Source organism: Lactuca serriola, chromosome 7, assembly GCF_051521515.1.
Source record: "Lactuca serriola cultivar US96UC23 chromosome 7, Lser_US96UC23_V15, whole genome shotgun sequence".
Lineage (NCBI taxonomy): Eukaryota > Viridiplantae > Streptophyta > Magnoliopsida > Asterales > Asteraceae > Lactuca > Lactuca serriola.
Genome location: NC_136414.1, coordinates 26610278 through 26682366, shown reverse-complemented (window position 1 = coordinate 26682366; position 72089 = coordinate 26610278). Strand labels below are relative to the sequence as shown.

Sequence of the window (72089 nt, the reverse complement as noted above, 5' to 3'; positions counted from 1 at the left end):
GTTGGAAGTATAGTATTGGAAAATATGGAAATGTTTCCATATTGGATGGACTATATCGACATCATTACGAATAGATAAGATTCTATTAAGAATGAGTTGTCATATGGAACATATGGAAGTGTGTCCATATTGGGAATTGAATATTGAGAAATCTATGATTAGATTAGAAACTTCTATGCAAAAGGATGTTCAAAGAATGTACTTTGAGTGAGAGACATCACGTCTATGGAATTGTTTTGTAACAATCTCCGATAGAGGACTTTGTAATATCATTGGCAATAGTCTTTATGACTTTGGTGCAGTGACATTACGAAAGGATAAGTTGCATAGAATGTTAGAATCTAGCATATTCTATAAGTAACAAGAATTTGATATTCTTTAACTTATGAAAAACGGATTTGGAGTTGTGAAATGAGAAGGATTGGAAATGTGTTCAATGTGATCTATTTCACAAAGTAAGAACCATAGGTAAACATTGTGTGCATGCTAGGAGCATGGGACAAGTGTTGGAATTCAAGTAAGAAGTTGATTACCCGAAACGACAAATAATGAGTAATCGATATGGTGATAAATAAAAGGAGTTTTATTTATACTCAAAGGTTTGAGGCCATATGGGATTAGTATTATTCTTGTGTTTCACATTTGCATGTTTTGACTTCCAAGAATAATTGAGTTTATTAAGAATAATCGAATTATTCAAACGGGCCACAGTCGTTCATATGTTGGAAGTAGGTATGAATGAAGACTGTCGTGAATTAGTGTGTGGATTGTCTAAAAGAGTATTAGACATAAGCAAATGTTTGCTGCAACATTCATGAGTGTTTATGAATATGATTTGAGCATTGGATTAAACCCACGCTCACTTGGATCACTCCATGGATTGTATCACGAGTGATTGGTGAGACGATAACATCTTATATTCTTGAAACCGAGATGTGTGAGTTGTATCTTGCGAATCGGTTGCACATTGATAATATGTAAACGCACTAGTAACTTGGTGTTATAAAACATATTGTTGTGTGTGATTCGGTAAGTGAGTGCAAGCGAGCATTGTATCAAAGTTTATCTGTTCCTTTTATTCAAAGTAGGATAAAAGCGATATCTTTGGGCCCCTCGATGGTTTAGTGATGACAAACGTAAATGCTCGGTCGGGCTAGGGCTAATTTGATTTGTTCAATTAGTCAGTCGTCATAAATCAGAAATCGAGATATAGTACAAAGAGAATGATTTGAAATCATATCTCATATGATATCTAGAATGGAGGAATATATGATCCCTTATCTAAGGACACGCGTATCTGATATGATCAGAGTTGACAACGACTTTGGAAAGCTACGATTGCAGATCGGGATCCGAAGTCATACGCAGAATAGTTGTTAGACTTATCCAAGTGGGAGACTGTTGGATTAGTGTCTAAGTCCATAACTATTTTGGTATGTACTTGAACCGATGGTGCATGGTCCTTTTGGGTTGCCTTCACCAAAGCAACTTGATTGGAGAAATAAATAGAGAGAAAGGTTATTATGATTTATTAATATGTTATAAGAATAATATATTAAAGGAGAAATCATATTTGTTTAATTAATATTGGTCAATAATTAATTAAGAATTAATTTTGTGATCAAGTGTAATTAATTAAACTAGAGGGGCTGAATTGTAATTATGTGATAGTTACAAAATAAGGTAAGGATTATCTTATATATATGGTGAACGAATTTGAGGTGTAAATCCCTTAGAATTCGACTAGGATAAGGATTTCTAGGACTTATCTTATGGTTGCTTGTTGGACAAGCAACTAGATAAGGATAAGGACTAAAACCCTAATCTTTACACCTATATAAACCCCCTAAGGCATATGAATTCGTCCAACCCTTCCCAAGAGGTCCTAAGGACGAATTCTAACCTCCCTCCTCTCTCTTTATACCTTCTCCACTTGCTTATGGTGTTTGTAAGCCATTAGAGGAGTGACACTTGTGACTCTCTGCTTTCCAAGGTCAATTCAAGGAGGAATTGGATTGTTATTGCTATATAACAATCAAGGTATGTTCTTAAACCTAATTACATGTGAATTCCGATTTCCATACGCTAGAATTAGGGTTCAAAGTCTTAGATTCAAAGTATGTACAATAGAGAAACCTAGATCCAAGCTTTAGGGTTTGTATGAGCACATAGGATGTCTTATGACCAAAACCCATCAATAACAACATTTTATCTTGATATATTCATTTGAACATTAATCAATTTGCATATGAGATATCACTAATACCGTGATACGTAACTTAAAATATTTACTTTAATTTTATGTTTAAATGGATATGTAGGGAGAAAATAGAAAACGACATATACATAAACATACATTGAATATTACAACAATGAACTCTGATAGAAGTCACATGGTCTTGTCTCTTGTGTTTTCAGCAATAGTGACATTAATTTTTTTTTTTCATATAACCTAATCTATATCATTCTACTTGTAACCATTTCTTTTAAATACATTTTACGATAAACAAAAATAGAAGGATATAGTAAGACATAGGGGTGTGCACCAAACCGCATAAACTGAATAAACCGACCACACTACATAATGTTGTTTTCGACATTCATGACGCGGTTTGCGGTTTGTAATATTTGTAAACCGCATTTTGTTGTGTAGTTTGTCGTTTATAGTTACAAATTTGCGGTTCAAAGCGCACCGCACCACACACACACAATATATATATATATATATATATATATATATATATATATATATATATATATATATATATATATATATATTGAAAGTCAAGCCGCACCAAATTACATATATATTTAATTGCATTGCATAATTTATTTAGGGAAATAACATATCTGGGACAATAAAGAATTTGCAATGCAATCCAAACTACATATCAACTCAAAATATATTTTAACGGCTATTAAATATGCAATAAATAAGTACATTTATATTTCTAGTAGCAATGGCATCAAACCGCACATAAGTCTTCCACACCACATCAAACCGCACCACACCATATAACGCGATTTACGACTTTCGCGGTACGGTTTGCGGTTTCCAAATATCCATGTGGTGAGGTTTGCAGTTTTGACTCCAAACTGCCACCGCACACACCCTAATAAGACACACATATATATTATGTGCAAATATCTCAAATTAATAGTAATATAATATTGATAATTAAAAACACTTAAAGGGAAAGGGTAGTTTTCAATCATCAACTACCATGCAATCCAAAAAAAAATTATTATATAAGACAGACATACATATGTATATACATACATAGATACAGTTAATCAAAAACACTATTTTGAAAACCGCACCACCGGACCAGCCGGTTGAACCGGGAACCGGCCAAGGATCCGGTTTTTTAAAGCCTAAAAACCGCCACTAAATCAAACCAGAAAAAACCGACAATTCAACCAAAAACCGGTCTGGTCAAACCGGATTTAACCGGTGTATTAAAAATATACTACTAAATTTTGTACTGAGAAAAACTCTTGTGGACCCACATTTTCATTAGAGAGGTCCATGCTTTGATTTTGAAATCTCGCTACTACTCCACCCCTTTTATACAACTCTCAAAGCTTCTCAACTTTTCTTTTCTGGCGATGTGGGATATGGGAAAATGCTGGGAAAATGAATTGGTATGCAACTTAATTCCTAAACATAATACTACAATGATATGAACATTCTTCTCCCATATTCGATACTATCTAATTTATTTATTTTTACTTCTTTTATTATCTTTATATTTTTTCAAATAAAATTTACAAACGCCATTTATTTTTACTTATTTTTATTGCATATTGTTTTTGTTATCATTAGTTTTCTCTCAATTTTTAGACTGGCGATGTCATATTTCATCTCTTTTTTCCACTTTATGATGCTTTGTTATCGTGGATTTAAATGAAAACTAAGTTATTGAACAAAATTTTAAAGAAAGATCACATATAACTAATTAGAACATAGAACTTAATGTTATATATATATATATATATATATACCGGTTCGTCCGGTTTTTGGGACCGGTTCAACTAGTCGAACCAATCGAACCATCGACCCGGTAAGACGGCCGGTTCGATGTCCGGTCCGGTTTTGAAAACATTGATCAAAAGTCACTGTGTTTTCACCATGGGCATTTTATCAATCATGTAGAGTGCAACATCAAATGCAAGGTTAAAAAGACAATAAAATATTGAAAAACTAATACTATCATTTATAATCAAGATTTTTCATGCATTCAAAGATCACAGTCAATTACAACACTAATGAGAATCAAAAAATTGAATACAATTAATGAAAATTAAGAAAATCAAATAAAAGAAGGAACCTGGATGATGATGAACATGATTGTCACACCTCCGAACCAGACGGCGGAAACGTCCGAGGGCTTGTGCGTGACTTCATCTTGAAATATCATTACAGTGAATATAATTGAAACATAACATCATTATCATCACACATGTAATATAACAACATTCATTGTTTACATCGAGTATTGTATTTGAATATTACATGAAAATCGTAAGAGTATGTTGAAACAAAATATAACACAATATCCATTAGTTTGTTTCGTTCATCCTGCTTCAACGGTTTCCTGATAATACAGGTTATTTTAAAAAACGTCAACATATATAATGTTGGTGAGTTCATAAGCATGTTTGTGAAAATGATTTGTATAACTTTGAAACCACCAGAAAATCCGATATTTTCTACAAACTGTTTAGTATGTTTGTGTCGGATCTTGTATTAATGCATGTATGTTTTTGTTTATTTGACTAAAAGGGTAAAGAGAATATAGAGAGAATGTAAAGAGCACGTAAAGAGAATGCTCCCAGGCCCAATGAACCATGTAAGTGAACCACTAAGGCATCGCTATACATGTAAATCATTTAAAGGCCCAAATTGGAATGAAATTATATAACATGAGCCCGAAATATATATATATATATATATATATATATATATATATATATATGAAATGACAACTAAGGCCCATTTCACATGTAAGGTATTTACAGGCCCAAATAGTACACAAATAGTAAAGGTCCGTCGCACATGTAATGGGTCAACGAGGCCCAATAAACATATAAATAATATACATGACCTATCACACATAAAAATGGGCCGCTAAGGCCCAATAACCTAGAAAATGATCAAATTAATCCGTTTGTTAGTTTATCGTTGGTTTTGGTTCAAGTATGCACTAAAATAGCATAAAAGCTCACTTTTTGTAAAAATAATGTTCTTGGCCCAATAAGCCAAAAATTTACAATTAAGGCCCAATTTTTGTAATAAAAAAACTTTAGTCTCCATTTTGTTCAAAACTTGTGTTAATGACTAGTTTGTGGTAAAAATAACATTTTAAAACCCGTTTTTGTCAAAAATATCATTCTTGGCTTGATTTTTGTGAAAATACACATTTTCTGGTTTTTAAGCTTTTCCGACCTAGTTGTTGGAAAATTTGTAGAAAAATCATCGTAAGTTGAAATTTGGATCCGTAAATTCTGGAAGTTTGGAAATTTTGTCTACTTTGTTCACAATTTTTCTCATAATTTTTAATGGCTTCTAACAAGTGTGAAATTGCTCATCTTCACAAGCTGGTCCGAAATTATTTCAAATCTGATAGGAAGTTTTGTAAAATTCGCCAAAAATTGTAGAAAAATCGTATGAAAACGTGAGACTATTAATTTTAAAGGTATAAATCTGACATTTATCCATGTAAAACAGTTTTGAAAAATACTTCCATTAAGAGGGTCAAAACAGTTCGAGATTGAGATAAAACTTTCCTGTCAAAAGCTGATTTTTTAGTATAAGTTATAGATCTTTGAGCACAACACTTATTTTTGCTATTTTAAGTGTATAATTCCCAGATCTACAAGTTTATATGTAATATATGTGATAAAACATACTTTTCTCAAGGTTCTTATGAAGATCCAAGTGATAAACTTTAAGTTCTTAACATATTTTTTGATTAATAAAGTAATCAACACATAATCACCAAATAATTCATGGAAAACACACATAGTCATGCATATACACATAGATCTACACAAAGCAACTTGTATTCTCCCTCAAAATCATATGAAAACCGAAAACAAGGGGTATGAACTCACCTTGGGGTGATGGATCGGTTTTGGTGAAGAAGTGGAAGAAGATTTTTGATCATAGCAAGCTTTCTTGAGTAGATCTTGAACTTAGATGGTTCTAAGAACATGATCCACAAAAATATGGGTGTAAGAGGAGATCTTTGAAGAGATCAAGAAGTTATATCATAGATCTAAGTGGGAACTTACCAAAGTTGATGATCTTGAAGAAGAATTTCTTGAAGTATACTCTAATTCTCGAAAATTTAGAGGAGAGTGTAGGAGTGTTCTTGTGAGCTTTCCTTAAGAGATTTGTAAGTAAAATAAGTGCGTGGTGGTGATTTTTGGCTCTATGGCCGAATTTAAGAAGAATAGGAGGGAGGTGGAGTGGTTTTTACTTAGTGGTTCATTGCTAAGTGCATAAATGTATGTGAAATAATAGCATGGTTAACTAAAGGTTATTAGTGTGGTGGCACCTCACTAATCACCCTCTTTTGTTTTGTTTCTTTGTTTTTTTTACATGGGTCGAGAATGGTGATTATGGGGAGGCTTGGGCCTTGTCTTGGTCCTTGCTCAAAATTATGAAGCCTATAGGAAGGTTTTCGGCCTATTGGGCCCTTATTGATGGTTCACGGCCCAATGGTATAAAAGAATGGGTTCTATGGTCCATTAAGGTTAATTGGAATTGTTATGGACCAATAAGACCCATTAGGGTTAGAATGAATCATTCTAGGCCCAAATGGCCCAAAATGTTATAGATTGGTGAATTGATGATTTATTGGTCCCTTAGGCCCAATAAGAGAATTATAGTCTATAATGAACTTGAGCCGGGATTTCTAGGGTTTCCAACCCTTATTTGCACATATGAGATGTATTTGAATGAGCATAGAGTATGATATTCACTTAGAGTACCAATTATTATAGTAGTTGAATTGATTGTATGAGGGTAGAATCTCCTAGCAGAAATGCTAGTTATGACAATGATGTTGCAAAGGGTGATGTTGTTCGAACGTGATGTTGCAAAAGGTCTACAGAAAACATAATGTACAAACAGTAGCACATGATTTATACATAACTTTCAACAATGATTATGGAAAAAATATCAAATTTCGAATTCTTTGATTCTTTGAAATTGAGTGACGATATCTCGTAATCCTGTAGATATGTTTCATATAATAGATGTGAATTGAAAGAATATATACGAAAGATGTCAGCTAAAAATGTGATTTAAATTAGGAATTAACGAAATTTACTTTCAAAAATTATAATGAGATTTAAATGCATTGAATACATTCCTTTTATAAATGACGTTAATATTAAATCGGTTAGTCAAGCTTTCAAATTTAGTCATATTAATTTAATTTTATTTTATTTACGATGACATCATTAAAATGATCCAAGTGTTAAATTAATCATGGAAACACAATGAATAACATTGATTGTTGAAGATCATGTCATCAGGTTTCTTTTTTAATATATATATATATATATATATATATATATATATATATATATATCAAGGTTGTAAAAATCGTTCGACGTTAGCTAGTCAGTGGACTGGGGTTAAGGGATTAATTGGCTAGGCGGAGATTAATCGGGAACCATTAATTGCTAATTTGTTAGATTTTAAAAAATTAAATAGGACTAATATCATATAAAAGTTCATAAATACCACTAATATCATAACGAAATAGGTTAATATGATAAATACAATATTAATCATACCTCAAATAGTTTCTATTGAGATATAAATTATTCAAAGTGTTAAAATTCCATCGAGTTTTACTGTTTCAGTCATTTTGTATGTATGGATTAACAGCGAGACGCTCTCTAATCGATCGAGTAGCGCCTAGGGATTAATCGGGAATTTTACAACATTGATATATATATATATATATATATATATATATATATATATATATATATAGAGAGAGAGAGAGAGAGAGAGAGAGCAAAATTAGTAGGTAACCCATAATAATCACCTACTTTTATTCCGAAGTGTTTTTATATTATTTTAAGCTAAAGCGAATTATTATTTTGGATTTTAAAATGATTTTTGTTTAAAAAATAAGAACCAAATAATCCAAAAAAAATCGAATAACAAATTATTATTTATTTTTAATATATATCTTTAACCATTTATAAATTTACTAAATTATTTTTTTAATTATTGGAAATTTCCATCCAATATAATACGTTAACGTGTACTTCTTATAAAAAATTGTCAATGAAATATTAAACTATAATCAATTTTTCTTAATAATTGTTTATAAATTATAATGCATAACTAAAAAGTTTTTTAGTTACTTTTATAGAGTTGACTAATATTTAAGTTATTTATTTTTTTTAAATGTCTTGTTTTAGTAAAAGAAATTGAATTCTAAAAACCGATCCAACTTAATTACATTTTGGTTGGATCAGATCGGATTTGAATTTAGTTTGCCTATTCAACTCTATATTTTGAAAAATCTATTTGGATTTACTTGAATGGATTGGATCAAACCGATCATCCAAACGAACACCCGTATTCGAAGGTTACATTTATTTTTGAGAAACATTTCTACAATAAATAAATACTATAATTTCTGCTATGGGGTCTCAAATATTTTTGGCAAATATAGCGCGTGTCACTTTAATTATTAAGGAAATAAGGATAATTTCATATTATATATATATATATATATATATATATATATATATATATATATATATATATATATATATATATATATTTAAGCAAACAAAATAGAAAGTTATAAGCAAGCAATTAAGTATCGTTTGCACCCCTTTAAAACTTTTCTGTCTTGTTATTTATATATATATATATATATATATATATATATATATATATATATTTATATATATATATATATATATATATATATATATATATATATATATATATATATATATATATATATATATATATATATATATATATATAAAAGTAAGCCTCCTTTTTTAGAATTTGAGGTAAGTGGACAGATGAAAGTGCGTGAGAATTAAGCATGATTTTTTGAGGATTTATGAGGATTTTTGGTGAATTTTAGAGGATTTTTGGTTTTTCCACTCTACATTGAGTACAAGTGGGAGTCTTTAGTATGGATCCAAATTGTTTTGGGTAGTTTCAGTTCGGATCGGGTCCAAGTGCATGCGTGTCATGGCGCGTGACTTTTGAGCGTGTAGTCCAATTAAATTAATTGGTGTTGATGTTACCTCCGTTATCACCGCCCTTTAACCCACAGATTAGAAGTTAGATTGTTGGATACGATTTGCCATTCTCTCGTTTATTAATCCTTTCTGGTTTAACTTCAATCGTTTTTCACTACAATTACAATCGTCTTCATAAACTTCTGATTCAAGTTCAATTCCAGTGGATGACCGTTATCCTTAGCTCAGGCTTAGGAAGGAACCGACAAGATACCAGTTTGGAGATCGGATGGTTGCACCTCCTTCCCCCTTCCATCACTCCGTTATCACCAGCTTGCCCACCTATCCTTATCTCATGCTTCTTCATATCCTTTTTGGCGCTTTTATTAATCCCCTTAAAATGGGCGCGCGTCCGTTTCACGATTTGCCTGCTGCACCGCCCTTCTCCCCCAATGAGACTGCAAGTTTGGAGGAACCAAAGTTACTTGCCTCTGTCTTCTACCGTCGCTCTGCAAGCAGTCTTCCACTATTTCTCCACCGCCCTACACGTTTGACAGGTGGCCATCTATTTTCTTTGCACACCTTCATCCCCAAGCCAAGTCACCTTCCACTCCGTGATTAGTCATTCACCGTTTTCTACCACCACCACTTTCACTAATGGTTTTCTTTCATCAAAAAAGACACTTGCTATAAACCGCTTTCTTTCTCTTCATCACATTCATTTTTGGGTTTCATTTATATCTTTATCTCTCTTCTATTTCCAGCGACCCTAATTGAAGCCAAGCCTTCCCCATTTAATTCATCGACCCCAAGAACCCCCCGTGGTTTTTGGGGTGTGTGTCGGTGGTGGTTCAACTGACGACAATGATGAGCAGATGTTCGGATAAGTGTTATGTTTACTTCCCGCTTCAATTACTGGCTCCATCTCTTCCTATCAAATGCTATAATAATCACTTCATTAACCATCTTCTTCTTCTTCTTTAAAATTAGGGTTCTTAGTTGTAGATTTTTTTTTAATTTGTCTACTGATGTTCTGCAACTTAATCATCATAGATGAGAAAAGATCAGCAAGGAACGTGTTATTGTTGCTTACATCATCGAGTTACTTCAAGAAATAGGTTGTGATGTTGCTGTCAAAAAGATCAGGAAGGAAGGTGTTGCTGTTGCCTACATGATTGAGTAAAATACTCCAGGAAATGGATTTTGTTGTTGCTGTCAAAAAGATCAGGAAGGAAGGTGTGTGAGTTAAATAACTGGGAAAATCAAACTGTTTGTAGGTTTGTTCTCCATCTACACATTACTCTTTTTATAGGATTTTGTTTTTATTTTTGGTGGGTTTTATTGAGAGGTGTGACTTAATTGGGGCTATTGACCTTCCTTTTATGAAGCCTTGATTCCTGTTTCACGACATCTTCTTGTTTTTTCCTCCTTGAATCGTCTCGTTCTTCTACCGACACCCTTACTTGCTGCCAAGCTCCACCGTCTCACCTACTCTGCGTTTTCATGTGAGGTACTATGAAATCGTTTGTTGGTTCAGGTTTTTTTTTTCTCTGTCGCCAACCTAATTAGTTTCATATTTAACCTATCATTTTTTTACAATTTGAAGTTGAAGACGACCACTGAAGTTGATATTTCCGGGGTTTAGATCTTCTTTTTGAAGCTTACTTTCAGTTTTACTTGTTTATTATGTTTTATATTTTGTTTATCTCAGCCCTAATAGGTTTGCTATTTCTTGTATTTTTGTTTAATTTCTAGATTTTAAGACTCATCTGGCCGTAATCAACAAGACGTCGCCGACATCTACGGTTCGATTCCTGCCAGTATCCCCTTAAGGTTAATAATGATTTTGAATTTGAAATTTTATCTTTGATTTTTCCATGACTATGGTTCAGACAATTAACGTCCTTTCTTGTTCCACGATTAGAGTTCGGACGATTTATGACTTTTAAACTATTTTTGATTTCTTTTAACATCCTTTTTTGTTCCACGATTAACAACCTTTCTTGTACTTGTTCTCCTGGTAATTTGATTAACATCATTCGATTTTGTTGTTCTCTAGGGTAAACTTGTCCGTTGTTTTTGTTTTCTGATCATTGTATCTGATTATATCTTAAATTAATTTAATTATATTTGCAGGTTTAAAAAGATATAGATATCCCCACATCATTATTTTATAACTTTCGGATAAGATTTACTGTTGTTCTCTGTGAATTTCAATTTTCTATTTGGTTTGGAATTTAGATTTCTATTTCTTGATTACATTTAGTTTATACTTCTTGCTCTTTTTACATATTTGAATTAATTGATTACTATTTTGTCTTTTCAAGTTGTGCTTTATTAACATATAACATGGCAAGACATCCTCTTGTATGTCGTTTTGTTATTATTTCTGTTGACAAGTTGTTAAAGGAGAAGATGAGCAAAAGATTTTCTAATTTCTTGGATTTCAATTTTAGGGGTACAATTTTAAAATGATAATCAAAGTTTAATACATGAAAAGCCTATGCATTCCTCCATCTACCAACTGATTAATTACTTGCTACTCAGGATCAGGGAAAGAAACAAATATCTTCCTATGTATTTCATTTATATGCTTTATAGTTGACAGGAATGACAATAATAAGGGTAAAATATTTTTCATAGCCAATTATTCTATCAGTTGGTTGGTTTCAGGAAGGACCTTTGACAGCAAACCCCACCTTCTAATAAAATAGAAGGTGCACTAAAAGTTAAGAACTGCCATCCAAAGAAATTTGGTAATTTTTATATCTATTTCTCTTCTTTAATCCTTCCATATTTGGTTCGAAATTACTACTGTTTTATTTTGAAATGTGATTACAAATTCTTACTTTGGGTTTTGTTAGTCAGAGAAGATTAAGAAGTATCTACTAAGTGGCATACAAATTGAATTTGTGATAGCTGTTAATTTTTGGTAGAGGCAATTAACTTTTTTTTTGGTAATAGCAATGTACAAGTGATCTTTGGTTTTTTAATTTCCGATAAAAAGTCCCTTTAGGTGTTGAAATTGCCATAACTAATTTTTTTTGTGGTTGTGGCTTGATAGTAAAAAAACCCTTTTTTCCTAATTTTCTACAATTAACGCATTCTTTCTGCATTAACCTTTGGAAAGCCGCTAAAGTTTTATGTGATTTCATGAGTCTTTTGTAATTACAAAGTTTAGGCAATCTTTCCGCATTGACTTTTGGAAAATCGTCAAATTATTTTTCAATTTCCTGAGATTTTATTATAATAAGTTTAATTTTAGGAAACCATATCTTTAAGATTATTTGGAAGATTAAACGCAAGAAATGACAATGTACTTTTAAGTTTTTTTTTTATTATAGTTGGTTTATCTTATTATAAACACTTTACAATTAAGCTTTAAGCTAAAAAGTAATATTTCGCTTTGATTATAGATTGTGCCAACGTCCCATATACATAAGGGTTGGCAGTGGTTATGCTTATGCCCATTTCTCTTTGGGATATATTTTTATATTTTTGCAAAGCTTTTTACAATATGCAACTACTCTTATATTATTTTGACGCTTTGTATGCATAAGTTCTTAATGGATTATTGGGACCTTTTCGGAAACCAATATACGCAATGTACTTCAACTTTCACCTGTAATAGTGATGTGATTCCATTTCCTAACCCATAACAACAATGTACTTTCATATCGTTATTGATAATAGCAACATACTTGGCTCTTTACTAATAATAGCAATGTACTTACAATTCCCTCATGGGTCGTGCTTAGCACGGCCCTTCAAACGTACCTAGTATATATATAACAAGACAGAAAAGTTTTAAAGGGGTGCAAACGATACTTAATTGCTTGCTTATAACTTTCTATTTTGTTTGCTTAAAAAATCGTTATTTTAGCAATGGCTTTTCATATATTAGTTGCTGGTAATATTAAAAGAACAAACAAAAAAATGTTGATGGGCTTATATCATTCAACCCAAGCCATTTCAAATTATGCACTTTTAATCAGTTGTTACTTTAAGTAAGGTAATATTTATCCCACAAGTATCTATTACAGAACCAATCAACTTGCAAGCAAAAAAGAACAAAGTAATTTTTCAAATCAACGTTAAAGTCTGATATAAAACGGTAATAAATAACTAGAATTGATTTTTAGTATTTTAACTTATGGTTTTCATAATGTACCCTCCCCCATTTTCCACCTTCTAGCAAAGGAATCAAACTGTACCATACACCCATGGATTTCTTACCTTCTAGTAAAGGAATCAAATTGTGTACCTCGGTCAAAACAATTGATGGAAAGTGTGATAAACACACAAAAATCTCACCACAGTTTCCTATATATTGAGTAGAAAACACAAATTTTAGTATACATAAATTTAGTTCTTCCAATGGAGCATGTTGAGGTTGAGGAAATTGAGATTGTTAGTGATATCAGTGAAGGTTATAGCAATAGTAGAGAACCGATTAGGGGAGTACGCAATGGTAGTCTTCCTCCTTTTGTGACTAAACTCTATGATATGGTGAGTAACAAAACAACAAACTCTACAATCTCGTGGGTTGGTGCTACTAGTTTTGTTATATTGAACGAACAAAACTTTATCAACAACCTCCTTCCTAAGATGTCAAAGAGTAACAAATTTGATAGCTTCATTTCCCAGCTCAACATTTATGTAAGATATTTAATTCTTGGATTGCATTTAAATGTGATAAGCTATAAACAAATATTTTTCTTTCAAATTAATGTAACAATAAGTTCTTTTTTGGAATTTGTGAACTAGGGTTTCAAAAAGATCTCTTGGGATCGGCGTGAATATGCACATGACTGGTTCCAAAAAGGAAAACGACACTTGCTAAGGAATATTAAGAGGAGAAAGAAAGGAAATACGTCTATGGTGGATAAGATGACACTTGAAATTAAAAATCTTCAGCATAAGTCCAATGAACTTAGACTTGAACTAAGTAAGTTCAAAGAATACATAGATAATACCATGTCAGGCCAAAAAAGAATCATTCAAGAGATGGAAAACATGATCAAATCAACCTTTGGTGAGTGCCCTCATGTATGTTGTGCACATACAAGTAATGAGCCGGATAATAACAACAAATCGCTTTTCACAATGTTTGAAAATGAGTGTTTAGGCCAAAGGAGCTTTACTCAAAGTTTGGTGATTGAAGTGGAAAATGAACATCCAAAGAACACATGAAAGTTTGATTTACTACTTAAGAAGTTAGTTGAGGGTGAATACCTTAAAACTTGTGCTAATCTATGGTCTTTATTTTATTGAAAATATTAATGAATGTTTTACTTTATTTTGTATGTTGATTATTTAAAGTCTTTACTTTAGTAACAATATATATTAGAACCAATCATGTAATCTCTAAACACTATTATACTTTTTGGGTTGGCTAGATAATAATAACTATAGAAAGTTCTTAAAAAGACATTTTTAAAAAATTCAAGCTAATATAAAACATCTTTATAAAGTCAGATAAACATTGAGTTTGTTGATCCACTATCATAATGTCTATAAAAAATATCAGATGTTGAAATAAATCAAGAGATGGTTGTATCTGAAATCTTAGGTGTGCCTGGGTCAGGTATTGGCCTCTTGAGTGTATCTTAGTATCTCACACTCACATACAAAATGTTACAATTCTTACATTTTGATTTAAGTTACTCAGGTTTCTCTAAAAATATGTAAACAATCCACTAAGGGGCTGCTTGGTAGCCTCTTAATTGAAAATTTAAGAGGCATCCTCTTATTTTTTCAGATTTAGACTATTTGGTGATATCTGAACTTATACTCTTAATTTAAAAAGATTCCTCTTCATTTTTCAGATGTGAGAGTGTCTCTGAAATAAAAAAAGAATGTACGTTACCTCTTTTGCCCTAATACTTTAGCTCTTTTCGTTCTTTTCTTTCTTCTTCACAAACGACGATCCTCTTGCTCCAACTCCGATTGCAACTCTCTATCATCCCCTCTGGCTACCGCCTCCACCATCGATGTTGTCTCCGTCATCGATGCCTCTCCTCCAGCTCCATCACACTTCTCTCGCTCCATCGCGCATAATCTCCAAGGCTCTTACCTCCTAGTATCGACTATCGACACCACCTCCGTCACCTCCCTTCGCCATCGTTGCCGTCTTCTAGCCTTCCGCCAGTGTCGCCATCCTCCAACCTTCAGCGAACGTTGTTGTCCCTGTTCAAATATGGCAACAAACAAGGCCCTTCCTCTATCTCTTTTGTTTGCAATGTAAACAATCTCACGGAAGCATATAAAACGTTTAGTCATGATAATATTTTTCTTTGAGTTTTTATCTTATAGTAATGTATTGAGTCTATCTTCACTATCATCTTAAATCTAACTGTTTTTTTTCTTCAAATTTGCAGTTACATGGTGATGATACCTAACAACCTGGTTTTGATCTTCAAGCTTTGTCAATGTTTTCTTTAACCAATTATAGCATCATGAAAGTTCTATGATTATGATCAATTTTACAGTATGTTTAGGAACAAAAATGTTAGTGGTGGTATGGTACATATTACTAGTCTTTCTCATATTTTACAAATGATTTTGTGCAATTTTGGTTCAATGGAGTAGGTAGATTCTTGGAAATTCAAAAGTAAGGGAGGAAAAGAAAGAGTATGATCTCAATCAAAACTGCAGTATCATTGTTGAAGCAAATGACATTTGGGGCATGATTATCTTAACATTGATGTTATTTTGTGCAATGTTGTTTTGGTTACTATTGATGTTGTTTTTATGAATTTTGATGTTTTATGAGTTTTGATGCTATTTTGGTGAAGTTGATGGTGTTGAAAAAAATTGTTAAAAGATAAAATTGTCATTTTTATCATTATAGCATTGTACTTCCTATTTCTATCCAATTAGAATAGTAGAATTGGTTATAGTTTTTACAGTATGATCTCTTAGTAAGAAAAGGTTGGAAGAATAATGTTGTAATTGAAAGAAATAATAGAGAATGGTAAAATTGTTATTTTTATTATCCAGTATAATAATTCAGAGGTTCCAACCAAACAACATATTAAAATTCAGATCCCGCCAAACAGCCTCTTAGTGATAATGATACTAGGTTACGTCAAAGGAAAAGACAGTTGCTAGAAGCGAAGCGTTGTCCGAATTTCGAGTCGCCACTTTAACAAGTGAATGTATAGTTACTTTCATCTTACACATAGTTATGAAGTATTTAATATAAATTACATGTTATATGTACCTATTATTTGTGTTCCTGATATCTATGTTGGATGAACTATTTATACATGTTTTATTGATTTAAAATGTATATGTATTTTATAGCTATAATTATGTCGGTTAAATATGGGTAGATGAAAGACGATATAGATGATGAAAGATGAAATGTAGCACCTGGTTCCTGGTATGTAAAATTTATCTAAGTGTTTTGCATTTTCAGCCTTGGACTAAGCGAGTTGTAGGCCCGACTCGCCGAGTAGAGACGGGATTTGGAACACGTTTAAGTTGGCGACTCAGCGATTCCATATTCTGGACTCGGCGAGTTCCCGTTGTCTGATGAAACCCTAAATTTCAAGGGTTTGCACCCTATTTAAGTCATCTTATGCGCCCCCAAGCTCGCCCCCTTCACCCTTAGAGCTCCCTATATCGTCCAACCCTTGTTCCTTGTGAGATTGAAGTGCTTTGGTGTGTTTTCTTGAAGATTTTGAGAGGAAAGGAGAGTAGATCAAGAAGAGAAGAAGGAGGCCAGACATCTTGGTGTTATTTCAGTGATTTCCTTGTGATATAACTTAGTTTCCCTCTGTTTTCATGCTTATAGTCCCTTGTAGTTCCATTAAAGTCCTTCTTGAGCCATTTCCAAGCTTGATTATGAATTAGGGTTTGCAATAAGTTGATTAACCCTTAGATCTACGCATGATTGAGCTCCAGGAGCTCGGATCTAGTGCCTTTATGGAGCCATATTGCATGAAAGCCCTAGATCTACTCTTTTAGTGCATTTTGAGCCCTAAAACCTTCATTGGTGTTTATTTACACGTAAAGTTGGAAACTTTACGTGTTAATCAAGCCCTAGAAACCCAGATCTATGTATGGCATGAGCTGGATTCGAGCAAAATCAAGTATATAGTATTTGCATGTGGAAGACTCGGCGAGTCGTTCATCGGACTCGACGAGTCGAGTCGCGAGTCCCCGAGTTTTCCCCCTTTTCATGTTTGCGGAGTGGAGTAGTGAGTCATGGGGAGTGACTCAGTGAGTCGGAAGCCAGACTCACCCATGAAGGAACTTGGCGAGTTAATGCCCTGACTCAGCGAGTCTAAGGCAATCTTCTTGGCTCAAGAACAGACTTGGCGAGTTGTTCATACAACTCGGCGAGTCTCAGCATAGAGTGTTCTTCGGATGAAGATGAACTCGACGAGTTGTTCATACAACTCGGCGAGTAGGATGAAGGACTATTGGACTTTGGTTTAGACGGAAAACTCGTCGAGTCAATGCCTAACTCGACGAGTAGAGACGGGATTATGGTCAGACAAAGGGATAGGGACTCGGCAATTTGGCAAGCCAACTCGGCGAGTCGGGTCAACTGGAAGTTGACTTTGAATTTGACTCTTGGCTTGGTTAGGGGTAAATGGTCATTTTACCCTGAGGTCGGTTAGCAGTATTTGACTGAGTGTTTCGTGGGAATTATAGCCGGAGGATTTCCGAGGCGGCAGCAGCAGAAGACAATCAGTTCCCACGCAGATCAGCAGCTACTTTGAGGTGAGTTACCTTCCAGTAGCGGTGGGTCTACGGCCACAATGTCGGCCCACCAGTAGGAGTTGTATGATAGATGATTGTCTCTGTGATATTCATCTAGGGTTGCTACTACCTGTGATGTGTAATTGTGCTAGTATGATATGATGCTATGTGCTAGTGACAGTAGGGGGAGATAGTCCCCAAAATTCCCGGTCGATAGGGCCGAAGGGGTGGTCATGCCCAACCATGCTAGATAGATTACGTGATTTATGTGTTATGTGGTAGTAGTAGGGGGTGAAATAGTCCCCAGTACCCGGTCGAGAGGACCGAAGGGGAAACCAGCACCCATATATGCTAGCCAATATACGGTCGAGAGGACCGAAGGGGAGACAAGCTCCCAGATATACTGGTCAGTATCCGGTCAAGAGGACCGAAGGGGAGGCCAGCTCCCAGATATACTAGACAGTATCCGGTCGAGAGGACCGAAGGGGTAGGTCGGGCACCCAGATATGCCTGACAATATATGTATGTTATGTGATTGTATGGTATGTGGTATGTTGGGGGAACTCACTAAGCTTCGTGCTTACAGTTTTTAGTTTTGGTTTCAGGTACCTCTTCTTCGAAGGGGAAGGAGCTGGTGCGGTAGCGGCCCATCACACACATGCCTTGTATTCCGCACTATGAGATCTTCCTGGGGATTTGTACTCTGACATTATTATGTTTTTATAAAATGTTTTCCAGACATACGATATCTTTTATGAAATGATATGATCGGTGAACGTTTTATTTCTAATGTTTTGCTAAGTATAAGTTTTAAAAATGAAATTTTTGGCTCGTATTTTTGGGACGTTACAAGTTGGTATCAGAGCCCTGGTTTGATGGATTCGGACACACCTTCGGGGGTGTCTGAACTCAAATCGAGGGATTAAAAGATTTTAAAGAAGAAAATATTTTCTAAAAAGGTAAGTAAAGAGATTTAAGAAGGAACGAAGTGTGTGATGTGCACGACCGGCCGAGCTCAAGTAAGTATTCTCCAAAGTACCCATACAAGCTTATGTTATGTTTATCAATTTCAGTAGAACAGCATGCTAGAATAGGACTAAGGATCTAGGAGTGATGCCTTATGTGCCTGCTTTATGTGCTTCAGTGTATGAAAAACTGCATGCTAGAATTGAGTAGACAGCAGTAGGATAGCCTGTTTTAGGTTATGCCTGATAGTATGAGTTTAGCATTGTATGCTAGTTCAGCTTTTCTCTATGAGGATGGATTTGCTTGATATTGTTCCCTTTTGTCTGAATGTTGCTTGCTTTGTGCTTCGTGGGACTCTGAGTGATGGGAGTTGGACATTAGGTGAATACGTCACGTCACATGTGATCAGGGTTGAATAATCTTAGAGTGCTGGATTTGGCCCTATTGCGCAGCTCTTGTCTGAGTCTAGCCGTTGTAGAGCCGAGTCTGTTACTCGAAGGATTATCTGAGCCTCACCACATGTGATGGTATTCAGGTAATGACTAATTGGCATTACAAGGAGGCCTTCAGCAGCTGAGGACCGGGTAGGGTGGAGTTAGAGATTTTCCTGGGGCAAGCCTAGGATGGGTATAGCAGTGATCAGCTGTAGTGAAAGGGATCTGGTGGAGTCAAGGCAGTCATTGGAGAAGGTGTTTTTGGCTCGTATTTTTGGCACGTTACATGAAAGATGAGATAAATGATAAGAGTCCTTGACTTTGAAGATGATCTATTCATCTAGCAAAGTATGGATGACAACCACAGACTATTCTAGACAATCCAGTGGAACGCTAGCATGCTCGCAACCTGTAGGTGTTTTTGAACTAAGTGCTCACCAGATGTACTCCCTCACCCTCATGGTTACCTTACTGACATATATTGTAATGTCTGGTTTCTGGTATGAATTTAATTTCAATTATTTGGATTTTCTTGGAGGACTCGTCGAGTTGGAAGCCTCAACTCGACGTTTCGAAGTTGTTTTGGCTGCGGGGTTTAATGAGTCAACTCGGCGAGTTGGCAGTTGGGAAGGAAATCTCAATTTTAGGGTTTTGCACCCTATTTAAACACCTTAAGTCCCAGGTGTAGGCCTCATTCCCAACCTCCATAGCCCTTATCCCTAATCTCGAAATTCTAAAGCCTCCTTGAGTGTTGTGAGCTCATTATGGGTGTGTTTTGGTGTGTTTGAAGCTCATTGAAGGAACAAAAGCTTGGTGCAAGGTGGTGATTCAAGTAGGAGATCTTAGATCTTCATTCTCTGCTCCATTTCTAGCACATTTCGGGTATAAAGTTCTATCCTTGCTTAATATTGACTTAGATCTCTTTTTGGGTTAGTTTAACACTTTTGGCCATGTTTGGGTGGTTAATTAGGGTGTAGGACATCCCAAGTGCTGTTCTCTCAGATCTATAGTCTTTATGAGCTCTTATGCCATAAAGGTGCCAACTTTATGGTCTTAAGGGTTTCATGCATTCATTAAGTCCTTCTTATGGCTTCTTTGGGGTATTTGATCTTCTTCTAGTTATGCATGAGTGTAAAGTTGGAAACTTTATGTGGCCATTCAGCTTTTTGGAACAACTCTCCAGTTTGGAGTTGTACCTTTGGTGATGTAATGCTTAATGATTAAGTCCTTACCCTTTTAAGCCTAGGGTTTGGGTTTTGAACCCATTTTGGTGGTTGTTGGGGGTAAAGTTGGAAACTTTACCCTCCTTGAGGCCATTTTAGTTAAGATATGAGTTTTGAAGGTCTTAGTTTTGATAAGGTCAACTTACTAGATTAAGATGTTGGATTTCTGGTGAACTCAGCGAGTTCATGGATGAACTCGTCGAGTTGGATCGGTTCCTTCCCGACTTTGCAGACTGAAGGAGAAACTCAGCGAGTGGAAGGACAACTTGGCGATTTGGGTCAACTCGGGCTGTTGACTTTGACTTTGACTTTAGTCTTTGACTAAGTTTGACCTATGGGGGGCTTTTGAGCATTTCGTGTTGTAATTAAGGAAATCTTTTATGTTTAGGGGTTGAGTAGAGTCGGAATCCATTCAGTTACCCTTCTGTATTCGAGGTGAGTTTCCTTACCGGGTTAGCGGGTCGAAGGCACCAATGTCAGCCCATATTAATGTTATGTTGTTAGTATGCTAGTTGTCTTTGTGACTCTTGCATGTGCCTGTGTATATGTGTTTTTCCGGGCTAAGGCCCGATGTCGGGGGGGGGGGGGGTCCTGATGGATATTTCTATGTTATGTGATCAGGGCCATATGATAGGGCGGGGCCCACTATATGTTTACTGTATGATTGTTATTTGGTATTTTAGGGGAACTCACTAAGCTTTGTACTGACGGTTTTTAGTCTATGTTTCAGGTACTTCCGGTTCCAAGGGGAAGAGCTCAGGATGACTGCATCGCACACACCATTGAGATTCTGTTATGATGTTTTACTTTGATTTATGGCAAAATGATGCATTGGTTTGTTTTCAAATGTTTGGATGTTATGGGAAAATACTATTTTATCTATTATTAAATTGAAAATTTTGGGACCATATTTTTGGATGTTTCATATATTGTTGAGGAATCCCCTAAGCATTATTGTCTATCCCGAGGATAATCCTTAGGATAGGTCCCTTAAATTAGATGCTTTAGCGACAGAAAGTGAGGATAAAGGGAACGGGTAATCGGATTGAATGGTTTGATGAAAATAAAGAATTTAATTATTGTGGGTTGAAAACCAAATGTGCTCACCAGACTCCCAAGTTTGGCCTACTCAATTTCTTGTATTACAGGTAGTGGCACAAGAGCATACATGTGTGATGATCAGATGAGAGATTTATGGATTATAGGCTAGTAGAATAATATATATTTGTAAGGCCTGTGTTATTTCCATTGTATTAACAATGACATCCCAACGTTTTTAATATAATTAAAATACATTTCTTCGGAAATGTTTTGATAATATCTTTATCATATTTTTGGGAACAAATTTTTCAATATTATTCTTCAAAAGGATACTCAGATTTTTAAATAAAGCATAAACAAATTGGTCTTTTCTGGCTGTGAAATTGGGGATGTCACAGTGTACGTGGGGCATTCTCGCGTCCGATGCATCGGGGATCAATCTGCGTACGTGCAACGTACCATTTGGTAAGCCCAACGTACACATAGTCTTTCTTTCTTAACCAATTAAGAGCTTAATACTTCGAATGTTTACGTCCAAATGCGGATCCAAGGCCAGAATACCATTCAGAGTCATAAAGTTTCCAACTTTATGACTTTACATGCCCATTAAGTGCTTAATACAAACAATCCCAACTTCTTAATACCTTAAGACCTTCTGGAGCATTTATGGGGAAGAACTAAGCATCAAGATCTCATTTTTATGACTCAAAGCCCTTCATTGGGTCTAAAAGGATTTGATCAAGAGTATGCCATGCTCAAGAATCACAAAGGTTGGGACCAAAATGCCTTAAATGGAGGAATATGTAGATCTACAAGAAATAATGATCAAGCTAGGAGTTTTTTACCTCCTGGAGGTTGCTGGCAAGTAAAGAATCCCATATCCAAGCTTCTTCCAAGCTCCAATGTCCTTCTACCACCTTCTTCTTCTTCAAGAATACCACCAAAACACACAAATAAGCTCAAATGTACTCTTCTCACTTATGGTTAGCTAGAGGGACGATTTTTCAGATAGAGGCAGATGGGGGTGAAGGTTTTGGGGCCATAAGGATGTTTAAATAGGGACCAAACCCTAAAATTTAAGGTTTGAAACCCTCGCACATACTCCCTGCATACGCGGTGTACACCCAACGTACTACTCTCCTCGCGTGTACGCCTTGCATATGAAGCGTACACCAAACGTACTAAGTCCCGACCCAAAATTACCAAAATGCCACTATGGGCCATTTTGCAATCCTTCTCGTGCACAGGGACCAAAATGCAACGTTTCTTCATATATAGGGTTAAAATTGGTATTACCTCATCTTTGGGATGTAACGTGATTAGTACCACTTTCTAAAACATTATTAACAACAAACAGTTGTATTGTGTTGGGAGGCATAATAGTAACAAAATAAAGAAAATATCTAATATCACTATCATCACGAATCTGCAAAACTATATTTCATCAAGGACATTGAAAAGATAGACGAATTTGATTAGTGTGTAACATGGACTTGGAAGCAACTAACCCAACGAAGTTGATATCATTACTTATATCTACACCAAAGCATGTGTAATCCGGAGCAAAATACTACATACATCCGTCGATACATTGCTATTGCCCCCCACTAGAAACTGGAACTCGAAAAAAAAACCATATACGTACTCATTCCGCAGTGTTTATGGAAACTATTGATCACACACATATATTAAAAACACAAATTTATTGCATATTCTAGCTCTTTGGAACATCAGTCCGGAATGTACAGCCATTCCGAACTTCAGTTTAGAATACACTTTTTCACTCTAGAAGGTACGTAGTATCAGATTCCGGACCTCATCCCCACATACCGGCACCAACTCTGGAACAAGATCATAAATACTCCAAAATATCGTCTTCCGGATCAAAACTCTGGAACAAAACTACATGCTCCGGAATATGGTATTCCGGATAATGTGGTCATTTTTCCAAAAAAAATATTTTAAGGTTATTTTTATTAAATTGGTTGTTCATAAAGGTTAGACTACTCGATTTCCCAAAAAATAACATATATCATAAATACTTAAATGATATCTTATAAAGCGATCAACGATCAAGGAAATAAATGTATACTTGTACATTGGACGCACATACATTGGATTATACCATAAATCCACATCTTTACCAAAAAACTCACCTCATTTTTTCGTTTAAATTTTTTTAAGCCATATTTTTTATCGGAAAAAAAAACGAATATACCATTGTTCACGATTTTTCTTCCTAATTTCATATTGATATATAAAAAAACAAACTTTTTTTCGAAAAAAACCCACTTCGTTTTGTTGTTTTTTTAATACTTAAGTTTATTTTTATATAAAAGAAACTAATTATACCAAAATTTTCAAATTTTTGTCCTCTATTAATTAACATCAACATTGATTAAAAAACCCCTCGATCGGTGTGAATCTTAATTGTAAATATTTTAATTTTAACGTTCATAAAGTGAATCTGACTTACTATTATTCAGATTGTGAATCTATATTGAATTTTTTTTTACATCAATATGAATCTATGTTTAAAGAGTACCAAAAATTATGAATTTTGATATATTTATTAAATTTTTTCGATAAAATATAGGTCTTAACTTTTCAAAAAAACAAAAAAATGAAACGAGTTTTTTTGAATTTTTTTTTGTATATCAATATGGATCTCTATGCAAAAATGATTGAAAATCATGAACAACGTTATATTCGGTTATTTTTTTTTTATTTTTTATTTATTTTTTATTTTTTATAAAAAACATGGCCTAAAAAAAGTTAAACGAAAAACAAAAGAAGTGAGTTTTGTTATAAGGGTAAATGTCGCTGACGCCCTACAAACTTTTCCGTTTTGGTTTAAAAGATCCCTAATGTTAATTTTTTGGCTTTCTAGGGGCATAAAGTCCATTTTAATATGTTAAAAAAGCCATTATCAGATAATGGAAGGGGTCATTCGGTAAACATTTACCTAGTCAAAATGATTTACTGCAACATCATTTGAAATTGGTCCACATGTGCTGGAATGATTCTCTCTCTCTCTCTCTCTCTCTCTCATTGCTTCAAGAATCATTGATCACAATAACATCATCATAACAGTAAACCATTCAATAACTTATATCGTACTTTTGTTTTCTAGATTAAAAATTAAATAGGTTTTTTAATGTTTTATGAACAATATGAATAAATGTTTGATTTCTGCCATTATCTTTTTTCCAAGATCAGAAGAAGCAAATCACACCTAGATTTGGAACAAAATCAGGAAAAAAAACCGAAACAAAATGTGCCTAAGGAACAGAACACCAAAGGGGACTTCCATGAACGCGAGCTCAGTCCCCGCACCAAAGATGAAAATGAATGGGAGGTCCAGTCAGCTGACACATATCTTTGAGTTTTGTCGTTTTCATTCTTGCATTTGTTTCTTAAGTTTCAAAAACAGCCACCAGCAATAAAAACTTAGAAGGTCTGAGGTCTGATTTGGTTTAGATTTACTATGGTTCTTGTTTTTGACAAATAGATCTCAAACCCATCTCTTTGCAGCACAGATATCCAAGATCACTGATTACTATCGGAGGTCATGATATCGTTGTTCCCGCTATGTTTAGCGGTAGACATATTGATGTACACAAATTAGATGGTATTCTTGGGTCGATTATGATGGACTTATGTTGTTAAAGGAAGAATGGTGGCTGGTTTTGTGAATGGATGCAACATCAAAGCTTTGTGGAAGAAGAAGACGATGGATAAAGATGTGAGGAGGATTTTAGTTTAATTTCGATTTTAAGTGAAAAAGCCACGTTAATAAGGAAACTGGTAATTACAGGTTAAGGTCCTTTTTTAACAGGTAATAATGGACTTTATGCCCCTAAAAGACAAAAAAAACATGAAGGACCATTTAAAACAGAACCTGATAGTTGGTAGGGTTGCAGTGATATTAACCCTTGTTATAATTCGGTGCATGTGCACTCATTGTAAAAGTCTACAACCATTCCTTTTGCCATTGATCGCTTTAGATTAGTTCCTTGGTTTCTTGATTAATAAAGGTTCTCTATTGAACTTCTCTCTCTCTCTCTCTCTCTCTATATATATATATATATATATATATATATATATATATATATATATATATATATATATATATATATATATAGACACACACACACACTAGCCGTTTACCCGCGCCAAGCGACGAGTATGAATATTTTTTTGAGAAATCAGTTTCTAGATGCGATTAGTTATTTTGCGTAAATAGTTTACATCTAAATAAATATCAATAAAAGTTATGCTCAAAGAAACGATATCAATAAGAACTAAAAATGAAAAGTTTGGTTTCTTTACAAATATACATGAACATATGCTTGATTATCGGTTATTAATCCTGCAATGCTTCTTTATACACCACATGATGTGTAGACTTCACTGTCGTTGAATTCATCGTCATGGTCACTAATACTTTTGTGTTGGCACGTTCTATCCTTCTGGATAATGCCACATAAAGTTAGTCATGCGAGAAAACCGATTTTAGATGATAAATACATACATTTGAAATTGTTTGTTCCTGAGCTTTACTGATTGTAATCGTGAAACATAATCGAATTGGAAATTGTTTTCTCTCAGCTTGAATGAGAACCTGTCATCTTAGACAGAGATAGAGGAATCCTTGGCAAAATACCCTATTTCCAACATGTTGACCAAGAGATATTTCGACATCAACGACATTATGTTGAAAACATTTACATATCAATCGGGTGTCATTACACAATCCACTTAATGGGTCGAGATTCAGTAACAATATTATCGGGCATCCAAATTTTCAAAATTCCAAAGAATAGAAGTTATTTATATCGTCTATGGATTCATAAAAACTATAGTAAATTCTCTCTTCTTCACGAAATTGGTCGATCAAATAATCATTAATCTCATCGACAAATACTGTAACGTCTGGTTTCTGGTACGCATTTATTTATAAATTATTCATTTTTATAGAGCTACTCGACGAGTTGGAAGCCCCAGACTCGTCGAGTAGAATCGAGTCTTGGATGCGGGTTTTCAGCCATCTACTCAACGAGTCGAGAACACTCGACTCGGCGAGTAAATCTGCCAGAGTGAAACCCTAATTTCGGGATTTTGCACCCTACTTAAGCATCTTAATCCGCGTCTTTTGGCCTCATTTTCAACCTCCAAGTCCTAAACCCTAATCCACGAAACCCTAGAGCATTTTGTTAGTGTGTGAGCCATTCTTGAGTGATTTTGTGTGTTCTTGAAGCTAGAAGAAGAAGAAGGAGCTAGAAGGTTCGAGGAGAAGATAGTAGATCCAGGGTTTTCCTTCCATCCTCGTCACTTACTGGTAATCAAGTCTCTAAATTGACCATTCATTCATCATATCTATTTACTTCCTTTCTATGAGGGTTTTGGTTCAGGAACCTTGGTCTTTGGGATTTGGACGTCCCAAGTGACTTACATTTTAGATTTGGGATCTATAAGGGGTATCATGGCATAAAGGTGCAAACTTTATGGCCATGGAAGCCCCATGCAAGCTTGACAACGTTATTATGGCCTTTTTAGCTCTAAAAGGCCATGCATGGAAGGAAAGCTAGGAACTTTATGTGCTCAACTGATGTCCAAGGTCTAGATCTAGTATAGCATGCTTTGGTTTAGAGTATTATGGCTTGTGGACCAAGATCTATGTCCTAGAGAGTTAGGGTTTGAGCTAAACCCTTTAAGGAGGACTAATAGTGGGTAAAGTTGGAAACTTTACCCTTAAAAGTGTATTTCCAATGTGTATATGAAGTAAGGAGCTTGGATCTGAAGGTTAAGAGCTTAATCCATTGAGATGGCTCAATCAGACAGAGGAACTCGGCGAGTCCATAGAGGGACTCGACGAGTTGAGTTGGTTTGTCCCGTTTTAGCTTAAGCTAGAACTCGACGAGTCGGTGCAGGGACTCGACGAGTTGACTTAGTAGATCGTGACACTGAGTAGCCTGGGAACTCGATGAGTCGGGGGGTGACTCGACGAGTTAGATCACGATTTCAGGTTCTAGGACTCGACGAGTTGGGTCAACCAGAAGGTTGACTTTGAACAAAGCGGTGACTTTGACTAGGGGTAAAATTGACATTTTACCCTAAGGAGAATTGTTAGGTTTTTACTAAGTGTTATTGTGGTAATAGCCGAGGAGTCGTGGGAGCAGCCGTCGTAGATTTCTCACTCGAGATTTTAGCAATTAGTTTTGCGAGGTGAGTCCTCTTCCAATAGGAACGGGTCTAAGGCACCAAGTTCGATCCGTTTATGTATGTTAGCAATGTCGGGGTTAGCCCGATGTAGTTATATGTTTCCGGACTTCGGTCCGATGTTAGGGCAAGCTTGAGGAATATTTGTATGCTTGATGCTTTGTGATTCTTGCATGTGTTTGTTTATGTGTTCCGGACTTCGGTCCGATGTAGGGGAAAGCCCGAGGAAGGTCTAGCTTATATGTTATGTCACTATGTGTAATGTGTTCCGGACTCCGGTCCGATGTCGGAGCAAGCCCGAGGAATGTTTATATGTTTATGTGTTATATGTTGTTGCTATGTTATATGTATATCGGACTTCAGTCCGATGTCGGGCGGGACCCGATGCCAGACTTCAGTCCGATGCCGGGCGGGGCTCGATGTAGCGGGCAAGGCCCAATGCATGTTATTATGTGATTATGTATATGATATGTGGTAGTTTGGGGAGACTCACTAAGTTTCGTGCTTATAGTTTTCAATTTTGGTTTCAGGTACTTCCGGTAGCAAAGGGAAGAGCTCAGGATGATTACAGTGCACACACCATTGATTTAGCCTGGGATGTTTAGACTCTAATATTTGGCACATGATTTTGATACAATATTTTATTATGATGATTTGAGATACATTAATTATGTTCTTTTCATGAGATGACAAATGGTATTTATGGTTTTATAAATAATCAAAACGAAAATTTTGGACCGTATTTTTGAGATGTTTCAATACTTTCCTTGAAGGTATAAGGTTTACACTCCTGATTTAAGGTTTAGCTTAATGTTTAGTGTTTATGGTTTGTATATGGGTAAAGGGTGGTTTCAATTAAAAAAAAGCGACATCTACGGTCATTGGTTGAGTTTTCGTCAGATTTGATATAATCTTTTGCATTTGGATCTGATATAAATTTTTGCGTTTGCATCGTTAAATCTAATTATACGTCTCTATTTTCCTTAATATGATGACCATTTTGTCATAATATGATTTTTTTCCCATTTTTGAATTTTATTTTTAACAATATTTGCAAATCCAATTACCAAAAAAAGCAAGCAAACGACTTCAAATATAAAGAAGAAAATAAAACAACTTAAATTATAAGAGCATCCACACCAATGTTTTTCAAACCTATTTGCAATGTCACATTGTCCAAAATCTATGCCACATAGGTGAAGCTCTTTCAAGCTTTGAATGGCTTGCAAATGTCTTATCAATATATCTAGTTAACAGTTTATTAGTACTTTTTTTTAAGGCTTTTAAATATTTTTACTTTTATATATATATATATATATATATATATATATATATATATATATATATATATATATATATATATATATATATAAAAGTGTGTAAATTATAAATAATAAGATATTTTTTTGGAAAATATAAAATGGTTGTATGTGGTGCAGGGATCACTTTTGAAAGAGTATTGACATTGCACTGAAGTATTATTATTTGAAAGATATTTACATTACACTGAATGGTCTAAGACCACCAACATCAAGACTTTCAATGCCACTTATTCCAATTTACAAGCGAGATAGACCAACACCATTCAAATATTACAAGGCTTCAATTGCAATTTAATATTAAACAATGTTTTCTATTTTAATAAATAATTTATTTATTCATCCTTTTATTATATTAACCTATTATTATATATGGAAGTTTTAGATATTTGATTTTCCTAATTTACGTTTTCCTTTCGTCTTCTTTTATATGTTTAATATATTAATTTTAGTTTTAAAGTTAATTATTATTTGATTAACAAATATTAGTAACTATTGTTTATTTAAAATATATATAAGCATGTGACATGTATTTTCATTGTCATAATTGATCTGTAAATCATCAACCGCAAACAAATTTGGTTGAAAGGATTCAGAATCGATTTGGAGACAAAGAAAACGAAGATTAATATTGTAATGTTCGTTTTGTGATTCATGTTTTTATAACATCTTAATATTTAAATATTTAATAAAGTAAGATAAATTTAATATTTATTATTACTTTGTTATTTTATATTTAAAAATATTATTTTAGTTATAAATATATAAATTTATGTTTATTTTCTATTGAGTAATTATTAATATTTAATATATAAGATATATGATAAAAAATATAAAGTAATTGTTGATGTGTTAGTGAGACCATTTTTGAAATATGAGTGACATTGCACTGATATAAAAGTAACTATCAAAGTTGATGTGGCGTGCTTAAAAAATAAGTGACATCATACATACTTATAAAGCTAACATTTTTTCTTGAATCTCATGCATTTGAAACCCTCATTCTTTTTTCCTTTCACCACATTCATTTGAAACTCCCATGACTTTTCAATTTCTTTATAATAATAATTATAATTTGGTAATTAGGTTAAATAAATATCAAAACTAAAGTGTATTCATATATAAAATAAATTTTAATATTAAAATAATATCTTTAATTCTACTTATAAAATTATGTTTTTTAACTTTTAACATATTATACTTAATTTATTAGTTTTAATATATTGTTGGATGTAAACCATTATCATTTTAAAGGTATAATTTTTGAACAATTTGTATAAAATACTTACATTATTAATTAAAATATAACATTATAGGCTCAACTTAAATATAAATTTTATTTAACTTAAACAACCCAAAGATTATTTTATAAATAGTTAAAAGTGATAAATTGTAGTGTCTTTCTAATAATGATTGTAAGTTGGTTAATAAGGTTAAATAAATATCAAACCTAAAGTGTAATCATAAATAGATTAAATTTCAATTTTAAAATAATATCTTTACTTTTATTTATAAAGTTATTTCTTTAAATTTTAACATATTATACTTGATTTATTAGATTTAAAATGTTGTTGCATGTAAACCATTATCAGTTTAAAGCTACAATTTTTGAACAGTTTGGACAAAATACTTAAATTGTTAATTTAAATATAACATTACAGTGTCAACTTAAATATAATTTCCAGTTGGACTAAAAAAAACAAATAATATTTTGTAGAAGTCATTCAAACGATTGAGATTATGACGTTATAATATATTTATATATTATCATATAATTCAAAATAGTCAATATATTATATCAAATTAATATACGAATTATTATATAAAATTTAACAACAACGTTAGTGTTATATTTTAAAAAATATATATTTATAAAGACTTCAACTATATAGGTGTTTCTGCGCATTACAATGTCAACTCAAATATAAATTTCAGTTCCATTTAAAAAAACTAAAGAATATTTTGTAAATAGTTAAAAGTGATAAATTGTAGTGATAAAAGCAAAAACTAAATTGTAATTTCAATTTAACTAAAATATATTTTTATAATCGTTAAAAGTTTCCAAATAAGTAGCTTAAAATAACTTACAATAACAATAGTTAAAAACAACTCTATATAAATGATTATATTGTTAGCTTTAAAATAAAAAACAATGTTTGATGTTTTAAATAATGATAATGATAGAAATTAAAACATTAAACAAATAAATTTTAAAAAATAAATTAACAGTAAAAACAACTATAAATAACATTAAATCATATATTATATTAAATTTTATTCATGTGTAACTCGCGGGTAGAAGTCATTCAAACGATTGAGATTATGAAGTTATAATAAATGTATATATTATCATATAATTCAAAATAATCAATATATTATATCAATATAGTATATAGAAATTATTATATCAAATTTAACAATAACGTTATTGTTATATTCAAAAAATCATATATTTGTAAAGACTTCAACTGTATAAGTGTTTCTGCACAACGCGCAGACATCCGCCTAGTTTCATAATATGGATAACCTAACAATTGGCTTTGAGTTCTTCACCAAAATATTAACCAAGTATTAATATTTAATTATTGATTAGTCTTCCACCTTAGATTTGCCTTTTGACTTTTCTCCAATGTGGCAAAAGAAGCCTAATTAACAGCTAAAATTTTAAATTAGAATAAAAGATGTAAACCTCACTCTTACTACAAATATAAATTGAAATTAGATTTTAACTCACTTGTATTTATTATTTTAATATTTTTTTTTCATTCACATGAGTTGATTTACTTTTTCTTTTGAACGACAATTACAAATATATATATATATATATATATATATATATTAAACTACTTTTAAATTATTCCACCTATGTTCATAGTGGGATTTGAACCCTCGACCTCAAGGAGGGATGACAACACCGGATACCGCTGGGCTAGAAGTACTTTGGACTTAACAACCAAAATCGAGTCAAATGTATATATTCGTGTTTTGATATATGTTTAGTGGTAATCGAATATTATATTCAACATAACTTAGCTCCTTAAGCCAAACTAATCAAATTATCGGAACTCAAATATCTAAATAAAAAGTAAGCTAAACCAATAACCACACACTAAAAGAACACAAATAATAAGAAATTAAAAAAAAAAACAAGTTGGTTAAGATTCAAATGACAACCGGTAAGACTTAAGTGGCAAAGTCTTCCTGCCACAAAACCATGGTTTTACCAAATCTTAAGAGGATATAACAACATCATATGTACCAGCTAGTTATGCATATGATTTACTGTATTTTTTTTATATTGACAGCAACAATAGAGACTTCCAAATCACAAGAGCATACTTCCCTTGTATAATTAACCTAATATTATCTATTTCTTTTACATATTCCTAGCTTAGACAACCTTGTCGGCACCTACAAAATGATATGTTCAGAAAGTAGTTTTAACTCTACTTACACATATATAAACAAATACACACATAGATACATATAATTACAGTTATATGCACGCATATACAAAAACTCATAGATATTAGATACACACACATGTAGACATTCATTTTACCTACAGATGCATACAGATACACTCAAACACACACATATGCATGCACCTACTCATACTAATACACACAAATGTATACGAAGACAAACACACACACAAGTACACATAATTTAAAGGTTATTCTTACCAGCAATGACATCCCCAAAGCTAGAAAGTGCTTCTTTAAAAAGATATCATTTGTATGATAATAAAGATCTGCAAAGTTTAGTGAGTGAAGCAAGTGTGTCACCATTTCCAAAAATCAACAACATATGAAAGCATGTCAAGTCCCACAAACAGAAAGAATGACCTACTACTAGTGGAGAGATACTAGGGTGTCTCGAAACTGTTGGACTGCAAAAAATCATTTTCATCGCCTAAAAGAGCATCCAAGCTTGGTTTAAACATAATCAAGCAAGTGCTAAAATAATTGAAACAAATACTTGAAAGTGAACTGTAACATCCCGATTTCTAGGTATGAGGTTTATTATTTAAAATGCAAGTTTCCCTTGGAGCTCGGCGAGTGATGGCCTCAACTCGACGTGTTGAAAGGCCTTTGGGCTGCACATCTTTTTGGACCAACTCGACGGGTTGGAGAGGAAAACTCGATGAGTTGGCGGCTGATTATGAAACCCTAAATTTTAGGGTTTTGCACCCTATTTAATCTCTTTAAGTCCATAGGGTTGATCCTTTATCAGCCTCCAAACCCTTTTTGCGGCCATAGTAAACCCTAATCACCCTTCCCTCTCATTTTGTGTTCTTGTGTGGTTCTTTTGGGGCAAAAGGAGAAGAATTTGGAAGAAGGAAGCAAGGACCTAGAAAGCTAAGCTCTCATCTTTAGTTTGGTACGCTTTTGGACCGTTGTAAGTATTCAAGATCCAATTTTTATCTGTCTATGTGGCTAGATCTTGAGTTTTGTCCCTTTTTCTCCTTATTCTTGGATGTTGCAATGGATGGACTTCATAAAGTTTGCAACTTTATGAATCTACAGGTCAAGGTGACCTTATAGTGGGTTAGATCTGGTCTTTAGCCAAGCTTTGATGCCATGCATGGAGTTTAGGTCATATTTTCCCTTTTTGACCCATTTTGGGTTCAAGACATGCATTGGACATGCATGTATATAAAGCACCAACCTTTGGGACATATTTGAGGCTATAATCTCTTCTGGAAAAGATGGGTTCCAGATCTCAAGGATTTTGTGCTTAATGGTTAAGCCTTTGAGTTTTCAAGCCTTGTGAAAGGGTTTTTGAGCATTTGGAGTAGTCCCAAAGGATAAAGTTGGAAACTTTATCCTTTTAAACACATTTGGGGTTTAGATCTGAGCCTTAGAGTCCTTGGAATCGAAGAATCATCTGAATGTGTTAAGCTGGGGAAAACTCGGCGAGTTGGCTAGGATTTTCCCCGAGTTTCTGAGCACTGTAGAAACTCGATGAGTTGGTGGGTGCACTCGACAAGTTGGATCAACATGGACTATTGACCTTGACCTTTGACCTTGACTTTGACGATGGTTGTCTAAGCTAATCTTTGAGGGCATTTTGGGTATTTCGGGGTTTTAATGGAATTGGTCACATGGTGGTTGCAGGCATTTGAGTCGGGAGCTGAGATTTGGAGTTAGATCTTATCAGTTCAACTACGTCACTATACTTTCAGGTCGAAGGCACCAAGGCTGGCCCATTGGTTTGATAACCTGATATCATTGATATGTTGAGTATGGAATAGATATGCATGCTAGTTTGATATGCTAGTTGGTAGATCTGTAGGAGTACTTGTGATACTGCCTGTTTATCTGTATATGATTTTATCTGTTATATATCGACATATTGTGTGGGTTGGGTTGAGATTGTACTACTCCGTGCTATAGCCTACAAACCCTGGAGCATACTATATATGAGCTGAGGGCCAGGGAGGGCATGTCAGACTCATACTGAGGGCTCATGATCATTCCAGATATGAGATGAGGGCCGAGAAGGGCATGTCAGACTTGTACTGAGGGATTAGTGGTATTCAGTCCGAGGACTGATCAGGCCAAGGAGCAAGCCAGACATAAGCTATGGGCCAAGGGCAAGTCGGACTTATGCTGTGGTCTCAGGGGTAATCCAGTTTGTTAGCTGTGGACCCATTGCATGTTGTTATTATATTTGTACTACTTGCTATGTATTGATATTTTGGGGGAAACTCACTAAGATTTGGGATTATATTTTTGGAGTATGTTTCAGGTACTTTAGAGGGTCATGGAAAGGCAAAGGCGTGATCGTGCACCTCGTCATGTTTTGTGTCATGATTTTGGGATTACTCCGATATTGAACTCATTTTGAAATCTATTTATAGCCAATTATGATCTTTTTGGTTGATTGAAAAGTTTAAATTTTCATGAATTTTTTTATGAGTGTTACATGGACTGCTATTCCTTGCATTTAACCCTAACCCTGAACTTTCCATTTGCACACAACCACTTATACAATACATACCAACTTAAATTCATTTCTTTTTATAATAATTTTGAATCTTCAACGTTGTACTTTAAAATTTATCTATTCTTAGACACATAAACCACACCACACCACACATACAACATCTTGACACAAGAGCCTCTAATATACCATTAATGCAACATCAATTTTTGACAATTCACACCTCAAGTCTCTTGGACTTTATCTGTAATTTTGTTATATGAATTTGAGAGATTTTCTAATTCCACCATTCACCACTAATGCCATTCTCTTGTTGATATGCATTATAGATAACTACGGTCACAAATGGCACAAACCTAAATGCAATTCAAGATTTCTAGGTCAGAAATCATGTTAGCAACTCAATGAACCAAACAAACACACATACACACAAATAGTATGTGCATGATAGTGTGTGTGACTATGTGTGTGTGTGTGTGAGAGAGAGAGAGAGAGCGATCCAGAGAGAGAGAGAGTAACATGGGAGTGTTACCTCATTGAGTTAAGAAAGAGAAAGACGCTAAAACTGTGACCACATTTTATCTCTTAATTATTAAACATATATAGAGGCCTTTCCAGAATGGTGGTTTTCCCCTTAAATCCCATGTGTTTACTAATTTTCCCTCAACTATGGACTTGTGTAGACATTTTTCGTAAAGAGAAAGATAGATCAAGGTTACTAACAGAAAGTATAAAAAGCCATACTACTTATACCCTTGGTTAAAAGGTTCCAATTGACAACCATAAGCTCCACCTAAGAAAGAAGCTCAAGAAAGAAGCCTTGCCAATCCAAATGTAGGAATTTTGTTAATATAAATCTCTAAAATGTTCATTTTCCAAATATTGGGTCACTATACTCAAGCACTCCATATAAATAAGTCAAGAAGAGAAAAATCACATTATGAAGGTTTCAAACATAAACTGAGCACAAAGAGATAAGAATAGAACCATGGGTAAAATCATCCATTCTCCCTATAACATCTATCCTTGACCTGCACATTTGATTAAACCTCCAAAAAGCCATTTTTCATCTTAAAATAATCATTTTTCAGGAGGGGCTATCTCCCCTCCCCCTTGTTTTTTGTTTTTTTTTTGTTTTTTTTTTTTTTTTTTTTTGCTTATAAGTAGTTTTAGTACACTAACTTTTATATTTTGGGAAAATGACTCTTGAGGGTAATTAACTTTTGCGTTTGTACTCATTCGGTCCTTTTTTTTTATTCAATATACCATCGAACTTGTTGTTGGTGTTTACCATAGCCCTTTTGACCTGTGATAACCGGTTAAAGGGTTATGGTGAACACAAACAACAAGTTCGATGGTATATTGAGTACAAAAAAAAGAAAGAGACCAAATGAGAACAAACGCAATAGTTGGTTACCCTCCTGATTCATTTTCCCTTTACTCATTTACAACAAATCCCACATCATCTCCTACTGATATTAATGACTTTATGAGATTCATTCTTGCTTCTCTTCAAAACATAACTCACGAAAGGACATTATTCATGCATGTACAACTTTGTAATGCACTTGAATATTTATTAGGGGAATCTTGACTAAGTAGGCGCATTTCATGACTACATTTACATTTCCAATCAAATGATTTATCGTATCATGGATTCTAGACAAGTCTACAAACGAGTGGAATCACAAGTGCTGTGATTTTTTAGTTTACTTAGCTTTAAGTCGAACTCATGGATAAGATACAACATCAATATGTACAATATCATGCTGCTTTTGTAGACACATCACCATAATATTGTACATATTGATGTTGTATCTTATCCCATGAGTTCGATCTTAAAGCTAAGTAAACTCAAAAATCATAGCACTTGTGATTCCACTCGTTTGTAGACTTGTCTAGAATCCATGATACGATAAATCATTTGATTGGAAATGTAAATGTAGTCATAAAATGCGCCTGCTTAGTCAAGATTTCCCTAATAAATATTCAAGTGCATTACAAAGTTGTACATGCATGAATAATGTCCTTTCATAGGTTATGTTTTGAAGAGAAGCAAGAATGAATCTCATAAAGTCATTAATATCAGTAGGAGATGATGTGAGATTTGTTGTAAATGAGTAAAGGGAAAATGAATCAGGAGGGTAACCAACTGTTGCGTTTGTTCTCATTTGGTCCCTTTCCTTTTTTTTTGTACTCAATATACCATCGAACTTGTTGTTTGTGTTTACCATAACCCTTTGACCGGCTATCACAGGTCAAAAGTCGGTCAAAAGGGCTATGGTAAACACCAACAACAAGTTCGATGGTATATTGAATACAAAAAAAAGAAAAGAGACCAAATGAGTACAAACGCAAAAGTTAATTACCCTCAAGAGTCATTTTCCCTTATAAATATTAGACTTAAAAATATAAAACTTTGCATTATGGCCCCTGTTTTTTTTTTGTAAGAATGGTAGTTTTAGTTACGGCCCCAAAACAATTTTTTCAAGTTCCACCGTTTGGTTAGGCCAAAGGTCCTTTGACGCGTTTTCTAGCTACTTTATTCATCCTAACGAAGATTGGTATTTTCTAGCCACTTTATTCATCCTAATGAAGATTGGTGTTTTCTAGCTACTTTATTCATCCTAATGAAGATTGATTTTAATTGAAAGAGTAAAACAAAACCAAAATTTGACAACACAAAAGAGAAGTTCACGAGGAGTATAAAGGTAAAACAGTCGACTCAAAAAGGAAACGAAGAGGCCATGTAATGTTTATAAACTATATCTAGGTTCCCAAATCTTCTTATATGAATTTAAAAATAATTAAAAAATATATGAAAAATTAAATATTTTAGATATCCAAAAATTTTAAAAATAATTATCCGAAAGTCAGATCAATTTGATTCGGAGATTAAATACTCAAATACAAATATTTTCGAAGACTCCTAATGATATAGGAACTGATTTTTCCACTAAAGCATTTTATTAATCCACTGATAAATTAATTTATTGACAATTATAACCCTAGACCTATTTTAGTTTTAGTGATACTGAGGAGAAAGAAATTCAAATGTTTAATGCTAGATGACTTGTCGAAGACCCCTAATCACATTGAGATGATAATTATCTGTTTATGTTCTTGAAAGTAAGAACTTTTTTAAAACAAAAAATGAATATGTTTCCGTATTTCAAGCTTCCTGTCTAATCCTTGTCCATCGATAATACACCTAATGAAAACGACAACACAATCCCTGCTTCTATCATAAGTTAGATCATCAAAACATTGTGGTCAGCACATCTTTATTGGTATTCTTACAAAATACAGTAAATTTTAAACGTTTAAACAATTTTGAAAGTATTTAAAAGTACAAATACAATATCAAATATAATTTAAAAAAAAATACGATAAATATCCTTATTATTAAAGTTATTATTAGTTCCATTGGAAACGAACATAATCTAGACAGCCCTTACAGCTCTATTAATGGCTGCTGATGGACACACATGGGGTATATTGGTTTTTGTCGAAAAAGATTTGTCCCCGGGTTATTAAAAAATTACAGTTTTGCTCCACAACTTGAATCTTTAACGTTTTCCATCCCTAAATTAGTTTATGTATTTGTTTCTTATCTTTTCTGCTGACGCCGTTTATAAGAGGGTTAAGTTATCGCTAATTGGTCATTCTGTTACATGTCGCCACATTCCAAACAAAACCAATAATCCCTTAAAATTTTGGATTTCGCTTTCTAAATAGAAAATATATAACGATAAAAATTCAGAATGAAACCTTATAATTTGGCTGAAAGATCGAGATCTTAATCAACAACTCTAAATAAAATCAAATATTCACTTTTAAAACACTATATGTTGAGATAGAAAACTAGCTAAATGCAAATATAAACCTAGAAAAAAAATATAACAATCTAGAACCTATACAAAAACTTAAAAACACATACTTTTGTCAATATTTTCCTCTTATTTCGATGTAACTTTATCAATAAAATTAACTTATAATTGAAGTATAAAAACATGAAAAAATCACAACAGAAACCAATTTGTAATTTTAGTATAACTGCAGGGACTGAATTTATAATTTAACCTTACATAATCAATGGTGGAAAGCCGAATGACAGCACTGAGCTCCTTTAATGGCTCTGGAATAATATGTTAAATTCCATCTTTTCAGATATATATTTATTACAGTTTAAACCCTTTTTCTCCTTCTCCATTTCCCCCAATTTTTTCTACTTCAAATCTGTAGTTCTTCAAGTTTATTCTACAAAACTTCGTCACCAAATCCGACAACGTTAGAAAGAAAACTTTCAGGTGCGACATTATATTCTCTGTGTTCTGGTTGCTTTTACATGCTGCTTTTTAAGCTAAGAGAATGAATCTGATTTAAAATAATGGAAACCGTTGCAGTTTTTGCAGCAGCGGACATGGATCTAGCTCCAACCACACCGTGGACGCTGCCGGAGGAATTTCTGAAACGAACATTTTCGTTGATAAGCTCCGACAAGGATCGAAACTCGGTGTCGCTAGTCTGCAAAGACTGGTACAACGCTGAGCGATTGACTCGGCGGCATGTATCCATAAAAAACTGCTACTCTATTTCACCGGAAATCGTAGCTGCTAGGTTTCCGGCGATCAGCAGCGTGACGCTGAAGGGAAAACCTAGGTTTTCCGATTTCAATCTGGTGCCGGCGGACTGGGGAGCTGATGTCCAACCATGGCTAAATGTTTTCGCGACTGCGTATCCTTTTCTGGAGGAGCTGAGACTGAAGAGAATGGTGGTGACTGATGAGAGTTTGGAGTTTTTAGCGTTGAATTTTGATGGATTCAAAGCCCTATCACTCTTAAGCTGTGATGGATTCAGTACTCTTGGCCTCGAATCCATTGCTACTCATTGCGAGTAAGCTTTTCCTTCTTCCTTTTCGATTCTACAGATTCTTTGTTTTGATAAACTTTCGAAATCTTCATTTTGTAGAAACCTAACAGAACTCGACATACAAGAAAATTCAATCATTGATCTCGGTGGAGACTGGCTAAGTTTCTTCCCAGAAAACTTAACCACATTACAAGTTCTTAATTTCGCAACTTTAAACAGCGAAGTCAGTTTCGAAGCATTAGAGAGTCTCGTTTCTCGATGCAAATCGTTAAAGGTACTAAAAGTTAACCGGAAAGTAAATTTGGTTCAATTGCAAAAGCTTCTTCTCCATGCTCCACAGTTGACGGAGCTCGGCACCGGTACCTTCTCCGACGACCTCGACCCCAATCCTACTTTAATCACCGACCTTGCAAACACTTTCGCTAAATGTCAAAACATTCATTCAGTTTCTGGTTTTTGGGACGCTACGTTGATTTATCTACCCATTATATATCCTGTGTGTGAAAATTTAACCTTTCTGAATCTGAGTTATGCGAGTCTTGGAGCTGATGAACTCGAACAGATTCTTCCTCGCTGCAAACGCCTACGTCGCCTCTGGGTAAATCAGTGACCTTTTCTTTTTCACTTAACAGAATGACTTAACGAGTTAAGCCAAAGTATGAAAGTACTTTCTACATTAAGACATTAAGGAATTGATATTGTTTTCAGGTTCTTGATACAGTTGGGGACAAGGGTTTGGAAGCAGTCGGATCATACTGCCCATTACTAGAAGAACTCCGAGTTTTCCCTGTCTTCCCGGTTGACCCGAGTCAACCGGGGGTGACTGAGTCCGGTCTCGTATCCATATCTCACTGCCCGAACCTCAATTACATCCTCTACTTTTGCCAACGAATGACAAACGAGGCCGTAATCACCACTGCCCGAAACTGCCCGAATTTCACCCACTTCCGTCTTTGCATAATAACCCCCTACGCACCCGATTCCATAACCAACGAGCCAATGGACGAAGCCTTCGGTGCAATCGTCAATTCCTGTTCCGACCTTCGCCGGCTTTCCGTTTCCGGCCTTCTAACCGACTTAACTTTCGAGTACATCGGGAAACACGCGAAAAACCTCGAAACACTTTCGGTCGCGTTTGCGGGCGATAGTGATTTGGGCATGGAATGTGTGATGAGAGGCTGCCCGAAGTTGAGGCGGGTAGAGATACGGGACTGCCCGTTTGGTGATGTGGCGTTGCTTTCGGGGTTGGAAAGGTATGAGTCGATGCGGTCTTTGTGGATGTCGGCTTGTAATGTGACAATGGAGGGGTGTAAGAAGTTGGCGGAAGAGTTGCCGAGGTTGAATGTTGAGGTGATTAATGAAGAGGAAGATGGTGGTGATGATTTTGTTGCGAATAAGGTTTATGTTTATCGGAGTGTTGCGGGACCACGAAAAGATGCTCCTCCGTTTGTTGTAACATTGTGAGGGGCGTTTGGTTTGCAGAATGTTTTTTTTAGGAATGTAATCGGTTAAAAGAATTGCAATATGAAGGGAATGTAATTTGTCATGTGTTTGGTTTAGGTTGGAAGGAATAGGAATGTGTTGTCTGTTGGGAAAGCTTGTCGATACCCGAGTTGTTGGGTCGAAAATTAACGTTATTGTTTAACTTTAATGATTTCCATTGTTTATCTATGTTTATGTTTTGAATTTGGTTTTTGGTTCTTTACCTAAAAATTATTGGAAACCCAATAAAAATATTTTATTGATCAAGTTGAAATTTTATTGATTTAAAGTTACACTTTATCTTAGGAACATGTCTTTTATTCACCTAATATTTTATTCACAAACTACGTAAAGGGAAAAATAAATAAAGGTGTGTTAAGTTGTATAATCATGAAGTTTATTGAGTTAAAAAGACAGTTACCCACAGATTATAACTAAAATAAAATGTTTGGTGCCAACTTATGGAAAGATTCGATAAATCACTAGGGCATATGGTTGAATTGGAATATATGTAATGGGCGACAAGTATGGATGGCCCTCAATTACATGTTCTCTTGTAGCATTGAACTTCAACACCACGATTCCATTTCATCACAGATTGGCCATGGGTACCAGTAGTGTGATTAGTGGATCTTTGGATTTATGTTTATTTTGAGACTACCACTAAAATATCAAAATTGGTGGTTTTATGGTCTAATAAATTGATAATTTCTTTTGCTCTTTTAACAAAATGACCTAATATTTTGCAATTAGTAAATTGCAAACTTGCTTTTACACAAAAATTGTTTTGTCAAATCTGTCAAAAAAAAAAAAAAAAACTATAAAAATAATATTATTAGAGAAAATGACTTGGAAGATCAAACTTTAAACGTGTCTAAATAAATATTTCTTTTATCAGAAATTATTTTACCAAAAATCATAACTTAACTTTAAAAGATCTCTTGATTTTTAGAAAACAAAATTTTGCATCTCTAGTGTTTATATATAAATAACAAACATATTTATACAATACAAAAATAGAGTTTAAAATCATTTTTATAAACAAACTAGTTTTATTGTCTTAAAATCATTTTTACACAGTGTTATTTCCTATAATTTTAATGCATTTGGAGAAACAACACTTTCTGAATTTGAAGCAACACTTTCTGGAATGATACAACATATTTTAGATAATATACTACGTTTTTTTACTAAATTGTAAAAATGTTTATAGAGTACAAAATATTAATATTTTTGGTATAATTAGTTTTTTTTTTTTGATAAAAATAAACTTAAATATGAAAAAACTAACAAAATGAAGTGAGTTTTTTTCGGAAAAAAAATTCATTTTTTATATATCAGCATGAATCTGTATAGAAAGAGGACGAAAAATCGAGAACAACGGTATATTCGGGTTTTATTTTTCAATAAAAAATATGGGCTAAAAAAATTTAAACGAAAAAAAAAAGACGTGGTTTTTTGGTAAGGAGGTGGATTTTTTGGAATAATCTGGTATGTGTACGTCCAGTGTACAAGTGTACATCTATTTCCATGGCCGTTGATCATTATGATTTTCGACGCTCACAATTGAATACTTGGTTCCTTGTTAATTATGGTTATCTATTGAAACTCAATATATATATATATATATATATATATATATATATATATATATATATATATATATATATATATATATAGACTATTCAGATCTATATATTAAAAACTAAAATAATAAGGATTCATATTAAAAACCAAAAACCTAATTATAAAAATGTCACACTCATATGTAAGCACTTGTTACAGCTTCATAGGCCTGTGTGACATTCCCATCTTGTAGTGGTTATGTAACGACGTAAATTTCCAAAACAATTTTTCATTTCTTTAAAACATAATTTCATTCAAGACAAACCATAAAATCCAATGTAACATGATCATAATACAAAACATATCAAATCCCAAGAACAAACATATCAAAATCCGCCTGTGTGTGTACGAGTCACGTCGGCGCCATCCCAAGGTCCTCACTAGTACCTGAAACACATTACACATAAACACTGTAAGCAAGAAGCTTAGTGAGTTCCCCAAAATACCTCTTACACACATACGCCTTTCCAGACCATACTCCACACGACCTTCCGGTCTATGTGTCTCAGGGGACTTCCGTCCCAACCCGGTAAACCTTCCGGTCGTACCCGTGTCGACCTTCGGTCCATAACTCCCTGACCTTCCGGTCCACATCATAATGCCTTCCAACCCATATAATAACGCCTTTCGGCCCATATCAAGCATAGCATACATATCACCTACATAACGCATACAAAACAGGCAACTCATAGCATACAATGCATATATCTCATAGCATACCAGACCTTCCGGTCACACATAGACCCTTCCAGGTATAGTATAGTGAGAAGACTCACCTCGTATGATGTCTAGTAACTCACGTCTCGATATCTCTGAATATCGAAACAACGACCTAGCCTCGCCTAATCACAACAAGTAATCATTCCAAATCATTAACGGCTCACAAGGCTATACTACATCCCTTTCTACAATCCCACAGAAGGGTAAAAGACCATTTTACCCCTCCCTGACTCAAAAGTCCACATGTTGACCAAAACCCTAAAAGTCAACAAAAGTCAAACAGTAAGCAGTGCGCGGGGCGTACCAACTCCTGTACGCGGGGCGTACCCTTGCACTCCAGAATCGGGGAACGCGACTCCCTACACGGCGCGTACGGGGATTACGCCCAACGTAAATCCCAGTTTCGAACTTTCTTCATTTTAGGTCTTAAACAGTTAAGACATAATCTCACATTCCAGATCTGGCCATTCTAATACCTCTTAATCCATAAAGTCGAAACATTTAAGACTTTGCATGGCTATAAAGGTTCCCACACCCTCTAACACCTTTCCTTTCTCCTCCAAAAGTCTAGATCTCATGCATGGCTCATCATTTACGTCCAAGATTGCATTTTTATGAACATACAACTCATATAGTCCTGAAATATGATAGATCTAGGCCAATGGAGACTATTTGTATAACACCGTGAAAATTTAAAACAATTTTTCGCATTTTCAATCACATTTTTACAAATTCATTCATTCATAAAATGTCATAATATCATGTCTTTGTTTCTCAAAATATCTCCCAAGATCACAATACATAGAATCCCATGTGTGTCTACGAATCAAGCCGGCGCCTTCCCGCGGTCATCACTGGTACCTGAAACACATAACACATAACATTGTAAGCATAAGCTTAGTGAGTTCCCCAAAATACCACTCTAGCACATAATAGCCACTCGAGGGCGAAACTCTGTCGACCCTCTGGTCAATGTGTCTCAGTGGGGCCCTCCAGCCCCAACTCTCTGTGGGCCCTCTGGCCCTAACTCTAGGGACCCGAAAGTCCCAACTCTGTAACTCTGAATCATGCATAGCACATATCACAATAAATCATAACACATAAATAACATGCAAATACACTGGCATATAACTCTATAGTACTCTGTCACATAACTCTGTTACCACACTAGGTAAAGTATAGTGAGAAGACTCACCTCAGGCGTCTCGGTAAATCTCTGACTCGATGGAAAATATTGCCTAGCCTCCGCCTATTCACATAAATAAATATTCTTATAAATATAACTCTCGAGACTAGACTCAACCTGCCATTGGCACCCTCAGAAAGGTAAAAGACTATTTACCCTCCCCTCTTGTCACAAGGACTCCATTGATGAACAAACCCTAAAAGTCAACAAAAGTCAATGGTCCCACTTTGACCCTACTCGCCGAGTGCACCCAGGTGACTCAGCGAGTTCTCACATGTCCTTTAACTCTTTATCCCGCTTGACACGCCGAGTCCCTCCCTATGCTCGACGAGTCATACCAGTCATGAATCGCGGGGCCACCCCGACTCAACTCGCCGAGTCTCATGAACAACTCGGCGAGTACCGCCTTGAACTCCAGTCTCTAATTCCCTCCTGACTCACTGAGTCATCCCCCAACTCGGAAAGTCTACTCGTTGAACAATTTACGTGAAACCCTAACCCTACTCGCCGAGTCCCAAGAACAACTCGGCGAGTTCATGCCATGCACAAACTCTACTGACCTCCTGAGGTCAGATCTGTTTCCCCAAACCATAGATATGGCCTCCCCAAGCATGAATGTCACGTAAAGTTCGAAACTTGATGCTTGTACAACCACAACAAGGCATCAAAAGGAGATTTAGTCCCAAAAATGGCAACCTAAGTCCAATAACCCCAAACTGATCCATAAAGCTCCAAGGGTTAAGGTCTCTAGACCTCTTTGAGTCCAGATCCAAGGCACAAACTCGAAGAGGGACTATTTGCTCCACATAATCACTCTCCAAAGGGGGTTAGAAAACCCTAACTCTAAAGATTAACACCAAAACTGAAGGAGGTTCGAACTATTACCTCAAAATGAAGTCTATGAACTCTGGAACTGCTTGAATCGCACCTCCTCTTTGCTCTTATCACCTTCTTCTTGCTAAACCAAAGGTTCAAGGATCAAAAAGTGACTTCTTCTCCCTCACAACAATTTAGCTCACTTAGGGTTCTCTCAAAGGGACTGGTAGCCGCAATGGGAGGCTATAAGTGCCCTTAAATAGGCTCCAAACCATGGGAATTAGGGTTTCATTAAACAGCGTGGACTCGCCGAGTCCACTAATGGACTCGCCGAGTCCGGACGTGAACCCGGATGAACATCCGCGACCCTACTCGATGAGTCTTGGCTCCAACTCGCCGAGTTACTCCACAAATTCCAAAATAAATAAATAAAACAATATACCTGGGAAATCAGGATGTTACAATTTGCTTATAAAGTCTCCATCTTGGGACCAAAAACCCTAGAATTTGGTCCAAGAAGCACACAACACAAGTAACAAGGCAAGTTTTGAACTTTATACCTCAGGAAGAAGCTCCAACCTCTGTAAACCTCAGATCTACTCTTGTTCACCAACTTCTAGCTCCTACAATGGCCTCCTCTTCTCTTTCACCACCTTGAAATGGCACTTTGAAGCTTAGAACACTCACACACAAGCTAAGCTAAGGACGAAGGGAATACTCTCTTAGGGTTTCTTTCTATGAGATGGTGGCTGAGGGACAAGGCCATCTCATTCCATTTATAGCCCTCAAGTCATATTAGGGTTTTGCATCTGGGCCGGTTACGCCTGGCGTAACCTTGGGTATGCCCAGCGTACCCGGATGAATCCGCGTACAAAATAAGCGCGCGAGTACGCGCAACGTACTCCTTAGTACGCCCAGCGTACTCACAAGCCTAGCATTTACATAAAGGGACCTAGCATGACAACTTGGAAAAGAAGAAGGGTTAAATGGTTGAACCTGAATTTTGGGATGTTACAGGTTATGTGTTCGAATGATAAAATCGCTACTAAAATGCAAAGAAAAATAAAGAAAGGAAAATGACTTATATTGGTAATTATGTTTCAAAATCGTTCAAAAAATACCATTCAAGTTTGATGTGTCCAAAAAACACCATTCAAGTAAAACATTTGTACAAAAAACACCAACGAAGTACATTCTTTGTTCAAATTTGACCTTGTTGTAACCGACAATTACCGGTAAAAAATAAGTAAAGGAAAAAAAAGAAGAGGAAATGACTCAAAAGGGTAACTATGTTCCAAAATCGTTCAAAAAACACCATCCAAGTTTGTTATGTTCAAAAAACACCATCCAAGTAAACTTTTTGTACAAAAAACACCAACAAACTATATGTTTTGTTCAAATATTAACCACCGGTAACTGGCTCTTACAGGTTAAATGATGACTTGGCTTAACTATTATGACATGACATAATAATTATTGACAAAACAATAAATGATATATTCCTCCTTTAAAATTCGATTTAGGGTTTCTTCAAGAACGAATGACTTCTTCTTCTCCTATATTTGCTTTTCTTCTTCTAAAGTGATGACCTCGAACTCAAGTCCAAAATCCCAATTCTTGACTTAAGGCAAAAAGGCTCCTTTACCCCTACCTCAATGGGCCTCCTTCCCCCTAAGGCCCAAATCCATAAAAAGCCAAAAAAGGCATCCAAGCCCAACTACAAGGCCACTAAGAACCAATATGGCCCAAGAACCCCCAACATGTCCTTAAGCCCAAAAAATGACCTGCTACAATTAGGTGGGCCCGAGGCCTAACTTAAACAAGTCCATACATACGCCCAACATATGCTAAAGCCTTTGCGATCCGGATTTCGAGCCAGTACGCCCGACGTACTCCTAGCGTACGCCCAACGGACTCAACTAGGGTCAAGAACCGCCAATCTTCCGAAAGCCATAACTTCTTCATTCTAAGTCTAATTTCGTCATTCTTTATACCCACGTGAAGGAAACGAGAAGCTCTGCACTTCTATAAACTCTACCTTGCCTTAAAACTTTTCTAACATAAACCCAAACTTGATAAAGGCTCGAACTGATACTTACTGATATTCCCTTGGGCTCCAACACAAACCAAATACTCGGTCCCCACAACCTACATTATCCATCACCAAATGGGCGTTACAGACACGACGACTTGTTACAAACGAATATAAATTTGAATACATCGTGCACACGTATCATAACCATATCCCAGGAAACATGCAAAAGAAATGGTACGAAACAATAAAATAACAAGGAAAGGACAAGAGACGTGTCTGTCTGTAGGCTGGATGATAAATGAAGGATTGGTCAAGACTATAAACTCTTCTAACAACGAGCAGCCTATAAATACCCCAAAGACATGATATCTGAGGCAGCGTAAGGTAAGGCAAAAAATAGATAGCATACATAGCATTAAGGTAACACTAAGAATTGCAATCTAATTTAAGCATTAGAGAGCTATGTCGGGGTCCAAATTAGATTGCGATTTCGTTTCTGAAGGCCATAACCCTCGGTATGGCTGTCTGATGCCAAAATTAGCTGTTGTAGATATAAAGAATGACGAAATTGGACTTAGAATGAATAAGTTATGGCCTTCGCAAGACTGGCGGTTCTTGACCCTAGCCGAGTACGTTGGGGTATGCTAGGAGTACGTCGAGCGTACTGGCTTGACATTCAGATCGAAGAGGCTTTAACATATGTTGGGTGTATGCATGGACTTGTTTAAGTTAGGCCTCAGGCCCATCTGATTGTAGCAAGTCATTTTTTGGGCTTAAGGCCATGTTGGGGGTTCTTGGTCCATATCAGGCCTTGGAGGCCTAGTAGTTGGGCTTGGATGCCTTAATGGGCTTTTATGAATTTGGGCCTTAGGGGGAAGGAGGCCCATTGAGGTAGGGGTAAAGGAGCTCTTTTACCTTAAGTAAAGAATTAGGGTTTTGGACTTGAGTTTGAGATCATCACTTTAGAAAAAAAAGAGCAATCATAGGAGAAAAAGAAGTCATTCGTTCATGAAGAAACCCTAAATCGGTTTTTAAAGAAGGAATATATCATTTATTGTTTTGTCAATAACTATTATGTCATGCAATAATAGTTAAGCCAAGTCATCATTTAACCAGTAAGAGTCAGTTGTTGGGGGTAATATTTGAACAAAACATATAGTTTGTTGGTGTTTTTTATATAAAAAGTTTACTTGGATGATGTTTTTTGAACATACCAAACTTGAATTCTGTTTTTTGAAAGATTTTGAAACATAGTTACCCCTTTGAGTCATTTTCTCTTGTTTTTTTTTCCTTTACTTATTTTTTACTGATAATTATAGGTTAGCACAAGGTCAAATTTGAACAAAAAATGTACTTCTTTGGTGTTTTTTGCACAAATGTTTTACTTGGATGGTTTTTTTGGACATACCAAACTTGAATGATATTTTTTTTGAACGATTTTAAAACATAGTTACCATATAAGTCATTTTTCCTATTTGAAATAACTTGTCATTTTCCAGTTTAGCAAGTCATACACATACAATATTAGATATATGAGAAATTATTTCAAAAAATTAGATGTTATTTTAGTAAATATATATTATGCCATGTAGGTTAATCAAAGTCATGTCAATATTAACAGACGCTAAACCAAAATTAAGTGTTCAAAATGGATCATATCTTTTATAGATTAAAATAAAATATAGTGGTTAAATCGTAAAAGAGGTGAATATAATAAAAACATTATAATCTTGCCAGTTTTGACAAACTTTTTTTTCTTTGAATCTAACTATTCTTTTCGGCTAATAATTTACATGTCTATTATGTTGTTTATTATGCTCTAGGTGGTTTTGAACATTAATATCTCAAGGAAATATTATATTGATTTTTAAACGAGGAGAAAAGTTTTGTCTAATTTTTGTAGGCAAAATGGATATTATAGGGTACCTAGAGATTATAAGAGACTGTAGTGGGTGAAAAACATCTATCTAAATTGGCTTGGCACATTATATTATTTTTAGAATCACAAGTTCTCAAACTCCAATCTATGTTAGCAAATTCTTATCTTTGTTTTCATGTTTTTCCATTAAAAATATTGTCAATTTCATAACGGAATTGATTAATAATAATCTCATTAGATTTCTTTGAAACTCAACATTTCCCATCAATAGTCATATGAAAAAAATAGAAGAGTCAAAAAATTCCTTCCGCTTACATTGTTATTTATTTTCAAACACAAAACAATTAGTCTCCATGCTAGTAGATGCAAAACCTTCGGTATCAAAATTATTATCTGCAAAACGAGTCATGATACGATTCATTCAAAGTTAGCAAGAATATAATCTCCGGTTTCCAAATTTGCATAAGCAGAACCTTCGGTCCGTATGTTGGGAGACAAATAATCATTTGTGATACGATTTCATCTAATTAGTAGATACATAACATTCACTCTCCAAATTAGTAAACACATATCTATTTATGATATGATTTCTCCTATGGCGGAACCAAGGTCAAAGTAAAGGGGTAGCACCAAAAAAAAATTCTGCATAATATACAATAAGAAAAAAAAATCACCATTTCATTAGACATAAAAAAATGTCAAAGTTACATTTTAAATGTCACCTCTTCGATCCTTATTTTCCGAGAGTAAGTAATTATATTTTTAGATTTTATATTCTCACGTGTTTTTTCTACACTACAAATCAAAGTATAATTTATAAAACTTCACCTATTCTATTACACAAATCGTTATTCAACAAATTCATTGCAGAAAACATTGTTTAACGGTTACGGTTGCGATTGACAAAACCAAAGTTAAATTTAAAAATCTATAAACCAAAAGATAAGAGAGGTGCTTCCCTGTTTCCACCAACAAACGAAAGAGGTCCACAATTCCTTTCAACTTGAAAAATTTCTCATCATGGAGCAAAAAGTGCTAATAGATATCACGTTGTCCATTAAGATGAACCCTGAATCGTCAAAATCAATTTTGTATATCTCACTTAGATTCAACAACTTTAATTTATCAAAACTAGAATACGAGTCATAAGGAATCAAAGCCGCCAGGTTCTCTATCAGTTTTGTGCCAATTTCACTAAATCGATCCCCAAATTCTTGAATTTCCATAGCCAAAATCGTGTTAAAAATGACAACTTCAAAATGATATTGATTAGTCATACTAGTCCTACGCTTTCGTGCGATAACATAATATTCCAACATGACCACAATTTCAATGGTATGTTTTTCACAAAAAGCAAATATCTACTTCCAAATATGTGGAAACCATCTTTTCTAAAAACTAGCAATGCTTTCATTGTCCATTTTACTAATGAGGCTGCTTCCAAAATATCTTGATCTTTTTTTTGAAGATGTTTTGACAAGGTATCGATGAGGCCTATAATTTCCAACATCAAGTGTAAAAGAAACATGAAATCAGGTGTCTTGAAAATATGACAAAATACCATTTTCTTGATTATGGTTATATAAACTAGACCCCTCATCTTTGATATAATTAAGGTTGTGTTTGGTGCGCCACAGCTAGCTGATAAGCTAGCTTATTTTTTGAGCTTTGTATGTTGTCGTGTTTGGTAAGCCAAAAAGTAGCTTAGAAGCTAGCTTTTTGAAAAGCTACTTAGACTAGCTTTTTAGGAACTTTTTAAAGAATTTTCAAATACACCCCTTAATTAAACACACATACTCTTACATGTCCTTTTATGTAATTTTATATATTTCAGCTAGCTTTTCAGTTAGTTTTACCAAAAGTTATTTTTTATAGCTAGCTTTTCAGCTATCAATTAGCTTTTCAGCTAACAACCAGCTTTTCAGCTAATACGCCAAACAAAGTCTTCCTCAACAACTTTTGTAAACAAATTCATCAATCTTACAATTGTTCTATAATGTGAACCCCATCTAGTATCTCCAATTCGAGCAAGAAGGACGAAGGCAACAAGGGTTCGATCACGCCTTTTGTTTTGTTACCCACATCAATTTTTTAATGAAATGGGTGTAAGATTTGGATTGAGTTATTTCTTATCATTAAACAATTGGGCATATATTTTGGGCTATTTAAAAAAAATAGACTATTAAATTTGGACTTTAAATATTTTAGATTTTTAATATAGGGGTCACACGAGCTACCCCATGTAACAACATAGATCCTCCCTTGGATTCCACCCAAGATACAAGATATATAACATTTGTTATCTAAATTAGCAGAAGTGAAATCATTTATGATATAATTTCATCTAAGTGAGTAGACACAAAATCTTTAGTCTCAAAATTAGTAAACAAATACAATCAAACCTCCATATTCCTCCGTAAGACGCCATAAACAACAACAAAAAAGATCATTAAGAATTACTAGACAAAGTGAAAAAGTTGTTACAAAGAAACAAATTTGTCAAACGTGGGAGCGTTTTTTTTTTGAAAAAAAGTTAATGTTTTTAGATGAAAAATGTCTCACCATCATACTACCGATAAATCTACTACAAAAAAACTAAAAATATGTGGGTTTTCGAAATAAAATAAACATGTTTGGGCTTAAACCGAGAAAAAACTCGAAAGTATATAGTTTTTATATAATTAACCTTATATTCATAACTAATTTATAACCTGTGGGAACCACGATTATAAAATTAATTAAACTTTTATAATAAAATTTTATAATTATTAATCAATTATTATTTTTAAATAAGTCATTTTAAATAAATTATTAATTAAGAAGTATATCAAAATTTTAACGTTATTATAACTTCAAATTTAACATATAATTAAAAAATATAAATTTGAAATTTGAAATGAGTTGCCTAATATATACACATGACACATGACATAATATTAAATGAAGAGTTGTATTAGAGTGACACTTGGCAAAATGATATTAAAACTATTTCTAAATATTATTAAAAGAAACCTTATGACGTCATTTTAAATAATTTAGACCCTTGATTGTATTTCAATCTTATTTTTTCCACCCCTAGATCAAATTACTGACATCATATTCCCCATATGGAAAATATTTAATTCAAATAAATGTTTTCCAATCGTCAAACAATAATTTACATTCGTTGAAATGAAATGTATTTAATTCTAATAAAAACTTTCCATATTTTAAATCTTGAATTTCTGGTTATGAAGATTTTAATATGGTCAATTTTTAAAGCATATTACTAACAAACCATTTCAATCAAGGCATTAATATCAACCATTAATATAAATCCGTTTATATTAGTAAACCATTAATATAAAATCTATTTTTATTAGGAAATCATTAATACCGAAAAATCATATTCAAATTAGCACATAGATATACGATTCATCCTTGAATCTGTGACTCACACTTATTTTCAGTCATTTCTTTTCTTCAAATCTTATCCTACAACATCATTATTATTGCTTATAACTTTCATCACCATTCTCTGCTTCAAACATTCGCTCTTGTGTACTAGAAGGTCAATACATTCTTTCGCTTTATATATATATATATATATATATATATATATATATATATATATATATATATGATTATTTTTTTGTTTCTATATCAAATGTATGTATTCATATATTTCGATTTTCTTTGTCACAAGTCATATGAAATTAGTTAACAACTTTTTTGAAACTTTTCAAATAAACAGGAAAAGATATTACGTACCTTTAACAAAACAAAAATTAACTATATTAGGAACTGACATTAATTACGAAAATGTTACTTTTATATATTAGAGATGATTATGATTTTTTTTTAATTTTTATGTCATAAGAATCCGGTTAATTTTGACATGATTTTAAAATATCATTGAAATTATTATGTTTTTGTATATCATATCAACCTATTTTTTTTTTTTTATCTTTATATATCAACAATAAAATTTATAAATTTACACAACAAATATACATATTTTGAATTTTGTAATATTATTATACCTTACAAAATACAACTCCCTCTAAAATAATTTTCGCCAATAATTTCATCCATATTTTCACCAAATTTAAATTTGTATTTTCTTTATATACTACATCCGTCCCAAATTAATTGTCCACATTTGATTTTTGAAGTCTTTATTCTTCAATTTTGACCTTAAATATTTTTGTTTTCGATAGATAATAATTGATAAAAAATATATGAATTGATTGTATTTTAAATTTCTTTTCATTGTTATAAATTTTATCAAGAAATATATAATACAAATAAAAATATTTAAGGTCAAAGTTGAAGAAAAAAGACTTCAAAAGTCAAAAGTGGACAATTAATTTGGGACGAAGGAAGTAAAATTTTTTAATGATCCTGATTTTTTTCCTCCAAAAGTATATCAAGCATTTACGTCTTAGATAATGCTGCTGCATTATAATTATTACTTTCTAAAAATATATATGTTTAATGAGGAATTTAATATAATGAAGGAAGTAAATGTTAATTAAAATAAGATATATATTCCATAATTATTACACGAGTTTATTAAAAAAAATTAATATCAAGGTGTAAACATTAAACATTTTTAAAGTGAAATTTTAGAATATATACAAACGATGATGTTGTACAATGAAATATAAAATTGAATAGACTGAAAAAAAAACTATTAAGGCAGTCAATTTTGAAAATAACATAGTTTTGGAAAATTATAAAGTAATATAAAAATTATAAGATATTAGGAGATTTGTAAAAAGTACAATTAGTAAAAACGTTACGGTTATTAGAAAAAATAAGACCGTTAAGATTAGTAAAAATACAATATATAAACTAAATTATCACAACAGTAATGAAATGTCATTATTTGATATTTCATATAAATGAAAGATATACCAAATTACATTGATGATATACTAAAATTATTCAAAGTTGCACCAAATTAATGCAAAGTTCTTGCAAACATCAAATAAATAAGAACAAACATAAAAGCTAGCATTTATATTCATAATCAATTTAAAATAAACCAATCATGATTTAGAAAAGAGTCTCCATTGATGATATACAAAAATTAATCCATATAACATTTAACAATCTATAAATTATATTATATAACTTTATTTAAATAAATGAAAAAGATGTCAATATTTAATGCAGTAGAAAAAACGGTATATTGGTTGTCAATATATGTTTAAATTAGGTAACCTTATTATGGAAGGAACGTCTAATTAAAATGTTTATAATTATATAACAATATCATAACTATATGAAACGAGGAAGGTCGTTTAACTAATAAAACAAAAAATGTTGTCTACAAAAAGGTCCTTCAATGATTATAGATATTTATCGTTTTCAATGTATTTTTTACACATTTCAATAATACCAATAACCATATATATATTTTTTATAATCATTATGCAAAATCTGTAAACGATTATATGTTTTTTTATGCGTTTCCCGCCTTTAATGCGAACTGTAATCTAGTTCAGTTATTAGAATAGAGACGTTCGAAAACAAAAAACAGATACATAATTCTTGGGTAAAATTGCTGATAATAATATCGACGGCGTCTCATATATCATTTCTTCTTTTCTTCTAATTTTGAAAATTTTCCAAATAAAGAAACTTCTCGAGATGAAAGTCACTGTAGTTCATTTGGTATTATATAGGGTATTAAAAGTTAATCTACAATAATTCATTTTGTTGGATTATCTATAAATATGCATCAAGCAATTGTGTTTATATGTTTTGCTTTCTTTATTTATATTAAACTATTCATTTTTAAAGTAAATAAATTATTAGATCAAATGCCAATTCTGCCAATTCTGTTTTTTTTTCCAAAGCTTTATAATTTATATATTGTACCTAGTACTTACTTTTTTTTTTTTTTTTTTTTTTTTTTTTTTTTTTTTTTTTTTAAGATTTTGGATTTTTAGAAGTATTTGGGCTAAAATTACAAATAGGTTAAGGTTGGGTTAAGCCCAACTAAATAGAATTGCAATTTTAGCGTTTTAGATATGAATTGGAGTATTGAGACTTTGGGTAAGCCTTCTTATGAGTTTAGTAGAAAAGATAAAAACTAGACAACCAGTAAAGGGGTAAAAAAGACTATTGCATAAAGCGATAAAGCATCTTAAATCTTAAATCTTAAATTCTTAATATAGACTTATTATAATACAGCCAACTTGTGTATTATTTGATGCAGCTGGATTAATTAGAAGCGAATAATTAAGACATGTCGGTATATTGTGGGTTAAAAGACATTATACTCGTTAGACGAAAAAAACAAACAATACAAATTTAAAATGATGCATTAATTAGGGGTGTTTAAACATATTAAAATCCGAAAATCCAATCTAATAATTTAAAATCCCAACTGAAATTGTCCAGTTTTCAAATTCAGGTAGTTAAACACCTCTAACTAATATTTGTAAATTTTATTTATTATTTTAAAATAGAAATTAAAATCCCCTTTTATATTTAATTTGTATTTGTATGCTATAGGACGTATGTTTTTAACACACGAAGGAAACACTCATATATAGATCTAACATGAGTTTTTCTTTTTATGGTCTAAGGAGTGAAGTTTTTATTAATAGCTAGTCCTTTTTTAAGACCGTACCGCCTCATTTAAATTGATTGCTATAAGAAATTTTGTATAAAGAATCAACACATATTTATATCTTTTGTGTTTGATAATTTTGATATTTTGTGTCAGATGCTATGAAATTTCTTAGTAGAATCCAATGGGTCAGATGCTATGAAATAATGTTGTTAGCTCTTATATAATAAATCTTATAATAAGTTGGTATAAACATGATTTATTTGGAATTATATGATAATCTAGACATCTTTTAAAACTCTATAATTCAAATTTTCTCAATAGTTTCTACCCACAGGTTACTCATGAATAAAATTAAATATAATATATGGTTGAATGATATTTATAGTTGATGTTATGATTAATTAATTTTAAAAAGTTTATATGCTTAAGATTTTAATTTCTATTATTGTAATTATTTAAAATATCAAACATTGTTTTTATTTTTAAAGATAATAATATAATTTTTATATATAATGTTACTTTTAACTATTGTTGTTGTAAGTTATTTAAAATAACGTATTTGAAAACTCTTAATTATTTTAATTTGGTTTCAGAAATTTAACTTTTTTAAAATTTATTTGATGAGTGTTTTTAATTTCTTTGATTGTAATTATTTAAAACAACAAATATTGTTTTTATTTTTAAAGATAACATTATAATTTTTTATATAATATTATTTTTAACTATTCTTATTGTAAGTTATTTTAAGCTACTTATTTAAAAATTCTTAATGATTATAAAAAATAGTTTCATGATTTTTTTTGTTAATTTATGATTACAATTTAGGTTTAACACTATAATTTATAACTTTTAACTATTTATAAAATAGTCACTCGATTTTTTTCAAGTTTAACTGAATTTTAATTTAAGTTAATCGTTTAACATTATATTATAATTAATAATTTAACTATTTTGCATAAAATCATAAATTACACAAAAGTTGCGACTTTAAAATGATAATTGCTCACATAAGACAACATATCTAAAAACGTAAGTTAACTATAATATGTTAAAAAGTTAAAAGTCATAATTTTATAAATAGAAGTAAAATTTGATATTTTAATATTGTAGTTTAGTTGATTCATGATTAAAATTTAGTTTTAGCATTAACTTAACATTACTAAACAATTTATAATAATTATTAGAAAGAAATGGAAAGCCCATGAGGTTTCAAATACATGTGGTGTAACTTGCACCGTGCAAGTAAAAATGTCTCTTTTATACATATACTAGGCGAATATCCGCGCGCTGCGCAAAATAAAATTAAAACTTTTGGTAATCTTATGTTATTGAAAATATTTATATCATTTATGTTAACTATAAAATAATAATTATTACATTTAGTTTATATAAAATTATAATTATTTTGAACAATAGATAAAATAACGTTTATTAAAATCAAATCATTTAATGGTCTCTACTCGTATTTTACGTGTGTATAACATTAGTTATATTTGTCAACTATTTTAACTTACTACTGTTATGATTTAGTAATTTTTTTTTTAAAAAAAATTGATGGTGTTTTAATCTCATCATGTTGATTGTCATGATCGAGGAGCGGGTTGCAGTCATTCAAACTGTTGATAAGATTGCCGATGAGACTTAAGAAGGGGATCTTGATGTGGATAGACGACAGGGGAGAGGAAAAGTTCATATGATTCAATATTACTGGCGATGGGCGAAGAGTTCAATGATGCTAACTTAGGTACTAGGAGTCTGGGGGGCTTCGATATCTATGGAAAGTGTGGGAGAAACCCATAGGTTTTCCTGTCACAAGTTCAAATACTTCAAGTATGGAGAAAGAGGGCATGTCAATCGTGATTGTAAGAAGGCTCATATGTGTTTTTACTGTCACCAATTAGTTCACTTTAAACCGGACTGTCCTAAGTGGGCGGCGAAGGGGGTAATGGTCCTAACGCCTATTGTCTAGTAGGAGGTCAAGGTCGAGTCTCAAAAAAACATTGGTATGTATTTTTATCTTTGACTATTTCAGTTTGTGTTTATCTAAAATAGGTATGTTCATAGGCAATGGTGTACCAAATTACGTTATATCTTACTCTGGGAGCTTTAGAATAGAATCGGGTGCTTGACTGTATTTTTGATTTTAATGTCCATTCGGGCGTAGAAAGTAGTTGTAGTTAGATCTGATTAGGTGCAGGCCTATGTGAGTGGGTCGATTCTAAGGTCTCGATAGCTTTGCTCGAAGTAGCACCAGTTTGTGTCGCGGGGCTCAAGAAGGAAGCGATTTTGATGATCGGTTCGGGAGTTGCAGCCTAAGGATGAGGGTTCCACTGATGGCTTAGGATGAAATTTTCTACAATGAGGGTTATGGTCTTCCATATTTTTGTGTTCGGAGGAAAGAGTGGGCATGCATATGATTTCACTTAGGATGTAAACCCAACATGTGACTAGATAGTCGTGGTTTCTACGACACGTGTGGAAATGCAAAATATGATTCTTATGGTATGGTTGGATTAAGATATTCTAGATGTGGCCAAGAGAGTCATTATTGTTGAGATTGTAAAATGATGACATCATGGGTATGCTTTTTTTGAAATCAGTTAGGTCATGTTCAGACTAATTGTTTCAGGTAAGCATGAAAAGTGAATGGGACCAACAACTTTCATTGTCTCTGATGTGTCCTTATTACGAGAATGAATCCTTTCATATTCATGATGATTTTTGCGATGAGTTTCTTGATGAGAAATTGTTGGTTAGATGGGTGGTTAGCCCTTTGGTTGATAGCTAGAGATTTGTTACAAAGATAGTACTATTGGAGTTATTACTAGTGCATCTGGATGGGAAACATAATGTTCGAAGTGTTAGTATTGGGGTAAGTTCTGAGGTCTCTATATGAGATTTGGAGTTTCCTTGAGTTTGATTGGTCTTTATCTGAAGGATCATCTCACGTTGTGTTATACATTCCAAGATTCAGGGTTGGTATGTATCCGGTTGAGCTGGTTTGAGAGATGGTTGTTGGCAATGAAAGTTGGTGGTAGTTCGAAACCTAAGTAGGAGAGAACTGAGTAGTCTAATTGGGGGATCAAAAAATTGTTTGATTTTGTGGTTTTCATACTTTGGGTTCGAGGAATCTGCAGTTATGGTGGGCGATACTTTTGGCACAATTTTATTGTTGCATAAGAGAAAGAAGGTAGGCTACCATCGAAGTGCTCATGGTTAGGAAGTTTTCATATTGCATTTCTCAAGGATCCGTCAGAGTCCTTCATGGTTACAAAGAATTCACGGATTGGGAAGATTGTGAGAAGAGAGCAAGTTACCATTAGGTTTATGTCTTCAGGGAGATGTGTGTTATCCTCACCTCGCAAGTTGTTGGGTGAGGAGCTCGTTCTAATTAATAGTCCTTTTCAGGAACGTCGAGGATTAGGTCAAGAGGAGTTTGGACCACTCAGGTTGAGTATCGATTGTTGAGGGTTTGGTCATATCGTTGTATAGATCCCGATCTATAGTTAAGGATGAGCAGTTGTTGATCTGTCAAACAAATTTAAAGTTTGGTAAGTGTATTTTTCAAGGGCTTTGTTCAACAGTGTATCAGATCATTGGATTAGTTGTTGCTCCATTTTTGATCGTTGGTTATTTCGTTCATCGTCAGCAATTAGGGATGCTCAAAGGATTTGAGCATTATCAATTTAGAGTGCCATACATGCGTCAACCTTTCGTTAAGTTATATACACGTGTAACATTAATTGTTTGTTGTGGAATTATTGGTCATAACATTCTCAAGTTTGGCAACTGTCCTTGGTTATAGGAAATTCGGATGTTGGAGTTGCATTGTTTAGTCTTTCAGGTGTGACCTTGGATCTGCGCAAAATCCAATTTTTGGCAGGTCACCCTGAAGTTTCATATTCAAGGAAAGATGGTTAGTAGGTTGATGTCATTTTTAGGAATGAAGATTATTAAAGGAATTTTTTTCATCAGTTAGCTTGTGACTAAGGAAGAAGATGCTGCAAATTTAGTGTTACCACTTCTGGAAGGTTTGAAGCATCAATGTCAACATGGGATAGGGTCCGCGATGGTCTTAGGTCAAGGTTTGCATTGAGAACCTCCTTTACCATTCTTTTCTGATGAAGGCTTTGAGGTTCGAAGCACGATCCAAATACCTGATGGGGTCTAGTAGACTAGGGGTCCGTTGTGTGTCAGTTTTGCTTGTCATCTCTATAGCTTTGTTAAAAGACCATGGGGGAGCCCATGTAAATTGTAAGGGTGTTATAAGACTACAATTTTGACTCATAGCATTCACTTGCAATGAAATAGGCTTGATAGCTAACAATAGGTCGTTGCAGGGGTGATTGTAAGACTACGATTTGACCCGTAGCAATCACTTGGATTGAAGCATATCCGTTATTTTTCGTTTAGTTATTTCTCTGATTAGTCGTGAGGGTTATTAGAGCCGAGTGGATGTGTAGTTTAGTTAGTCTTGGTTTGTTTGAATCTTGAATAAGGTTGTGCTCTTGCGACTTTTTGCGAGGTTGTTGGAGGTGGCCGTCAACCAAGGATAATGTGTTTTATTTTATTTGTAGGACGACACAAAGTTAGCGAGATCTTGGATGGATCATAACTTTGAACTTTTAGTCAAAAAGGAGGTCGTCTGTTTAGAGTTTTGTTCTGACGCTACTGTGGCTGAGATTTTGACCTTTGGAATTTTTCTGCTTAGGAATGGACCTTGTGTCTGGATTCAGGATCCTTCTTAACGTAATTGCTGATCCCACCTGCAGGAATTGTGTCGGTCCATTTGTAAGGAAGTGAGCTTGGAAAAATTCACAAGTGGATTGGAGGGTGTTTAGGGAGTAATTGATAAGGAAGAATTTCGAGGACGAAATCTGATTCAAGTAGGGGGAGTTGTAACACCTATTTCCTAGTATGATTCTTCCGATCTAAGTTTTTGGGGTTTTGGGATGGCCAATACATGGTAATGGAGTGACCACGATGTGTCAACTGATAGGTTTTGAGCATTACATCAATCCTATGGTGCACATGCAACCCTAAAGCTTTGGATCTAGGTTCTCTCTAATTGTACATGCAATAATTATTATCTAAAGCTATAACCCTAATATATCATGCATAAATCAAAATTTATATCTAAAACAAAGTTAGAATCTTACCTTTCAAGTTGTAGCTAGCTTGATCTTCAACCTTCGAGAGCTTAGCACCTCAAATGTGATGCCTCTAATAGATCACAAACACCACAAGAAATGGAAGAATATTAGAGACAGAGGGAGAGGCAAAAAATTGGCTCAAGATCCTTCTACGGTTTCTAGTGGCCGATTTTGGGATGCCATGGGGTTCCTTATATAGCTGAGCAGTAAGGGTTTCAGTCAAAACCCTAATCCAGTTGCTTGGTCCTTAACCAGCCCATAGGATCCTTCTAGAGGGCCCCATGGACGAATTCTATGTGGACTCCCACATAAATTTCGTCCATTCCTTCCTTATGGACCCTAAGCCCAACTTTGTAACTATCTTATAATTACAGTACCGGTCCCCTTAATTTAATTAATCTCTTTTGACCACAAAATTAATTCTAAATTAATTCTTGACCAATATTAATTAAAAAATATGATTCCTCTTTGATATATTATTCATATAATATATAAATAAATGATAATTAACCTTTTTCTCTATAATTCATCCAATCAAGTTGATATGGTGAAGGCAACCCAAAAGGACCATGCTACTATCGGGTCAAATACATACCGATTTCCAACATTCTCCCACTTGGATAAGTTTAATAACTATAAATGCAAGTACGACTTCAAAATCCGATTAGCAATCATAGCTCTCAAAAACTGATGTCGAACTCTAACACGTCCTATAGATAAGGGATCATGTAGTCCTCCATTCTCAAGATATCATGCGGACAAATACATGGAACATAGTCATACTTATTGTCCAACAGTTTGTTTTCCGATTTCTGATTTGTCTAACATATAACTTAATTGAACACATCAACTTAGTCCTGACCGGGCCCGACACATAAGTCAACACAAAATCGTCGAGGGGCCCAAGATATCACTTTTAACCTACGGATAAACTTTGACTTATATGCTTGTACTATTTACTAATTAAATCATACACAACAATACGTTTTATAACATCAAGTTACTGATGCGTTTACGCATTATCAATGGACAACCAACTTGTAAACAACAACTCATATATCTCGATTTAAAGACTATACGATATTATCGTCTCACAATCACTCGTGATGAATTCCATGAAGTTATTCATGTGAGCGCGAGTTTAATCGAATACTCAAATCTTATATCAGGAGCACTCATGAACGTTGCAACAAACCTTTGCTATGTCTAAACGCTTATACAATCTACAAGCCAATTCATGACAGTCTTGCCTCAATACTTACTTCCAAAGTATGATCGAACTGTGGATAGTTTGAATAATCCTATTATTTAGGAAGTCAAAACATGCAAAATGAAACAATAGAAAACTTTGGAGTTTTATTCCACATTATCTTTTTATGACTCACATTGATGTTTGAGAATACACTACAATTTGATTGTATTTTGAACAGAATAAATGAATGATTTTGGTAGTTGAAAAATGAAAATTTTACTTCGTATTTTTGGGACGTTGAATGTATGACATCCAAAATTTTGGTGTGACATTTGGCAAAAGGTTGTATGTGTGTGAGTATGATGCAACATAGGGAAGATAAAGACACGCCAGCGTCTTGGTAACCGATAACAGGGGCAAACTAATTGTTAAGTATTAACCGATTAAGCTCTCTTAATTGGACCATTTCTTAATCAGTAATGTCAAATGAGTCATAAAAATAGTTGGGGCAAATTAGAAACTGAGTGCAAAATAATGGGAATTTTATGGCATTAGCCTTATTTTGAATTATATTATAAGTTAGAAATCTATTACAAGTGTATAATCTTAATCATCTCAATCTCTCTACTCGCAAGTTACTAATGAATAAAAGTAAACATAATATATGATTTAATGTTTATTTATAGTTGTTGTTGTTATGATTAATTACTTTTTCTTAAATAATATGCACTTACCATTTTAATTTCTATCATTTAAATTATTTAAACTACAAACATTGTTTTTGTTTTTAAAGGTGACAATATAACTTTTTTTTTATATAATGTTATTTTTAACTAGTGTTGTAAATTATTTTTAAACTACTTATTTGGAAACTCTTAATGATTATAAATATACTTTTAAGAATTTTTTTAATTATTTTTAGATTACATTTTAGGTTTTTCATTTAAAACTACGTTTTATAACTTTTAATTATTTATAAAATAATATTTAGATTTTTTTATGTTTAAATGAAATTTCTATTTAAGCTAACCATTTAACGTTATATTTAAATTAACAATTTAAATATTTTATACAAAATATTTAAAATTTATGATTTTAAAATAATAATGGTTTATATATAACAACATATCCAAACTGACAAGATAAATATAATATATTAAAAATTAAAGACATGATTTTGTAAATAAAAGTAAAATATGGTATTTTAATATTTAACTTTAATTAATTTATGATTATAATTTATTTTTTACATTTATTTAATATTCTTAACCAATTTGTAATTTGTAATGATTATTAGGAACAAATTAAAAAGTTATAGGAATTTGGAAGACAAAATTGCAAAAATGTTCCATATGGTTGGCAAATTTATGTGCCTTTGGTCCAAAACAAAATGTTGGTGCACCACTGGTCCAAAATTGGATCTTTCTATTGTTTTTCGTCCTTATCAACATAAAAACACTATTATACTCTTATATTGTTTTTTTTTTATTTTTTATATTTATTCAAATGTTTTTCATTAATTAAAATTAAGAAAAAGGCCTCTCTCTCTCTCTCTCTCTCTCTCTCTCTCTCTCTCTCTCTCTCTCTCTCTCTCTCTCTCTCTCTCTCTCTCTCTCTCTCTCTCTCTCTCTCTCTCTCTCCATATGTGTAACCCACAGAACAAATGGGTTGATGCCCTTATCCACCCAAATCTTTATCATCTTCCTCGCTCCCTTGACGGTCACTACCATTGCCATCCCCCGTTACCTGCAAATCAGAAATCAAGGAAGAAGCCCATGAAGTCGGGGTCAAAGTTGTTCTCTATTTTTGAAGAACACTAGAAGTCAAGGTTCAAATTACTCAATTTACCCTTTTTTCTATCCTGTTTGTATGTCTCATTCATTCTTCATCTTGATTAACGATTAATCATTCAAGTTCCAGATTTGATGTGATCTTCTTTTGGATCGTAATCGGTACTATCACCGCCATACACCACCAACTTTGAACTCCATTACAGCCATCCCGTCATCACCCCTTCTAAGCAGCCATCCTCACATTCTGCTCCTCTGTTCATCGGCCTGAACATAACCTCTAACGCCACCCACATCACACACCACCGGACTACCATAACCCAACATACCTGCCAGCCAACACACATATGCCATCAAAAAAGATAAAAAGAAAAGAAAAGACAGAAAACGAGATAAATTCAGAAGAGAGAAAGAAGAAGGGGTTGTGATCGAGTTTAATAAAAAAGAAAAAAAAAACAAATACAGGCCTTAACCTCTTCTTGATATACCATAGAAATCCGATCAACACTACCAGACTCACTATCCCCAAGTTCTTGTGATCTGAATCGAAGAAGGTGTGGTGAGAATCGAATCGGAACAGAAAAGAAGGAAGGGAGGGTCATGGTTGTTGTCGATTGAAGTTAGAATATGAAGGAGACTACCTGTGATTGTGAGAGAAGGAGGGGTGCATCGACTTGAGATTTGAGCTACGTGTGATGTGAAAAGTTTGTTGATGAACACATTGAAGAACACCGATGATTTTTTTGGGTGAATGTTTGATCTGAAAAGTTGAGTTCTTTGTGTGTGTATGTGATAGAGAGAGAGAGAGAGATAAGTGGGGTAATATATATTTTTTGTATTTTTTAATTAAAGGAATTACAATTCAATTAAAAGAAGGGTGCTCCTATTAGCACGAATTTATTCGTGTATAAGCAATCAGTAGACAATCAATCCCATCATCATATTTGTTTTCGATTCTTTATTTTCAATTGTTTTTATATTTTACATTTTATTCCCTTTCAATTAGATGTAAGTTACAAAACAAACTCTTCTAATTTTTATTCTTTTTAATTTCAACAACTTTATATGAAATACACATATAAAAATAAATACTAAAAATCTTAAAAATATATATTCAAAATAATATCAATTAAAATGTTAAGGTATGTATTCTAACCATTTTCAATAAATTTATTTTTCATCAAAACGTTAATAATATATTTGATTATTTTTAAAATTCATATTATTAACATTCAATCAATTTATAACTTTTTTAACCCATTGCTAAAACCATTATTTAAGTAAAATTAATCATAATTTAATATGTATTAGAAAAACCTAAAAATGACAAAAGAACCATTAAATCAAAATAGGAAATCTCATACGAAGCTTACGTGTGACCTAATGAAACCCTAATTTAGGGTGTTGCACCATATATAAGCACCTTAAGTCTTTAGGGTTGGACACATCACCGTTCGAAACGGATATCCATCCAATGGACATAAATGAAGCAGATGAAAGTAATTATTTTTTCGATGACACATCACAATTCAAATCGGATATTGTATAAATTCATTAGTATATTGTTACAGTAATGTTAGCATCGAGTGGATTTGTTAGCTACTGATAATAATATAATTGTCAGGTGTTCAATTCTCCTCAAGAATTGATGGATTGGGTGTAAAATGTGGTAAATACTTTAGGTTATGTCATCGTCATAAAAAATTCTAAACATAACTTTAATATTGTATAAATTCATTAGTATATTGTTACAGTAATGTTAGCATCGAGTGGATTTGTTAGCTACTGATAATAATATAATTGTCAGGTGTTCAATTCTCCTTAAGAATTGATGGATTGGGAGCAAAATGTGGCAAATACTTTAGGTTATGTCATCGTCATAAAAAATTCTAAACGTAACTTTAATATTGTATTTCAATGTGACCGTAGAGGTACATACAAAAGTACACAAATCTAAAAAAAAAAAAAAAAACTGGGACAAAAAAATTAATTGTCCATTTAGCCTACATGGTAAATATTCGTCAGTAGATAATTCTTGGAAGATAAAAATGATATGTGAAATTCATAACCATGAGTCGTCATTATACGCCCGATTATATGTCGTCTAATTTGTTTGATCTAAACCAAGAATCGGATAGGCACTGTACGAACTCGTTCTGAGAACCTCTAATGTTAAACTCAACTTTTAATCAGGAACAATCGATGCATAACTCGTACTTCAACCAAGAACAAGTAATGTATAATTCAGATCCACTTATGAATGAAATTTCGTATGAATTTCATCCATTTGTCACAAACATACAAAACGTAAGGGGAGATGGAAATTGTGGATTTCGTGCAATAACTGCGTGTCTCGGTTATAGTGAAGAGAATTGGCATCAAATCCGCTTAGATTTACAGAATGAGTTGTTAGCACACCCAGCTGAGTGCGCACAGATTTTTTATTACGATTTAAACACTATACATCACTCATTGAATTTCAATGGATCACGTTCCGCACCAAAAGATCGTTGGTCGATTATGCCGGTCACAAGCTTTCTCATTGCTAACAAGTATAGTGTAATAGTTATTTTTCAAAGCAAAGGTAGTCCATCAACATGTTTTCCACTGTAGCTTGGTTCCCAAGATATCTCAACTCATAGAGTTGTTGTTATTGCTCTTGTTATAGGTGATCATTTTGTGAAGGTTGATTTACATAGAACATATCAAATGCCTACTATTATGCCACTTTGGCGTCACAACATATCATCACGGTCTGCTAGATGGGAAACTTTTTATGTTGCTCGCCTGATTTCCTACATTTCTCCATTTGCAATACACAGTAATTGTAACGACCCACCAACTCAACATCCACCACCTCAAGATCAACCGACTCAAGCGCCACCAACTCAATATCCGTCTCGACGTAGCATTTCTACTTATACGCCTGATTATATGCGGTCTAATTTGTTTGATCTAAACCAGGAGCCGGATAGGCACAGTACGTACTCGTTCCGAGAACCTCCAATGTTCAACTCAACTTTTAATCAGGAACAATCGATGCATAGCTCGTACTTCAACCAAGAACAAGTAATGTATAATTCAGATCCACTTATGAATGAAATTCCGTATGAATTTCATCCATATGTCACAAACATACAAAACGTGAGGGGAGATGGAAATTGTGGATTTCGTGCAATAGCTGCGTGTCTCGGTTATAGTGAAGATAATTGGCGTCAAATCCGCTTAGATTTACAGAATGAGTTGTTAGCACACCCAGCTGAGTACGCACAGATTTTTGATTATGATTTAAACACCATACACCACTCATTGAATTTCAATGGATCACATTTCGCACCAACAGATCGTTGGTTGATTATGCCGGTCACTAGCTTTCTCATTGCTAACAAGTATAATGTAATAGTTATTTTTCTAAGCAAAGATAGTCCGTCAACATGTTTTCCACTATGGCTTGGTCCCCAAGACATCTCAACTCATAGAGTTGTTGTTATTGCTCTTGTTAGAGGTGATCATTATGTGAAGGTTGATTTACATGGAGGATATCCAATGCCTACTATTTTACCACTTTGGCGTCACAACAGATCATCACGGTCTGCTGGATGGGAAACTGTTTATGCTGCTCGCCTGAATTCCTACATTTCTCCATTTGCAACACACAATAATTGTAACAATTCTACAGTTATAATATCTGATAATTAGTAAAATCAAATTTATGTTTTGTTGTTTATAATTATTAAGATCTGTATAAATTAAAACAAAATTGTTATATATGTGCGATTCTGATGTTTCTAATATATATATATATATATATATATATATATATATATATATATATAGAGAGAGAGAGAGAGAGAGAGAGATGTTCAAGACTAAAACCATTAAATAATAAAATAAATAAAAAATAAACATAAATTAGTAACTTTCATTAATTATTAAATGCCTTTAATTTCATTAATTATAAGGCTTAAGGAATATGTGGCTGTTATGTACCTAATATTAGGTATAGATCCATTAAAAACAATATAGTTTTAATAAAATACAATCAAATCTCTCTACTATCTTTCTTGTATTCATTTTCCATATAACTCTTACCTATATATATATATATATATATATATATATATATATATATATATATATATATATATATATATATATATATATATATATATATATAAAAGCTAAAGTTTCAAAAAGTATAAGGTATGATATGAAAATCAACTATAAATATAAGGGCATTTAATGAAAATTGTAAAGTAAACATTGATTTAGTTTAATATATTAAAAACTGTCAAAACTTCCGGTGATGTACATCAAGTCAATCAAAAATTCGTGCATTTGGAATTTAATTCGTGCGGTTAGAATTACCCTTAAAAGAAATAGAAAAAAACAATTTTAAGGACATATTAGTCGTTTTAGGTGGGGTATAGACCAAAACCACACAAAAATGCTAACTATAAGGACCAAAATCACACAAAGTATCCGAAATTGGACCACCGATGCACCACCAAACTTTTTTGGACCAAAACCACATAATTTTGACAAACACAGGGATCATTTTCACAATTTTGTAAATTTGGAATGGATTTGATGAAAGGAAAAAAATTATAATACAATATAGATAGATTATAAGACATTGACAAATTTAAAAGTCTTAAAAACTTCATATATTTATTGAAATTTTGAATGGTTTTCTAGTTTAAATTTAATAATTCATACTCGTTAATGTTAAAATATATATGTTTTTGGAATGTCTAAACTCTTGAACATCTGGTTACAAAGGGACCAAATCTTGACATCTGGTTAATAATTCATACTATTTTGTGAGACAAGGGGACCAAATCTTGACCATTCATCTTGAATAATCAAAGGCTGGAATTTAATCATATTAAAACACAAGGAACCATAAGTAGGCGGTGGTATTTTTGTAATTAAATGGAACTTTAGGATTAGAATAAGGCATGGAGGGGCAGTAATGAAATTTTACATTCTATTTCATTCAGATCGTAAAAACACTCCGTGTTCTTCTAAATCTTCTTAATTTTGATTCATAAAACCCTAAAAACCCTCGAGACAAACACTAAAACTCATTTGATTCAATCTCAATCATCAATATCTTCTGTTTCTTTTAGATTCGGATTTGAAAGTTCTGGTTTTATCAACCTTTCATTCTGATTTAGATTGTGAAATCGCTCGAGCATCAATAAATTTGATCTGATCACTTCAGCATTCACATCGTTCTTCTCCCTAATTTATTTGAGTTCATTCATATCCTTCTCCCCTTTCAAATTCCCCTTGATTAAAATCATTCATCAATCTTCATCGAATAGTTTTTCCACCAAATCCCCTAATAATCGCACTCATCATCAAGAAAACGAATGGACTAGTATTCAGAAAACCCCTAACATCGACAAAACCATAGGATTGAAAAACCCTAGCCTTTTATTCAAGTTTTAGCAGTGAAGAACACCAGAATTCGCACATTCATCATAGATTATCGATGGTTCAACTGAATCATATTTTGGGGAGAAGATTGAACCAAATCGCACATTTCAGTTTGCAGGTATTTTAAATATAATTTGATTTTAGAAGTTATTTTGTTTGATTAATTAGATGATCTGGTGAAAAATAAATAAATTTGTGCTAGCTAACTTGATATTATACATATTTTGATTTGATAAGTCAGGTATTGCATCCTATTTTGATTTTAGATGTTATTTTGTTATAAACTACTTTCTTTAAACCTTTTACTATGAATTAATGTAAAATATTCTAAAATTATGTGTCATATTATGGCTTTAGACATTATGATTTTGTTGGAAACAACTTAATTTGAACCTTTTTGTTAAATGATGTGTAATATCTGATTTTAGACATTCTTCTTTTGTTGGAAACAACTTTTATTTGAACCTTTTTGTGAAGTATTGTGATAGTTCTTGATTAATAATGAAGCAATGTCATATATTCTGAAATTTTTTCATATTCTGATTTAAAATATGTAATATTCTAAGTATTATTATTAGTAAAATTTGAGTTCTAATGTTATTTTCTTGATTAATTAGATAATGCAGAACATACATGGAAATAAGATTTAATACATTAATATTATAGGCAAACTGATGTAACATAATTTCTAATTCCTTATCATTCTGATTTTCAACATTGTGATTCTGATTCTGAAACCATATCAAGTTTCAGATCATCAACCATTCCTAAATAAAAGAAAATAAAGCTTGTTATTCCAAAAAATGGCTTATTCTACAAAACTAGATTCAAAATTTGCACCTAAAGTTATTCTAGGTGACATATAATACTCTAATCTCTTCACGGTTTTATCTTAGTGTGTGATTTTGAGTTACTATGATATAATCAGCGAATTTGTCTCTCTGTATGATTTTGAGTTAATGTATCCATCTATAAAATATTATATAAAACTCTGTGTTCTGATTATAGAATAGTTTTTAGTCAAAATAATGACGTAATGGCATATATTCTAAAACTATATATATATATATATATATATATATATCATATTCTTATTTAAAATATGTAATATTCTAAGTATTATGATTAGTAAAATTTATGTTCTTATGTTATTTTGTTGATTTATTAGATAATGCAGCACACATATATTGAAATAAGGTTTAATACATAACTATTCTAGGCATTTTGATTTAACACAATTTATGATTCCTTCTCATTTGGATTTTCAACCTTGTGATTTTGATTCTGAAACCATATCAAGTTTCGGATCATCAACCATTCCTAAATAAAAGAATTAAAGCTTGTTATTCCAGCAAATGGCTTATTCTAGATAATTGGATTTAGATTTTGCATCTAGAGTTATTCTAGGTAATGTATAATACTATAATCTCTTCACAGTTTTATCTTAGTGTGTGATTTTGAGTTAATGTGTTACAATCTTTGAATTTATCTCTATATGAATTTAATTTGATAAGACATAAATTACTTCTTAAATTGATTTTAGATGTTATTTTGTTTGAGTAATTGGATTATCTAGTAAAAATTTAGTGAAATATTGTTAGATAACTTTATATTATGAGTATTCTGGTTTGATATTTCATATGGTACTTCTTAATTTGATTCAAATGTTACTTTGTTTGATTAGTTATAAGATCTAGTAAAAATATTAGTAAAATAGTCTTTGATAACTTAATATTCTTGGTATTTTTATTTGTTAAGCTAGGTGTTACTTCATTAATTTGATTTTAGATGTTATTTTATTGATTAACCAGATGTTACTGCTTACTTTGATAAGTAAAACTAATTCATACACCAATGACTATATTGTGTAAAGTTAATTTATATATGTAGAACATTCTAATATTTTACATTTTCTTTTATCATAACTTTATGTATTATTCAAAGAACAACTCTTTATACGTTATTAGGAGAATGTTTGATGTTGATAAATTAAAAGATCCAAAACATGAAGAAGTTAAAACTATTTTTGGTATTTTAGGTTTCAGTAATTGATAAATTATGTTTTATCTTTTTTTAAATTTCTTAATAGTCTTCAATTCGTTTATTGATGAACTGTAATTTTAATTTGAGATGCTAATATGTTAATTAATGACATGATCTAGTGCTAAATTAGTAAAATAGGGTTTGATATAGCATTCTAAACATTGTTAAATGATCCT

At 33.1% G+C, this 72089-nt stretch overlaps 1 protein-coding gene and 3 long non-coding RNA genes across 9 annotated transcripts; 3 read left to right on the top strand and 1 right to left on the bottom strand.

The window, feature by feature from the left end:
- Nucleotides 1-9231: 9231 nt before the first annotated feature.
- LOC145061189 (uncharacterized) lies at nucleotides 9232-14536 on the top strand. Of its 6 annotated transcripts, none has more exons than XR_013687127.1 (5): nucleotides 9232-10747; nucleotides 10844-10876; nucleotides 10993-11070; nucleotides 11374-13896; nucleotides 14005-14536. It is a non-coding gene; the product is annotated as an uncharacterized LOC145061189 (long non-coding RNA). The 6 variants fall into 6 exon arrangements; XR_013687126.1 differs by lacking the exon at nucleotides 10844-10876 and having other exon boundaries at nucleotides 9233-10514; nucleotides 10626-10747; XR_013687124.1 differs by lacking the exon at nucleotides 10844-10876 and having other exon boundaries at nucleotides 9247-10747; nucleotides 11374-11993; nucleotides 12654-13896.
- A 24711-nt stretch (nucleotides 14537-39247) lies between these two features.
- On the top strand, nucleotides 39248-41664 carry LOC145061768 (transport inhibitor response 1-like protein Os04g0395600). Its single transcript, XM_079009329.1, has 4 exons — nucleotides 39248-39416; nucleotides 39513-40002; nucleotides 40078-40576; nucleotides 40687-41664. The coding sequence occupies exons 2-4, from the start codon at nucleotides 39530-39532 to the stop codon at nucleotides 41440-41442; spliced, it is 1728 nt and encodes a 575-aa protein (XP_078865455.1). The 5' UTR covers nucleotides 39248-39416; nucleotides 39513-39529; the 3' UTR covers nucleotides 41443-41664.
- A 22606-nt stretch (nucleotides 41665-64270) lies between these two features.
- On the bottom strand, nucleotides 64271-65204 carry LOC145063473 (uncharacterized). Its single transcript, XR_013687965.1, has 3 exons — nucleotides 65067-65204; nucleotides 64484-64965; nucleotides 64271-64381 (listed from the first exon to the last, which is right to left on the bottom strand). It is a non-coding gene; the product is annotated as an uncharacterized LOC145063473 (long non-coding RNA).
- Nucleotides 64281-65300, top strand: LOC145063474 (uncharacterized). The gene is made up of 2 exons (XR_013687966.1): nucleotides 64281-64463; nucleotides 64556-65300. It is a non-coding gene; the product is annotated as an uncharacterized LOC145063474 (long non-coding RNA).
- Nucleotides 65301-72089: the final 6789 nt, after the last annotated feature.

Coding starts and splice junctions, on each gene's coding strand:
- LOC145061768 (XM_079009329.1), top strand. CDS start 39,530: ATGGATCTAGCTCCAACCACACCGTGGACGCTGCCGGAGGAATTTCTG. Junction 40,003..40,077: donor TCCATTGCTACTCATTGCGA/GTAAGCTTTTCC, acceptor TTCATTTTGTAG/AAACCTAACAGAACTCGACA. Junction 40,577..40,686: donor AACGCCTACGTCGCCTCTGG/GTAAATCAGTGA, acceptor TATTGTTTTCAG/GTTCTTGATACAGTTGGGGA.